This window comes from Lycium ferocissimum, chromosome 2, assembly GCF_029784015.1.
Source record: "Lycium ferocissimum isolate CSIRO_LF1 chromosome 2, AGI_CSIRO_Lferr_CH_V1, whole genome shotgun sequence".
Lineage (NCBI taxonomy): Eukaryota > Viridiplantae > Streptophyta > Magnoliopsida > Solanales > Solanaceae > Lycium > Lycium ferocissimum.
Window position 1 is genome coordinate 59,103,672 of NC_081343.1, and position 60,948 is coordinate 59,164,619.

Here is a 60,948-nt window from a genome sequence, read left to right on the forward strand (position 1 = left end):
GAAGCTATTGCAGTCATTCCACAACCTAGCTTTTTGGCAGTATGGTAGTCAAAAAAATTATGTGTACTTTTGTCAATCGGGACCTTCGATAGCCTTGCCTCTTAGGTAGTATTCCTTACGGTCCTAAAATCATTACTCATCGTACGCATTGACAATGTAAAAACTTCAAAGATTAGTTTCCAAATTTCGAGCCATTACAACTAACATTTCACTTGGATTCAATATTTCCTCCTCAACAACTACTAAGGGTTCTTCGTACTCCTCTACTTCCACAAAATAATTACATTTCTTCCTCTTATAAACATGACCAAAGGAATACTTCTCATCACATTTATAACATGATCCCTTACTCATCCTCTCTTCCATCTCAGCAAGAGTTAGCAACTTTGGATTCTTATCGGTTTAGAGTTGCAACACTATAGGCCGACGTTGTTCAATGGTTTGAAGGTGTTTGTTGGTCTGGTGGTGTTATGTGTTTTATAGTAGGGTTGGTTATTTGGGTGGAAAAAGGTGATATATCATGTTAAAATTTTGGAAAAAAAACTTGTTGTTAGATTTTTAAGTTCTGTTCCTGAATCCTAGCCAAGCTAATGGCCTTGGCTAAACTTATAGGGCCCAACATTTTAATCAATGGTCATGCCAATTTCTGGTTTTAGTCCCCTCACAAAGCAACTAACCACATAATCTTCAGATAGATCTACTCTAGTAAGTAGTTTATCAAAAATGTCAATATATTCCTGAACTGTATTGACCTGCCTAAGATCCTTAAAGTCACCCATAAGATCATCAAAGAGCTCAGATCTAAATCTAGAATATAAGCACCTAACATACTCACCCTATCTTGGCCAATCTCTGGTTAGCCTTTGCTTCATGTAAGCTTGATGCCATTGCAGTGCCCTTCCTTCCAATCTGCATGAGGCTAGCTTTACCTTGGAATCCTCATGAGTCTCATCCACTTCAAAGAATTGCTCACTTTTGTATAACCAATCCTTTTACCCAGATTCACCAAACTCAGGGAACTCTAGTTGATAGTGATGATTAATGAATTGCTGATTCATGATTCCCTTTTTCGTGGTTATTTCGCACCATTGCACTTTCTATTTCCTCTGGTTCCATTTTCACCTTGGGTTTCTCCTTCTTCTAGATTAACCTGTGGGATAGTGGCCTCAGGATTCATGGTTCCCATCACTAATCTCTTTATCTCATATATATATATTTCGGCAATAAGTAACAACTCCTCCACGGACCCTTCAAAGTATCAACTTCCTTTTTTTCGTACGAGTGTTATGATCTCCCATTATAGGTCAGACGATTAGGGCTCCGATACCAATGATACGTATTAGAATTAGAGAGGACAAATTTAGAAAGAATTGAATGATCCTAAAGGGGAGAACTAAACGATACACTCGAGACTCAAATCGATATTTGTGATTAACAATGCTAAGCAAGGTAAACGATTATTTCATTCATCAAAAACATATATGGATATCGATGCTCTTATAGTCACAGATTAGGCGCCAAAATAAGTTACAACTAACTTTTGAACAGGCGTACGTGGGCTGGCCACGCGCCTGCTACTCTTTCCTAACTTCCTTAACTAATGAACGGACTCAACTAACTGAATTTTAAATCGAGAGAACACCTTATTCCAATACTAGTTGTAATGCTCAACCATCCTACTACAAAATAGGAAAGACACATTAAGATCATATCAATGTATTGACAAGTTAAACAAGAAGTAGGCAACTACTCTTGGTATATTTATGATTAGTATTAGATAAAACATACTCCTATTCTTGTTAAACTTTTAGATAACAATAATCTTTAATCAATTGAGAAAAAGGTTCAGAAGCATTGTTCTTGTCTTGCTTTCTTTTAGCTTAAGTCTTCAATAAACAGAGAAAAAAACAAAAGAATCATTAAAGTTACGTGCATCTAAGGATTTTGAAATTCTATTGTGACATTTGTTATCGTTAGTATTTGTTACCTTTCAAAACAAAACAAAGAAAACAATTAGGGGTCGTCTAGTAGCTAGTTAGAAGCTAGATTATTCATGTATTAAATCCTACATAAGTAATATCGTATTTGATAGCATTCTTTTGTTATGTATAAAATTCAACACATCTAACACGGTGTTTGATTTGCAATTTGAAACCCGCATAACTAATACATGTATAAGAAATGAGATAATCTATGTAATTTTATGCATGATAGAAGATGGAATTACTAATACATGAATAATTAAACTCTACATAACTAACTACATAAAATAACATATAAATTCTCTCATATCTAATATACTAGTATTCGGTCACATGCGTTGCACGTATTCCATGCTAATCGGTATAAACATATTAAAATTGTATAAATAATATTAGAATAATGTCAATTATACTGAATTTGAAGGAGGAAAAAGCAAGATCAAAATGGTGAATGATGAGTCTATTTTAATATTTATTATTATCGGAGAACATAATAGTATTGAAAATATGACATCTTTGAAAGATAATATTTACTAAGTTATCAAAATTATTAATTTTACTAAGTTTTTTAAGTCCATGGACAGAGATTACAATATATAAGCAATTTATAGGGTTTTTAAACTAAAAGTATCTATTTAAACGCTTATTTGTATTTCATTTTTACTTTGTAAAGAAAAACATTATATAGGGGTATACAAAGATTATAGATACATTTAGATAATTACCGAAACATGGTATGATATAAGCTTTTGACTATTTTGCCCAAATGAATTATATACCATCAGTTTGTTTTAGTCTTCTTTTGTCTCAATGAATAAAATGCTTGTATTGATTGAGAAAAGTAAAGTGAAAATATAAAAAAAAAAAAAAAAAAAAATGCATGAAGTCTTCCCCCCCCCCCCCCCCACACACACACACCCCAAAAAAAAAAAAAAAAAAAGAGCTAAGCACCAACAAAAGAAAATTTTAAAACATCAAGTAAATACACAAATAGGGAGGGGAAAAGTAAACTCTTTTACACTATAAACAGATAAAACTTACGGACTTTTTATTCTCCCAAAACTTTAATCTCAGAGAGCTTACAACTTGTTGTTGTACGTCATACCGTCAATTTTTTTCGCGAACTTAGAATGACGTAAGAGATGAGTTAAAGTGGAGCTTTCGAGTCATTAAATCTTTGAAAATCCCTAGACTTGAACAACATTCTCTGCATCAGATGATAGAACAACCGATGACGGTAGTATCACGAATCATGAAAAATTTGTGCGTAAAATTTTTAGATAATGTACACAAAAGCATGTTGATAATGGATTTTCAACTTACCATTTTGAGGAAACAACCTTTTGTTCTCTCTATATGGCGACTCTGTATCTAATCCTTCATTATCTTGTGAGTGTCGATCCTGACTTTCATTATTAGTGGTCTTGGGATTAATTTTATGTTACATAGTATCTTTCTCAACAACAAAAGGCTAATAAACAATATTGCTTAACTCTTCACTTTGTAGTGATCAATAAGAATAATATTTTGCATTAGTTATTAAGGAATATAAATGGTTGATATGCGATATTTGAGACTTTTTAGATGAGCCATAAACATACACAGATGCTTGATAAAATTATGAATTGGAGTTAATTGAAAAAATCAATTAAAGTTAAGTTTCTAAAGAAAAACTACCAAACAATCTTACAACACATGAGCAAAGGGAAATTGTTGAGCATATGGAACACTTGCTTTCTCACGGTGGTATCCTAAATTAAAACTATAAAGCTTGCTTAATTCTTTTTGTCATAAATGAGAGTATTTAGGGATCTTTAGTGGGGTATATGAACAGCATCATTAATAGGTGCCTTAGTTAATACATGTAACGGTGGAATAATAATAAGAATAGGGACAGGTCATATTCAGTGACTGTTAATTAAAGGTTTGTTGCTTGTAAATATTGAATCAATGCTGCTATCATATGAAACGTTTGGAGTAATGACTATTGGACTTTAATACCGACAAGATATACACAGATTAAATAGAAGATACGTGTTTTACTTAAGGGTAAAAATGTAGTAACTCAACTTTTAAAGGACTTTTTCGTAATTCAACTTTTGGCTTAAATTCTCCCCATTTTAGTATAATATGATTACTTCATTAATACCTGCATAATTCTAACTAGCATCTTTAAAAAAAAAAAAAAAAAAAAAAAAAGCAATTACTACTTGTTTTTCCCATTAAAATAAAGCAAGAACTAAGGGTGTTCTTCTTTGCAATTTACCCTTTTCTCCTCTGTTTTTATTTGTGTTTTTTTTTTTTGTTTTCATAAGGAGAAGAAATAAAATAAAAGAGAAATTGAAAAACCCATAGGAAATGGGCTCCTTATCTTTCAAGAACAAGAGTTAGCCGTTCTCCTCTTGCTGTCCGAGGTACTAGATAACAGGGACACTTTACATATGTTTCTCTTCTTCTTCTTCTTCTTTATTGCTGAATAGCTCTATCAGGTTATACTCTTTATCTTCTCTCTTTCTATTTGCTACTTCCTCTTCATTTCATAACCTTAGCTTCTCCTTTATCAGCTGGAAGACTCAAGTTTTGGGACCGAATAAAGTAGCTGCTTTCCTTTTAAGTCTTGTACCTCAATTTTTCTGTGTTAACACTACTGAATGCTTATGCTATCTTTCCCTTCATTCTTTATCATTCCTTTTTTCTGGGGTTCCTCCATTTTTTTGTGGACTGGCCTAGGAGTTCAAGAAAAGATTGCTTTGGCAGTTCTTTCTTGAAATGCAATTGTGATCAGACACTTTATTTGAAGCTATTGAATTGGTTTCTTTAGAAGGATCACATCCACTGCTGTCATTTAAAAATTAGTTCTTGACAACAAAAATGATGAAAGCATAGCAATAAGTCCATTTTATGGGTCCCGTATGTCTTTTGCAAAGTGCAAGATAAAGCATTTTTCTGATGTTGGGGTTAATTTAGCTGTGCTAAGTTAGCATCATCTGTTCTTATTGAGTTCTTTTTTTTTTTTTTTTTTTTTTTTTGCAGAATTGTTTCAGACGCTTGGTAGTTTAGTTTTATTATGGCTGCTTGATGCAGCACATTATGATTTCTCAAGTACTTTGTTTGTTGAATTGGAAGTATCTTTTGAGGTGCATTGAGTCGGAGAAGTTGATTCAGTGGATGGTCCATCTCTGGAGATGGTTATTCTCTTATCTTGTACTGAACTCTCTAGCCTATGGGAGACGTCAAAGGTAACCATCTCAATATGTCATATACCCATTATAATGGTCATAGGGAAAGAAAACTTCAAAATTTTCCGTCTAGCTATGTCTCTTCTTGTTTAAAAGGAAAAAGGGATAAGAATAGACTAATATCTACCTAATCTAAGCTATTTTATAGAGACTGATATCAAATCTACAATTCTTGGTTTAGCCGATGTTGAACTCCCATGTTAGTGCCCCAGGGGGGGGGGGGTTTGGCGGTGGTTGTTAGATTTCCCGCATCGGTTTTGGATGAGGTATTTGGTCCTATATGGTTTTGGACAATCCTCACCTCAGGAGCTAGCGTTTGAGGTTAAGTTAAGCTCGAGGTCCATTTCTTCACATAAATGATTTGAGAATGTACGAGATACTGAAGTTTGTTCATTATCTAGCGTGAATAAGCTCTTGTTGTCTTTGCAGATACTGCATTCAGGAAATTTGAGCTGCAACTCTTCTATGAAGGGAGATATGTTGACTTCGTCCACACCATTATGCAAAGCTAGGCATGATGTCTCTGTGTTGGTACCTTCTAAACAAAGAGGAAAAGTTTTCTCAAGGAACTTATGGATTAAATCTCGTACAAGGATGCCTTTGGGCAGCATATTTGGATCCTGGATAGTAGAGAGGTCTATACCTATCCGTCTGTTCATTCCAGCTTGCACTAGAGGTATTACTTATATGATAATCTTTTGTGGAAAGTTATACTCATATGTAGTTTCTCTAATTTATGCATTATTTTGGATATTAAATGCTTTCAGTGAAATGCAGATGGGAATGTTACTGTGAAATGCTTGAACAACAATTCTTCCATCCTAAAGCAGGTCTTTAGTGATTTTATAGATGAGGATAGTTATTTCTCAGATGAAATTGATACAGCTTCAGAATATGCCAACAGTATTTCAACAGAACGTTTGACCATTGAGGAGCCATGGCTATGCGAGTCTTCTCTGCTTCTTCATCATTTGGCAGAGTCAGATGCTTCTAGTGATGCCATTTGTGAAGACAAGATTGCCGAGGATCTTGACTCTGAAAATGTAGAATCAGGATTCTTAAATCAGTCCACACTTGGTGAGGATTTATGGTCAAATTATGCGGTCAATGCTAAGGATCCTTCGTCAGGAACCTTGTGTGCAAGATATGCCTATGTGGAGGAGCCCTGGCTATTGCAAGCATGTACCTCTTCTTCTAGTTTTGATGCTCAGATGGCTCCTGACGGCTGTGAAGTTGAACAGCCAGATAATAAGGATGAAGCTCAACCTTCATTTAGCGATCAACTTGAACAATTAGCTCAACCTTTATCTAGCGATCAACATGAAGAAATACCTGAGAAGCTGTTGGCTGTTGATCAATGTGAGGCAATTTCCAAGGAAGATTCCTTCACAACAATTATTCTGATTAACTCTTCGGTTTGTACTGTGCAAAGAATTGCTGTTTTAGAAAATGAGAAACTAGTTGAACTGTTGCTGGAACCAGTGAAAAATAACGTGCAGTGCGATAGCATATATCTAGGAGTAGTTACAAAATTAGCTCCACACATGGGTGGTGCATTTATAAATATTGGCACTTCAAGACCTTCCTTTATGGATATAAAGCCCAACAGAGAACCGTTTATTTTCCCCCCATTTTGTCGGGAAAAAATAATTAATGGTGCTGCTGTTGACATGCTTGAAGAGAACCTAGGTCTTCCTAGAAATAAATCCACTTTAGAAGAAGTGGACACAGATGAGATTGATGATGCTGATATAGAGGATGAATCCATAGAATACATGGACAATGAGTTTGGGGAGCATGAAAGTGGTGATATTTCAGAAGTCCTTGCAGAGAATTATAATGGTAGTGTAACTGAGCATGGGCTTGAAACTCATGCAGATAAATATCCGGAAGAATCCAGTGGAATTGGGCACCAAGGGCAGAATCCAACTATTGAGCATGCTGTGAATGGTAATAAAGTTTCACAAAGAGATGAAAGCAAGTGGGTCCAGGTCCGAAAAGGCACTAAAATAATTGTGCAAGTTGTTAAAGAAGGATTGGGCACGAAGGGCCCAACACTGACTGCTTATCCGAAATTAAGGAGCAGATTCTGGGTACTGCATGTTTCATGATCATGTATTCAGCTGAAAGTCTATTATTAGAAAGCCCAATCTAATTGGTTCTCCTCTTCCCAGGTTTTAGCTCCTCGCTGCAACATGATAGGTATTTCAAAGAAGATTGCTGGTGTTGAGCGCACACGTTTAAGGGTCATTGCAAAAACTTTACAGCCTCAAGGATATGGTCTTACAGTAAGGACAGTTGCAGCTGGTCATTCATTAAATGAATTGCAGAAGGACTTGGAAGGCTTGCTTTCAACTTGGAAAAGTATAACTGAGCATGCAAAGTCTGCAGCTCTTGCCGCAGATGAAGGTGTTGATGGAGCAGTTCCCGTTATGCTTCACCAGGCAATGGGCCAAACTCTCTCTGTTGTTCAGGATTATTTTAGCGACAAGGTCTGCTCATTCTCGGTTCATTCCTTCATGGATTGTTCAGTTCTTTATTTTTTGAGGGAACTTCTGGTTAGGGGCTTTCTTAAATTAGCATGATTACATAATTATACTTTCTTACACTTGCATTGATTTTCAGGTGAAGAGTTTGGTGGTTGATTCTCCAAGGACATATCATGAGGTATGGTCTTAGCCAGTTATCAGTCAGTGAAATGAAAGGATTTTTAACCTCAAGCACGATTGCATGTCTTGCTCAGTCTTTTATGTTCCTCTAAGTTAGTTTTTCATATGTGAGCATGGAAGCTGTTTTTGATAACCACTTGCAATAGTGAGTAGTTTTTGGCATAGAGGATTTTGGCGATGCATGAGAATATCTTGGATAAAATAAAACCTCAGTTAATGAAACATTTAAGAAGTAAAACTAGCTAGTTGCAGTATTTTTTTCTCTTTTTTTTTTGGTTGAAAATGTGATTAATTTTTTGTTAAAGAATAGCACCCAGAGTGTGCAATGGATGAGTAGTACATCAATCTGCAATATGCATCTCAGTACATTAGCTACTTGTGAAAAGAGGAAATTGATTTTTGTCTTTACACTAAAAGGCCATCTGCGCTTTAAAGTTACAAATATTTTCCTTTTTGGCTCAAAGCATCTCTGATAACTTTTCCTTCCACACATCCACCATATAGTCGCAGTATAGTGTTACCCAACTTTTTGTCGCCTTATAGTGTTACATGATAGAGATCAATTGGTTTTTCTTCCTCCTCTTTTTCATCATTGTGGGAGTGTTAAGACAACTTTAATCATTTTCTCAAGGTTAAGAAATTCGGATCAATGCCTTTCTTGTATTGTTAGGATTTGTAATAAAGAAGCCTGTGGGCTAGAACTTGTTAAGGATCTTTTGAGTTATGATGTACTCTAATATAGATATTATTGGACTCTGTTCAGGTTACAAACTATCTTCAAGAAATGGCACCTAATCTTTGTGAAAGAGTTGAGTTGTACAGTAAAAGAACTCCCTTGTTTGATGAATACAAGATTGAGGAAGAAATAAACAACATCCTCAGCAAAAGGTGGAGATTACTTAGTTTCTTTTCTATTACTTTCTTTTAGCTTTATGTATTTTACATGTATTATAACTTCTCGTGAATCAACATATTTAATGTTTCATTGAAGTTCCTCTTTAATCCTGCAATTTATTAACATTTGCAGGGTTCCCCTTGATAACGGAGGTTATCTAGTGATCGAACAGACAGAGGCTTTAGTCTCCATCGATGTAAATGGTGGACACTGTGTGCTTGGTCAAGGGACTTCACAAGAGATAGCTATTCTCAATGTTAACCTTTCAGCTGCCAGACAAGTATGTAGACCTCCATCTTTTTATGATTACATATTGTATTCCTTGGAGCGTAGCTTTTCTACACCTTAAAAAGTTGGCAGATGCATCTGAATAGTTGGAAAACAGACTAGGATACGGTTAGAAGATCCTTTTCAATGAATTAGAAGATGCTTAGTGTTTGATGGAAAGACACTTCAATCTTTCTGTTAGCGCTATAAACTATGGCAAAATCGAAATATTAACTTTCCAGAGTTTCATGAGCTTAATTTGCACCCTTTGCATATATTTTTCTATACATTGTGGATATGTTTGTGGATAATAATCAGGAGGCAGTAGTGAATAACTGAATATTTTGATACAAGTAGGGTAGGGAAGAATAGCAACACTAAAATATGTCTGTTGACATGCGCTTCTCTTTTTTCCTGTGGTAGACACGATGTCATTTGTAGCTTAGTAGCAGTTTAGTAATCCGGGAAAGTTTTCATCTATTTTATATTTGTAGCATTTTGGCGACACGGCCGAGTGGTAAGACAGAGGAAAGACGGATGTTATAGATTCTCCACACGTGTTTAAGCCACACAAACCTTCTTTTCTTATACACTTCACAATCATATTCTACTTTTCAGGCTCCAGAACAGAAGAAAAATCTGTAAATGATCTACTATGGAGAATTAATTCTTGTTTAATAACAGAAACTACACAGGGCATCATGTGCATATTGACGTTTTAACCTTCTATTGGTTTGGGAATATTGAAGAACATACCATGTCTCAGACTCTCATTTACTGCTAAACCTCAGCTTGCTTTTTTTTTTTTTCCTTGGAGGGGATAACCAAGACATCCCCGAGGGTCAATGGCACACGGCTTGCGACTCTGTGGATAATGGGCCCGCCCTCTACTTTTCTTCACTTAAATACCACACTTTTGTCTAAGGAAGGTTCGAGCTCTTCACGTGGGTCTAACCACACATCACACATTGCGCTCCTACCACTAGACCAGAGCACTGGGGACAATTTCTGGTTGCTTTTATACGCCTCTATTTAAGTTGCGTTCATTTGATTCAATTAGCAGTCAGCCTGGGCTGCAGAATTACAAACATGGGAAAAGAAAGGGAAAGGAAAAGGAAAAGCCAGAAACAAATGAGATGTTATGTGCTCATTTTTGCTTTGACCATGCGCAACTAAGCAAGTATTCGCCATTCTAATTCAAAGAAATACCGCATTTGTAGCTTCATTAGGTGTCTCTGGTTAGATTTGAACCTTTTATCTGAGGCCCTGAGGTAGTTACTGAAATGTACAAACATAGGATTACATTGGTTTTCTTTCTATATGGTATGTTTATTGTTTACGGAAGATTCCAATTTTTATTTTATCGTATGATAATTGTGGTTATTAAGGATATGCTAAAACTATTCTCAGATTGCAAGGGAAATAAGGCTGAGAGATATTGGTGGCATTATTGTGGTGGATTTCATAGATATGTTGGATGATTGTAAGTAAAAAGCCCTCTCTTTACCCCCTCTGTCTCTTTCGCTCTCCCCCCCGTGTGTGTGTCACAGGCAGATCCGAAATTTTAAATTTGAGGAGTTCAACCTTTAAAAATTGTTAGCACAGAAGTAGTATACTTCTAAAATTAGGGTTCAGAATCTAATATTTGTTGAAATTTCATTGTGTGTGTTCTTTATGTGGTACTGATGCACAATATTTTTGTGGTTTTATCGGGCTATAGTTATTTTTTCCCTGTAATACTACTGCAAATAAGAAAGAAAAGAGGGAGACTTGAAATTTATACTAGGGTCTTCTATATAAATCTAAAATTCTTCTATATAAATCTAAAATTGAAGTTATCTTTGTTGAATGCTTGGTAATTAAACTACTTTACTTGTAGTACATAACACCTTTCGCCATCTAAAGCTGGCACGTAATCAGACTGAAAGTTGCATGATCAGGCCCAGCCTACTATGCCTCTCTCCAAACTATATTTGATTCTCAGCTCATGCCATATGATTTGTCATGATATCTTGAAGTCAACAACACATTATGAAGACCTAGTCCTCTTTTTATTCGGTACAGATGTACTTACAAAGTATATACCTGCATGACCATATGTTATGCAATTGTTTGAAAGTCTTTTCTGTTATTTCGTTTACCAGCAAATAAGAGATTGGTCTATGAGGAGGTCAAGAAGGCTGTTGAGAGAGATCGATCAACAGTTAAGGTGTCTGAATTGTCCAGACATGGGCTTATGGAGATTACCAGGAAAAGAGTATGTTATTTGGTGCTGAATTTCTTTGTCATAACTACACTAGTGGAGATGTCTAATTAATCATGATTGGGTCACTACTATCTTATACCTGACAGGTTCGACCTAGCGTAACATTCATGATCAGTGAACCATGTACGTGTTGTCATGGGACAGGGAGGGTGGAAGCTTTAGCGACTGCATACTCTAAGATTGAACGTGAAATTTGCCGGCTGCTAGTAAGTAAACTAACTACTTTTTAGATACCTTTTCAAGGCTATCTTCTCCTTATTACTCCCTCCGGATCAAAAAGAAAGTCCACTTAGCCTTTTTTTCTTGGGTCAAAAAGAGTGTCCACTTATCAAATCAAGAAAGAATTAACCTTATTTTTTCAGATTTGCCCCTATTAAGTGCTATATGATCAAATCCCAATATCTATTTAATTAGGGGCAGTTTAGTCAAATTACCATTTTTTTTAGAAGTTAGTATTTTCTTAAGGGGTGTGCAAATGGCTAAGTGGACACTTTTTTTGATCCAGAGGGAGTATCTGTTAAGCCACAAAAAGGTCATCCAAAATCATTTGGTTCTTTAGCAAACTAATCCATTCTTACCACTTGGTCTCCATTTTTCCTCATCTTTTAGATCTTTCTGAATATAGTTTAACATGATTCGACATAATAATCGCTTTCCCATTAACTAATTCTTTGTTTCTTATGTTTCTTGCGTTGATCAGTCCACAACGGATCAGAAGGCAGACCCCGTAAACCCCAAGTCTTGGCCTAGATTTATTCTCAGGGTTGATCAGTTCATGTCTAACTATTTAACTTCAGGAAAGAGGACAAGGCTAGCAATCTTGAGTAGTTCTCTTAAAGTCTGGCTTCTTCTGAAGGTATGCTTAATCATTTTGTTCATTTTCATAACAAAATAGCACTTTTTATTCTGTTTTTACTGATTTCTGTAAGCTGTGATTGACCAGGTTGCTAGAGGTTTTACAAAAGGGACCTTTGAGCTAAAACCTTTAACAGTCGACAAGGAGTACAAGGATGAACGTGAAGCTTCTATTTCAGTGTTGCGATCCACAGAGGGTGGATTTCACCCCCCTAGGAAAAAAGTCACCATCTTTCCCATCAAAAAGTGGAAGAGTAGTGGAAAGTGATCTTGCTTCCTTCAAGAATAATCTGTACAGGTCTTAATTCACAAAGCACATCCAGATATGGTAGCATAATTTAATTAAAGCGATTCTTTCCTCAGGTCAGCTGTATCCCTTTGAGTTTTTCTCCTCGGCTTGAAGTAGGTTGGTGTAAGACATAGCTAGTTTTATGAGAAAAACAATTTTGCATAGCATGTACAAATTGGTAATACATCTATTCCATTTCTTATTTGGCCTCGCCTTTTGCAAGCCACAACATAGGGTCATTTATCTCAGAATCATGAGCTTTTGCCACACAACAACAACAATAGCAACATACCCAGTGTGATCTCACAAGTGGGGTCTGGGAAGAGTAGGGTGTACGTAGACCTTACCCTATGATGGCAATTTGGCATGATGCTGAAAATCATATCGTCCCTTTTAAGTTTTGCCTTCAAATCAAACTTTATTTTACGGTTGTGTATAGATATTCTTCTCAGATATTTCAGTCAGTCATGTCCGACTAGTGATTCAAGGGGGAAAATTCTTTTTCTGTTTCATTGACAATGCGATTGTAAAAAAAATTAAAAAATCAACTGATCGCTCCTTTGCCCATGCGGATTGTCTGGGAATGACTGAATTAATATCTATCAGCTCTCCTCATTACCTTCAAATGAACACAGATGGCTAGGTTTATACTTATTCATCTCAATAGTTGGATTGAAATTGTCGAGAAATACTCACATTTGGCAGATTTAAAGGAACAAAACTTCTCAAGGATCTATTAAAAGACTATTTTAAATGTACGACAGTCATAACCGCTTATCAGTATTAGCGTTCGTCTTTCATTTTCTTTCTTCCTTTCTAAACACAAGGTTTATAGAATAATCAAATTGTGAGGGAACACGGAAAGAAAAAATTCAAAGACAATCCCCTCTACCTTCAAGCCTTAACCTATAACTGTTTCCACATTCCGATACTGGCATAGAAAAATTATTTTATGGCTGGTTTGGAACCAAAAAGTAAAAGAAAAGATGTGGCCCCTACTATTTTGAACTGAATCCCTTCTCTTTCTAGGGGAAGCTACCTTGCACTCCACACTTGACCAAACATGAAGCTGCAAGGCCAGGACCCATCATTTGAATTTTGGAACTATCCATGAAATTAAGCAAAACCAGTGTCACCCAAAAATAGACAAATATGACTGAGATCACGTACAAATGCCTGAATTGGATATCTCTGTGGTATACAAAAGTTGACAGTACAAACAAATGGCTATCCTAGATCTTTTCACAAGTGTACAATCTAGGAAAAACTCAAATATTAGGATACAACACAAGTGGTCAACAGCAACACCGACAGGATAAAACATCTGAGCATGTATAGGGTCTCAACTTCTCTTCAAGTTCTTGTCCTGTTGGCAGCGGTTCCATCCTATATTTGCTACTCCGAGCACAGCAAAAATCATACAAATTTCTGCATGCTCCTTTACTAAATGGATAGACTCTTTCAGGAATGTTCCTGCAAATCAAAGCAAGTTTAAACTTGGACTTAAAGTCGAGACAATATCCTGATGAGAATACATGCTACATTTGCTTTCGATATATCTATTAAATCACTCAAAGATGTTGACCATATCTGCAACTAACATTGCCTAATGTTTTTAATCATATCATCCAGAGTAGTGGCTCAAAGAGACAACAGAGACATACCTTCCACTACCCAGTAAATAAAATTACGCAAGAATTGAGAGAATATAACTAACCTTAGATATTGGATGCGCCGTCGTCTCACAAGCTCATAAGTGGTCTGATTTGTCAAAATTAGGTAGCTGATTCAAGAAACATGAGTTCAAACACTTCCGCTAAAGGAGCAAACCAAATATCAAGGGGAATAATATAGGCACTAATATGTTGGTGGCTGACCAAACTTAACATGTCAATTTAGTGGACTCGAAAAAACCGCGGTAGATTTCATTTTTACTTTACCAAATGGCTGCTGAATTTTATGTCCTATTGCACATGACGAGATAAGAGTAGAAATGATCTTCCTACCTTTCCATCTTGTTATGCTAGCCGGACAGGGTTTCATTCGCAAATAATAAAGTTTGAGGAACTTAGCTGTAAAAAGTTTCTACCTCCCTCACAAGACTGAAAAGAGGTAACCGGGCATCCTACTTTATCTTTTATTTACACGAGATACTTATTATCTTAAAGAAATGATTACATCCTTTCCCAGAATTATCAACCCTGCCGACCAAACAGAGGGTTCCAGAATCCTTTTTAAAAAGGACTAACGCACATAATTTTAAGAACATAAATCTAACAAAATTCCACAAATACGCAATTGATATGCCAGGCAATGCTAAATAAAGAGTCCATCTTCAGTAAAGAGAAATCGTACCTATGAAAAAGTAGGAGGAGGAGAAGGAAGATGAGGCAGAAAAACAGAGTAACTAGCAGCAAGATCATAATTGCATATAACCACCTGCAACAAAGCCATTATAGCATTTCAGTGCAGATTCATCTAAAGATTCAAATTGGATGAGTTTCACGACTTGTTCTTTTATGGTGGGATGCGTGAGCATTCAACAAACACATGAAAACAGAAGCAAAAATAACAATCATGTCGGTACCATCTTGTCATGTCAGCTTAAGGTTAGTCATGAGAAGCCCCTTTTTTAACTACTGTTTCCCACTGTTATTTTTATCTCTTGAAAATTGGTTTTTGCAACCTTATACAACCAAAGTAGTGCTCATAGTCGGACAACTTAAGGGAGCCCAATCAGAAGTCAGAACCAAATGCAGCTCTCTTGCTGCTTTCACAGTAACTGCTGTACTTTTCAGCAATTTTAAACAATCAAGGCAGTGAATATTCCACCGATATGAGCTTCGTATGGACGGTCCTATCTAGATAATAGAATAGGGGTTATGCTATGCTGACGGCCAATATAAGATGGTCAAATATCACGAGTTCTAATAGAATATATAGAGGACTTTTATGACCAGCCCCAACTAGTTTGGGATTGAGACCTAGTTGACTGATGGATTGAAAATTGTGCATATTCGGAATAACAAGGAACCTAGAAAAAAGGGTAAGAATCCTTCATAGTAATACAGGCTTGTTAACCTAGAAATGTTATCATCACTTGCTTATTTCCCAACTAGAGGCACATAAACGGACATCCAAATAAGTCTATAAGTCAAACAACATTTAGCTCCCCCCTAGTACATGTCAAAACTCCTTCGTACCCATCCAAGTATAGCTCAGTTCATGGAATGATGGAACCTTTTCTTCTGACCCAAATGCAAGATATCTAGGATTGAGATAACAATTGCTTAGTTGTCTCTTCAACTGCCATCTAATTTTTTCACAGATAAGTCTTCAACTGCCATCTTAGGACAATCATAATAACTTACATGCAATGGTTGTATAAGATCCAAAAGGGTAGTGGTATTGGCTATTCTTCAAGCTTCTTGCTTCTCAGAAGAGGATGTGATGTTTCAAACAAGAAGTAAAATATTCCAATATGTGCAAGTTCACGTTTCACCAGTTGAAGCTTTTGATTTAAGAAGAATATACACCAATTGACAGTTTTTAGCTTCAGTTAAAGCAAATGAATTTTATGAATTAACATCCTCTAATTATATCTTTGGGTATGGGCAAGAACCAAAGGCTAAGCAGAAAAGCTCTTAAATGATAAAGCATCATCAAAATTACATACCAAGGCTTTGCTATGTCAGACTTCAGGAATTGAATATATAACGTGCCAGTCCAAAGGGATAGGGCTGTTTCTCCGCAAATGTACCACCTGTTTTACTTAGGCAAATAAATAAACTAACCAAAACCAATTACTTGAAACTTATAAAGTTTAGAAAAAAACGTGCAGGCATGCATGTAATATAAGTAGCTATTACCAGTTAAAAGTTCAGGAAAATCAAGCGCCCTGACATATGGAACCATCATATTATACACAAATTATATGCATTTAGTTTTTCTGAAGGTACAAACAAATGATTTCAGTTAAATCGCAAGATTATTTTCACTGAACTGCGAGCAAGATAATAATATTGTTGGTGCGTCAACTTAATAGCATGGGTGCTCACCAAAAACGGCAATGATTACCCTGTCCTATGCACGTCCCAAGCCAAACACAATGATGATCAAATTGAAGAACACATTTGTCACAATCATGACAATGTTTAGCTCGTGGAGGCTGCAAATCAAGCAGAGTAAAATTCAAACATTGTTGACATAACTGTACAAATGTAGACCAGTGAAGGTATAAGCTCTAGGCACTTAAAAAGACAAAGTCACTGGATAAGGTCACTGGATAAGGCCCATTGTAGAAATTGGTACTTCTGACATCAGTAATTTTCCACAAATTACTTTGGCGACCATAAACTATACTGGATAAATAGGAGTGTTAATACTAGGATAAGCACAATAGTTGACTTATAAATCAGAAATCAAAAGGTCATAAACCGTTTAACAATTGAATAGATATCTATGATCAACCTCATTTCAAGGAGAAGGGTTAACTGAGGGCAATTAGCTATTGTAAAAGCTAAGGCAAAAACTAGATACGAACATGTCTAGAAGCTAAGGAAAATTTTGAGCTTAAGAAGGTTGTGAATCCCTTTTTTATGTTTTGATTAGTAATAAGGTAGATACTACACCTTGACAAGGGGTTGGCGACCAAAGGCAAAAAAGGAGCAAGAAGCTCTAAACATGATTTGCAGAAAAGACATGATCATCAAGGAAATGAAAGTTTAGATTTACCAGAGGAAGAAGAAAGAAAAGAGAGAGATAGAGAGACCAACTAATAATTTGAGCATAACATATCAAGGATGTAAATACCATAACCTGGGAAATACAAGGAGCTTCAAAGAGAGTAAATAGTGTATTAGAATATCTTGGAAACATAAGACGAATATTTACAACAGAAAAAATATTAGCACCAAATTAATGTCACAAGTTTGCCTCATTTCCTTCCAAACCTAAGTAGTCAGTATTTAGCTCTCAAATCATGTCACTAATTTGGCTATCCAAAAATACTCCTATATCATTAAGTCATATCAGAAGTACCAAAATGCTTATTTTGCATACAAATGAAAGACAGAAAGGAGTTTCTACCTGCACAACATCACAGTAACTGCAAGTCACACTCCTGGAAAAGAGAACAAAAATTAGTAAGGGAAACTGATGCTTTTGCTAATTGAATCTTGCAATCTATAACTACAGAATCAACATAGAGTCCTTTTTCTTTATAAGGAAATATAATTTCCGGCAAAAAAATGTAATTTCCATTGCCGGGACTTACATTTCCTTATAAAAAAATGACTCTATGTTGATTCTGTGGTTATAGAATCAACATAGAGTCATACTTCTATCCAAAAGTGGTGCAAAGGGAAAGAACATAGGAAAGAAAAAAGTAGTTCTAACTTCACATGGTAGTTTTCTTTTTCTTTTTTTGACAGAGAAATCCCCAGGGACCAATGGCACAAGGTTCCTCGGTGCATAATGTGTCCACCCCTACAATTCTCCATTTAAATACCAGGCTTTTATCTTAGGCATGATTTGAACCTGTAACGTGGGCCTAACTCACATCATGCATTGTACTCTTACCATAAGACTAAAGCTCAGGGGCCTAGATTCACATGGCAAATAATCCCGAGCAACTGAATTAATCACCATTAGAATTCAAGTTTATCATAAATCCCGAAAAGAATCTAACTCGTTATCAAGGACAACCAAGATGAATTTACAGTGGAGAAGCCTATCCCACCATTTTCCACAAGCTAAGCACTAAGTATTTACGATGCATCTCTAACTACTTCCAAAAGTGATAACCAAGCAAGGATGAGTTATTTGGCATAAATTCATGTGAGAACTGATGACCGGCTACCAAATAATGTCATCTAGTTTCAGATCATAATCCAGTTTATAAAGGTATTTGAGAGGAAGATGACCAAACAAGATGCTGGAGGCACTAGTATTACAAGACTATTAGCTAGGCCTCTGAATGATTCAATAATAACACATCTCAGCAGAAATTTTCATTATATTTCAATACATTTTCCTTTGTTATCGAATGAAAGATTACGAATTTCTGAACATTCTCAGGGAATCATACTGGGTTGTTACAGCTTCTCCCCTCCATATAAAAGCTACTGCATGCTGCAGTTCGCCAAATCATTGCAATATACCAGTTAGCCAATTGGGGGTACCTTATTATGCTGAGATGCTTTCTATATCTAAAACTACTAACAATTTTCATCTAAATCTCATAGTAATAAAAGCTTTACATGTGAAATGGATAATGAGTGGCAACGACTTTTCCATCACCATAAGTTGCTCCCTGTATCCTAATCTTTTAGGGGATAAAATATTGCCCCCTATATCCTCCCAGTCCAACAAGAATCATGAATTATAATCCAAAACAGCAGATTTCGGATGATTGAATCAAACCTTCCCTTGTTCCATAAACAATTTCAGTTAAACTGAACCAAAATGTAAGATGAAACTAGATGAACCAAATAACACACGGTAGAGGCTGCAAAATAGGCAGAAAACAGTGCAGCTGCTTTAGAGATGACAAGAAAAGCATAAACAAGGTATTATTCAAGTCATCCTACCTAAGAGATGTTCCACTAGGATACATATCCATCACTAGCTTTGTCCACGCCATTGCACCACGGCCTAGAAGATTCCTTCCCAACTGGTTCCTGTCGATTGTAATAACTACATCGCCGTTTTTGCTTGACGCAGGCTGTCTTTGCTTGACATTTTACATCACAATAGGCAGAAAACAGTAGCAATTAGATAACCCTGTAGAACTCTCCACATACTTACACTTTAATATTTCCCAGATATGCCAGAATCCAGTAATTTACTTTCCATGTAAAGAACCAGAAAGGAAATTCTCTTACTTTGAGGCCATTGATGCCCTATTACATGATGCATCTGCCTCATTGACAGCCCTCATTGCGTCAAGCACGTAGCTACATGTTCAATAGAAATTTTAACTGAGCAAACACTGCAACTAGACTGGTCCTTCAGAGAAGTAGCTCTGAAGTGCATAAATACTAACAATGGCCTGTAAATTAAAAAGTACCAGTGTGCGTGAAATTACCCAGGAGAAGAACCTGAAGTGATGAAGTATTGAGCCAGCGTAACAGCAAACAGGATCAAATAGACGGTTGTGTACCTTTAAGGCAAGGAAGAGGGTATCAGCAGTTTCACCAAAAACACCAAAATAAAAGTGGAATATCTACAACAGCATTAAAAACGATCAATACAGGACCATCTTATTCAACTCCATCATTTGCCTTTTGAAACGGAGACTTATTTGGATAGAATTACATAAATTTCTTGTTTTCTTTTTTGATCAGATTATCCAAATATAGAAAGGCGTTCATCATTTTTAGATAGACTGAACAATCACATAAAACACAAGAGGAATATATTTTACCAAGAACCATAATACAGTGCATTGAACAAATTTCTCTACCAAACTGAACGACGTTGCTGCATAACTTAAGATTCTATCTTTTGTATGCAAGGTATTATAGTTCTTGATAAATATGGTTCTTGTATCGGCTAATGAATTAGGCAAACCAAACCATGAAGTAAAGTGAGAGCAAATTATTATAACATGACAAGTATTTTCACTCACATCAATCAACTCCTTCATAAGTTAGCACCTAATTCCGAAACAAAGACTCATTATTTCATTGTATTATTGGTATTTTTCCTCACATCAATCAATTCCTTCATAAATTAAACAACAAAGTCATTATTTCAGTGAGAGCAAATTATTAGCTCCTAATTCCGAAACAAAGACTCATTATTGCACTGTATTATTGGTATTTTTTTCTCACATCAATCAACCCCTTCATAAGTTAGCTGCTAATTCCGAAACAAAGACTCAAAACTTCCACTGTATTATTGGTTTTGCTCTCACATCATAAATTAGCTGCTAATTCTTGAAAGAAAAAAAAAAATCAAATCTTTATTCCCCAATAAGTAAAGTGAGTGCAAGTACAATACCATGGGTCTTGTTTAGTTTTGTGAATCATATCTCTGTCAAAGACAAATAGAACTCCCACATAGATCAAGTGCAGCATCACCAACGCTATTCTCAAGCAAAAAGTCGATCTCCGAGCTAACAAAAAAAAAAAATCAAAATTTAAATTCAAATTAAACTATAACGTCACTCTAAATACATAAAAATAAACGAATTGAAATAGTAAAAACCGTAAAGAAATAGTTACCAGGATCGGATAGACATGGTAAAAAGTGGAGACAACGGTCGGAAAAACGATCCAACGTGTCACGTGAAAGGCCGCCACATAATGCTCCCATTTTTCTCCTTATTTAAGAAAATCATTCACTTTGATTAAACTTGTGTTTCAATAAACATTTGTCTCTGGTTATACAATTATGTGGAGGCCTAGTGTTATCAGTTTAGTTCTGGACTTACCGGAGAGTTGAAAATTGAGAACAACAAATCTTAGAGAGATACTATTGTAGAGAGAGAAAGATTTTGGGTTCTGTCCAGAATTCGCCCGACGTTTGTAGCAAAACTACTGACGTAACGAATCGACCCCCTTCATTTCCTAATGCAACACTTGGCTCCCTCACTTTATTTAGGGGAAGTTTTAAAAAATAGAAGTTTTGGCCTGGTGACAAACTTCCAAATTTAGCTGAATTTGAAATGATTTTTTTTAAAATGGAGTTGCAGAAATTACATTTTAAAAGAGTAGCATAAATTGTATTTGGTTAAATTAATTGAAAGAAGCCTTTTGTTTGGTATTATCAGACGTAATAATTTACTTTACAATTTTGCATTATGTAAATAGAGAAATTATCTTAAATATTTAGTAAGAGACTTTATTTAAGAAAATACAATTTTATTTGTTTCAAATGTCAAAAATACAAATTAAGGAGATGGGCCAAGAAAGGATGTAAAATACAAATAAGCCGATCTGGGGATCGTTATTTAAAGCGTCTAGTAGCTGAAGTTCATAAATTTTTATAAGTTTAACAGCTTTAAGATCAATTTTAGATTCACAGGTCTGAAATTTAAAAAAAAATAAAAAATTAAACAATGCTGGTGTGAAGGTGGGCTTACCAAAGTTTAACTTCAAACATGCAAGTTTGTAAGTGTTTCAAGGGTTTTGGCAAGTGAATTCTTACATGCTAATTATAATCAATTTAGTGTTAATCATTTCATCTATATTTTGCATGAACGGCACTTGCTTTCAAGTTTTTTTAAATCTTTTTTCGTTCTCGTTTTTCCTTTTCTTTCTGTGGTGTGTGTTAACGTTGGTGTTAACTATTGTTAAGCATGTTCACTTGCTCTCTAGCAATGGGCCATTGGACAATGATCTTTGGACTTCAGTAAAAATAATGATGAAAACACGAATCTTAACTTCACATTAGCTTGGCACATGCTTTTAGAAGTTGCAATATACGTCAAGGATATTCATATTAGATATTCTGGATATACTTTCTTAGTAAAACAAATGATGTGCATTGTTTTTAACTAGAAGCGATACTCGTTCAGACAACTAAGTAACTCCGTTTTGTCCATGTCGCCGCGACGACAATCAACTCTAGAAGATCTTCTTTGTTTGTATATTAATTGTCAATACGTCACGTAGTGTCTTTATTCATCAAACTAATATCCCTATGCTGGTTTTTTGTCTGTTTCAACTGTAATGAATGAATAAATTGCAGGGTATCTTGATTATTTTCCTTTTCAGTTTAAATAATACTGCATAGGTGAGCCCAAAATGAATGAGAGTTAATGTTCTAGCCCGTTGGTCTTCATTCTCTGGCCTAAGATTGAGACTATTACTCTACGTACGCTTTATCAAAGCTATAGATGATCGCAATTTGCAAGATTTTTTTCATTGCATGTGTTTGGTACGATTGAAGTTATGTGGAAAATGCTGAGTTATTCATGATCATTGAACTTTTCTCATTATAATAGTGAAATCACAAATATATTTTTTGTTACATTAAATTAAAATTGACAATATAAAAAAAATATAATATCCGGTAAAATAAAACAATATTAGTTGAGTGACATTTTTCTTTAAATTTCCGGAAAACAATATAAACATTAAAAAAAAAAAAAACAATATAACATATGTTAAAGATTAATGATCATAATATTAGTTGAGTGACATTTTTCTGTAAATTTCCGGTAAAATTAAAACCGGGTCAATTTAAAGGTTAATTAAAGAAATAGCTTTTTATTTTATTTTTTAAAAAATGGCTTAAAAAAGTACATCAGCAACATCTACCGGTAATTAATATCGCTTGAATTGATTAGGTGATTTTGTAAGTGAAATAACAATAGTTTGACTTTGTAGGTGAAATGAAAATAGTTGAGTAACTTTTATGTTACAATTGAGCGACTTTGTTAGTTGAATGACCTTCTGAGAAATTAACTCCAGATAAATGGAGTTAAAAGTGAAGATAATTGTAAGTGAGAGAAGTAGTTACTTTCTCGAAGTAATTTCACTAATTAAACTGTTTTTTTTTAATTTATTTTTTTACAAAAAACTCACTCAATTTTTTGGCTTACATATGATCTGGTACTTTGTAACCCTTAATATAAAGTGAAATCATAACATCCTAAGTATATGCATTATTGTTAACAGGAGTACACAAGTAAATTTTAGCGAGGTAAACCACCTGGCCTAGGGTTGATGATGTCCTAAGATTCTTCTCATGTTGTATACGGCAATTTTCAACCTTTTGCTCATGTCTTTTTTTTTCCGGACTTTCTTATAAATAAGGTCTGGGATTATATTTATAGGTAGTGCAGCAAGAAATCGAAACTGAAACAAAAAGAAGAATATATATACTAAAAATTTAAGCTCTCAAACATGGCTAAGCTAGGGGATATCGTTATGATTTTCCTGTTACATGCTGTTGCTATTTGGTCATCAAATAAGTTGGTCTTGGCAGATGTACCAGCTATCTTTATTTTTGGCGATTCCACTGTAGATGTTGGAACTAACAATTATTTAAATGGAAGTCTCGCTACAGCAAATAATCCTTACTATGGAATTGATTATCCAAACCACGCTGCTACAGGAAGGTTTAGCAATGGCTATAACCCTGCCGACTTCATTGGTATATTCACTATTTTCTTTTCTAACTATGTAAATTTTATACCAAAAAACTTAAAGAATTTATGCCCAAGATTGAGTAGTTTGATGATTGTACTCAGAACTTTGCTACATAAAATAGAGCGAGTCTATTACTCAAAGGGTCACCCAACCATCCGAAATTATCTAATGAAGTCTTTGTACAAACAAAAGAAACATGAGTTTACTAGATAATTTTAAATAGTTGAGTGATCTTCTGAATAATTAGATATTTAATAGTTTCGAAATATATAAATTTTATTTTTTACATGCTTGTTGATGGACGATACTAGACCTGCCTCACTAAGATTAGTACGGTAAGGTCTAGCTCTTTTTACTTGTAATTTTTCTTTTGAAATATTATCAACAAAGTCCACGCAAACAACACGGTATCATTTTCTTTTTAAAAAAGATTTCGATACATATAGTTATACATCTATATACGGTCAATCTAACAAGGAAATTAAATGACACTAATTGTTTAGCGACGCACTTGGGTAATTATACGGAAAGCCCGCCAGCCTTTTACGCCTTGATTCAAAAGAGGTCAACATTTAAGAGTAGCATACCCCGTGGTGTCAACTTTGCATCTGGAGGATCTGGCATTCTTGCTGATACTGGAAATCAAAGATTTGTGAGATCCCAAAATTACTCTTATTTCTTTTTCTCTGCATTTATCTATTATGATGACGCTTAATTTAATAATCGATGATTTTGACTCTTGCAGCATAATGTAGTATCACTTACTCGACAAATAGAGCAATTTCAAACAGTATGTGAGAACATCACAGCAATATATGGAGATGTCAAAGGTTCAAAGCTGCTTGCAAATGCGTTCTACCTTATAAGTGTGGGAAGCAATGATTTCTTCGACCAAATTCTTTACAGTTACAATATATCTGCACATGAACTCATCACTGATCTCACCGAAGCCTTTGCCGATCACTTGCAGGTTATAATATCATTTTCTATCTCGAGTATCCGCGTCTTAACTTCATATTATTTATTTCAGCTAACACTCACACTTTATTAGTATTAATCTTTGCTACTCAAATATTTTATCAAGACACTCTCTGATTTGCTAATATTATTATTAATATTTTTTTTTTCAATAAGATAATTTTCACACCAATCAAACACCCAAAAACATTTTCAAGAAAATTTTCCATAAAAAAGTATTTTTAGTAAAAGCATTTTCGGTAAAATGACTACGTACTAAACACACTCAAGTTGTTTTCTTTGGCTCCGGAGCCTAAATGGCATAAATTTGCCACAAAAAAACCAAAATGGTATGCCTTTTTTTTTTCAAACCAAAATGGGTATTTCGTTGGATAACCAACGAAATACCGCATCTTACTGTTCATGCCCGAATTATTTCGGTCAAATTTTTTTTTTTTTTTAATTTTGGTGCATTTCGTGAAATCTTTAAAACTTAAATGGCATTAAATTTTATTTTTTTTTTAATTTCGTTTATACAAAAAACGAAAGTAAAAATAAAAATATTTTGGCCTATTTCGTTGGACTACCAACGAAATAGGACAAATTTTTTTTTTTTTTTAATTTCGTTTTTGTTAGCCAAATTGTTAGCCAAATAAAAAAAAAATATATATATACTTCAAGGGAAAGTCGCCTCCCACGGACTTTTAGTGTGTTTAAGTAAAAGTACGCCGGAGGGGGCGGACTTTTAGTTGTGTTTAAGTAAAAGTATGCCGGTTTAAGTAAAAGTATGCGGAAATGCGGATTTTTAGTTATTCATACGATAACCATACATATTGCGGACAAACTATAAGATTTTATTATAGCCAACCAAACCAAACACGTAATGTTGATAACCAAATTCATATCAACTTTTCAACATTATTATTATTAAAATTGTACTCGGTTCTACACGTAATGGGCATAAAAGTTTGCCCATTAAATTTTGCCTTATAAGGCAAACTTTTGTTATACCTTAAGGAAAACTTACGCCTTATGGGGCATACTTTTAGTTATGTTTTATGGGACACACTTTTAGCTAAGGCATTACTAAAAGTTTCCTTGAAAAGTTAAAAAAAAAATATATATATGCTTCAAGGAAAGTCCCCCTCCGGAGACTTTTAGTTGTGTTCAACTAAAAGTACGCCGGAGAGGGGTGATTTTTAGTTGTGTTTAAGTAAAAGTACGCGGGGGGGGGGGCGGACTTTTAGTTGTGTTTAAGTAAAAGTACGCCGAGAAGCGGACTTTTAGTTATTCATACAGTAACCATACATATTGCAGACAAACTATATATATATATTTCATTCATGTACCAATGAAATAGGATGAATATATATATATTTTTGTTTCTTTTGATGAGTATCCAATCTCCACATATATAAAGATTGAAATATTGTAAAAACATGAAGTAACTTTGAACTATATGTAAAGCAATTTTCTTAGAAGGACAAAAGAAGAAAAACGAAACGAGAGAGAGTGGAAGTAACGTCATCGCAATTGTTGCCAATATGGGCATTGTGTCTTCCATAAGAGAGGGCTTCCATTATTGCCATGGCACCAACTAATATTTTTGTACTTTATGATCGATACGTCATTTCTAGTATTCCACTTCCTCGACGGTAGGCAAATACTTATCCGCATTGAGTGGGAAAATGTTATTCATTGAGATTGGATACTCGTAAAAGAAACAAAAATATATATATATTAATCCTATTTCATTGGTACATGAATGAAATATATATATATAGTTTGTCTGCAATATGTATGGTTACTGTATGAATAACTAAAAGTCCGCTCTCCTCGGCGTACTTTTGCTAAACACAACTAAAAATCGCCCTCCGGCGCACTTTTTTACTTAAACACAACTAAAAGTCGCCCCTAAACGGACTTTTAGTTGAACACGACTAAAAGTACGCCGGAGTGCGTACTTTCTCTCCTTGAAGCATATATATATTTTTTTTAACTTTTCAAGGAAACTTTTAGTAATGCCTTAGCTAAAAGTGTGTCCCATAAAACATAACTAAAAGTATGCCCTACGTAAGGCGTAAGTTTTCCTTAAGGTATAACAAAAGTTTGCCTTATAAGGCAAAATTTAATGGGCAAACTTTTATGCCCATTACGTGTAGAAAGCGAGTACAATTTTAATAATAATAATGTTGAAAAGTTGATATGAATTTGGTTATCAACATTACGTGTTTGGTTTGGTTGGCTATAATAAAATCTTATAGTTTGTCCGCAATATGTATGGTTCTTGTATGAATAACTAAAAGTCTGCCTCCCTCAGACTTTTTTACTTAAACACAACTAAAAGTACGCCGTTTCTCCGGCGGACCTTTACTTAAACACAACTAAAAATCTCCTGTACTTTTAGTTGAACACAACTAAAAGTCTGCCGGAGGGGGCAGACTTTCCCTTGAAGCATATATATATATATTTTTTTATTTGGCTAACAATTTGGCTAACAAAAACGAAATTAAAAAAAAAAAAAAATTGTCCTATTTCGTTAGACGTCAAATCTAAATAGGCCAAAAATATTTTATTTTTACTTTCGTTTTTTGTATAAACGAAATTAAAAAAAAAAAAAAATTAATGCCATTTCGTTCAAAGATTTTACGAAATGCACCAAAATAAAAAAAAAAAAAAAAATTTGACTAGAAATAATTCGGGCATGAACGGTAAGATGCGGGTATTTCGTTGGTTATCAACGAAAAATACCATTTTGGTTTGAAAAAAAAAAAGGCATACCATTTTGGTTTTTTTGTGGCAAATTTATGCCATTTAGGCTCCGGACTCTGTTTTCTTTTGTACAGTTATTTGTTTTGGAGTTTCACTTTAATGTACTACTATAATATTATAAGTTCTGTTTCCTTGTACAATGAAAAGTTGAAATAACTTTTTGTTTATTTTAAATGCAGAATTTATATAATCTAGGTGCAAGGAAATTTGGAATTGTTGGCATTCCAACTATTGGATGCTGTCCGGCCATACGTGCTAGAACACCTGGTGGTGCCTGTAATGAGACACTTAACGGTTATGCTCAAATTTTTCATAATACAACACTCAACTTGCTGCAAGATCTCAGCTCAGCAAATCTAGGAATGAACTTTTCACTTGGAAATTCTTTCTTGATGACCAAGGGCGTTATTGATAATGCAGTTGCATCAGGTAATTATTGATTTTGATCAGTTTTCGGATCATATCAAAGAAGGTGCAAACTTGTGAATTAATATACCCTAATCCCCTGGGAAACTTAGTTGGGTCATTCAGGTTTAGACATGAACGTGGTGATATTTGAACATAGAGATATTTTAAAAAATAAGTTCTAAAATTTTCCAAGTTTACATTCATAAAAATTGAAGCATATTTTATTAATTTCACCATTTTAAATTTTAAAATGTGGATACTCAAGATAAGAATATTCTAATCACGGAAAAGTCGATCAAGATAATTATCCACATTTTAAATGTCGTTTTAGCAACATGAATTCAATATAAGTATCACTTTAAAAAATTAAGAAGATATTAATTTATTGTTTTGAATCTACCGTTGCTTCTATAAAAGATCTATACTCTAATTAAAAAGTCTCTAAGTAGTTATTAATCATTTTAAGAAGATAGTATACAAAGTAATTTATTTAATCTAACAATCCTTTTTAATTGAAATTATAAGTTTTCTTAATTCATGTGTCATTAAATTCAAAATTGATTTGCAAATATATAACTAGTTGAGATGCACGCAAATTAGTTCGGACATTATGATTAATTGTTTACTCCTTGTGTGGCGTAGGTTTCGAAGAAGTTGAAGCAGCCTGCTGTGGTACGGGACCTTTCAAAGGAAGTGCTAAATGTACTCCAAAATCTGATCTTTGCAAGAAGCGCGATGAATACTTGTTCTGGGATTATTTTCACCCAACCCAGAAAGCAGCTAAAATGGCAGCTTTATCTCTTCTTTATGCAACTGGCCAGGAATTTGTCACACCAGTCAACTTCAGTACATTGGCAACTATTCAGCACTGAAATTACTACACTAGTATAATATATGTAACCAAAAGCAAATAAATAAAATCATGAGGTAACAGCTACTAAGTTAGCACGGAGGGAAGGGATACGTGAACGTTCATCAATTATCAATAAGGTTGATTTTGGTCTACAATAAACAAAAGAAATACAGTAGATTATTTTGTTCGATCGTTTTGTAAATAATACATGGCCTTTTGTCTATAATGTAAAAACCATTGTTACTGACGCAATATACTCGACAAAAACAGCATATATATTAGGTCTATTCCATCGCTTTCCTGCTTAGTTTTCTTGTTAACTCCTTGAATTCTCGTTCTATGTTTCTAGTGCTAATAAACCAATATTTCAATTACAATTTTTTAAGTAACTAAAATATGAGGAAATTGAATAAGTACTTATAAAGTTTGAAATAATAAGGAGTTATGCCACTTTTATAGGTGCCAAAATTTAATTGTAGATCGCTACGTCTCTAGAAGGTTTAGAGTAAGATCATAATGTATGGATTCGGCTCCTATTCATTTCTCTTCTTTTCATTTTCCCCAAGTTCTACTTGAATTTGAGATACATGGCATAGAATATAATTAATGACTAAGATTTAATTGTTTAAAGAAAAGCCCTAATCATTATTTAGATAATTAATATTCAATATATTTGCTTCCTTATCAGTTTAAAAATCCCACAATTATAGCAACATATTATCTTGTCCTATTTATGAACTTTTTATTAATTCCTTATGTACCCACTTTACACGGTTTTAAAAAGAAAAACAACGTTTCACACAATTCCCTCGGTGAAAGTTCAACGATGTCTATATAGAAAATCCCTATATAGCCTAACGTTGAGTTCTGAATAGGGGTGGCAATTTTGACTCATGCCCAATTGACCCACCCAGATTTTCATGGGTTTGGGCATGACACACAATTATGATGGGCTAAGTTTGGGCTAGCCCAACTTAACCCATTTATCCAAGGTAGCCCAAAGCAGTCCATTGCTTTAGCCCAAATTGACCCATTCATTATTGAAAAAATGGCATAAACTACCTACTTAAGAGTTTTTATTACAAAACATAACTAGACTTTTTCTTGTTTACAAAACATAACACTATAAAATATAAGAATCTTCATTTTTCATTTTTTTAAATTTTTTTTTTTTTATATTTTTTTAAAAATATTTTTTTATGTTTTGTTTTTTTTAAAATAATTTTTTATTTTATTTTTAAATTTTTTTGCTCAATGCTTAAAAAATCAGTCAAAATTTTGTATATGAAAAATTGAGGATGCATTGTGTCAAAATTTGAGTATAGCTTGAAAAAATAAATTTATAATTTGTTTTTAAAAAAATATTGATTTTTAATTTGTTTAAAAGTTATGAATATTGTAAAGAATTGAGTCGGCTTGGGCGGGTTGGGTTACTACTTCATTATTTAAATTTTATCTTAACTCAAATTTACGCCCAAATCTTTCTTTAAGCGCGGGGTTGGACGTTAACCCAATCTATCTATTCAACTCATCTTGATTAAATTTGGATAAATCTTATTTCAATTCTGAATGACTTAGGACTCCTAGTTCTGTTCCTAGTTCCTACTATAGAGGTAGGGGTAGCCCTAGGGATTAATTTCAGTAGCCTTATAAGAGCAGGTGAGTATGGGCAGTAGAACTCTGATCCCGTGGTCCGATCTTCCGAAAGATCTTGTCGAGAGGATAGGCAGTTTCCTCGCGGTACACATATTGACGTCCTTCGCCTTCGTGCAGTCTGCACAGCATGGCGTTCACCAATTCCTCCTTTCAAAAACTCTCCTCCTTTACCTCTCAAATTGCAAGTCCCCATCATGCCCCTCGACACGGGCCGTCATGGACACAACTCTGACTTTTATCTAATCGAAAGCACTGTTTATCTTTTCCAACCCCTTCATGATGGCACTTCCATTAATAATAATAATCCTTCGTCTTCCAGAGGCTGGTTGGTGAAGTTTATTCAAACAGTTGATGGCAAATTGACGCTTGTGAATCCACTAAACAACAAAACAATCCAGGTTTTGCAAGAGGATGTGCCTAATAATGTATTGAATTTACTAGACTTACACGTTTCTCAAGTTTGCAAATCTTATCATGTCCAATACTTCAATAAGGATCATGATCTAGGGCGTCATCCTGTTAGTAAAATTTTGCTAAATTCTACCAATAACCGTGCCTGGAGTAGTCCTGGGACTAATAATTATTTTTCTCTAGTGGCTATTCACATTAGGGGTCATTTATGTTACATTAAGTCGGGGGACGAGAAGTGGCTCGGGGGACGAGAAGTGGACTAAGTTAAAAGATCGCAGTTGTAAGATTGTCGATATCATTGTGTATAAGGGAAATTTTTATGCTGTTGATCGTTATGGGGAGACCATAAAGTTTGATTCCTTGCTTAATGAGACCAAGGTAGCTTTCATGTTACACAATATTGGGGGTAGGAAGAAACGACTTGTGGAATCAAGTGGCCAATTGTTTCTGATTGATATGTTTTTAGATGTTGATCATGATAGATATCACGAGTTCCGCCGTGTTATTGGCCATTCTGGGGGCAAAGCACTTAAAATTAAAATGTACCGGCTAGATGAACAACAACATGAGTGGACTGAAGTACATACATTGGGTGATCGGATTTTCTTCGCTGGTGATGATTGTTGTTTCTCTGTTTCTTCAAAAGACTTTGGTGACGGCCGAGGGAATTGCCTTTATTATACAAACGGAGGTATAAGAATGGACATCTTGGGGAAGTATGGTGACCGTAGCAGTGATCATTTGTTTAACGAATCTGGTGACAAGTATGGTACTCATCTTAGTCAGGAACTGGTACACAAATATAAAGGATTACATGGTCACAACACGGGTGTGTTTAGCATAGAAGATGGTAAGCTTGGATCATTGTTATCCTTCCTTGAATATGCAGATATTTTCTGGCCACCACCATCTTGGCTCAATCGTGAGGATCAGGGAATTTAAGACTAGTAAACAGGAAGTCGCTGAGTCGTGATTATATTATTTACATATAAGGAAGAGGCAGCAATATTAATTCACGAAAAGATGCAGATCCTACTCTAATTAAACTCTCTAACTTGTCTATGTCGTTTCGCCTTAATTTGCGTTCGATTTCAATTTGTTTCTTGTGTTACTACTAGCTAATGACGTACTAATGTTTTGACTATGGCTTTAATATTGTTATCATTTGGAAAGTTTTACTTGCTTTGCTAAATTGATATGCTATTCTTATGTGAGACAAAGGGAAACTAATTGGGGCTCCTCTAGGCATTAGACATCATACAAGGTCAGTTAGACACCTTTAACAATTGATGGCAGGAAAAGTCTCTCAACGCAGTGTATAAACTGGTGCTTCAAATTGCTCCTATGATTATCTGCCCCGGAATATATAGCAGCATTAAGGCTTTTATTTGGGCTAAAAATGGGGGGAAATTTACTTGGATAGAGAACATATAAGTGGTATTTACTTTTAGTAACTACACTTTACTTTAATTACATCTAGTAGCTAAATATTGTATCTCAATTACACAAGTTAACTAATATAATAACTCCTCCCCCTTCTTCTCTCTTCACTGCTCTCTTCCCTCTTTTCTCTCCTTCTCTCTCGCCCATCTCTTTTCTCCCTGAACTTTCTCTCCTTTTTCCCCTCTTCTCCCTTCTTCGCCATTGGAGAAGGGCAGTTAGTAATTCTTTGTTCTTCCACTTACTCATATAACCCCCAACTGGTTGCTAAGTGATACAAATAAGGCAAGTAGAATGATGATGGACTTAGAAGGGATTCTAGGCTTTAATAAAGCGTGAAAAGCGGAGCAACCAAAACCCATTGATCACCAAGATTGCAGCTTGGCACTCAATTCTTCGAGATATGTATTAACCATAATGGATGTTGAAATTTAAATATGGTAGCCTTAAAGAGAGCCTCCAGATCTGGCCCCCGACCACCAGTGTTGCTTCTACTGAATCCGGCTCCGTCCGCCAAGCACGGCGGCACATAAGGGTTATTGTTGTTGTTTTGAAATTTTCGGCAGATCTGGCTGGAAATCGTCTCCAGATCTGGCCGGAACTAGTGATTGTATTCATGAATACAACGATTGTATTCACATTTTTGAGTTTTTTGGTTAAAATTTTAGATTGTATTCATTTTTTTAGTGGTGTATTTGTTAATATTTGGTGTATCTTTGTTTTTATGTATTTAGTTTTACTTGTTGTATTCATTAATATAGCGAGCTCGTTTATGAATACAGAGACTCATTTCAGGAATACAGTGAAAAAAATCGTTGTGTTCATGAATACAGCGAAAACAAAAATTGAATACAGCGAAAAAAAATGAATACAGAGAACATAAAAATAGCTACGAGCTGTAAATAAGCAAAATGTAGCTATGCCAGATTTTTAACCCTCAAAATGTAGTCATTTATGAAATTTTCCCAAAAATGGGATATGGAGTATAATATAAACATTTTTTTTGCATGGATTGTCCTTCAAAGGCGTTGGTCTTTAATTTTTGCCCTTCGCTTAAAAAAGTGACCGAAAATACCTCGAAGTTATGGGTTCGAACCCCCGTTTAATGAAAAAAAAAATTGCAAGGCAAGGCTTTGCGAAAAGTCTGCCTTATAAGGCAGAATTCAAATTCTGCCTTAAGCCAGAATTTTAAGGCAAAAGTTTGCCTTAAAGTAGAGGTTTCCCATTGCCTTAAGATTTTTTTTCTTTGCTCGAAATAATGGGGTGTTCATGGGTGGGTTTTAAGTTAAAACCAAAACCAAAACCAAACCATTCTAGTCTGTTTTTAAAATTCTTAAAACCAAACCATTTAATACATATCCATCCATTTGGTTGTAGTCGGTTTGGTTCAGTTTGGGTCGATTTTTCGGTTTTAAAGAAAATTAACGTTATTTCCCTCTTACATGTCTTTTTCCTACAATTAGGAGAGAATTTTCTATCATTTTCCATCTTATAATTCGTTATTACCTTTTACTTTGATAGCTATAATATTCTTGAATTACGGAGAAAACGTCTTAGGATTTTTAAGTTTTAATTAAGTGAATAAAGTTTATAAGAAATTCGAAAAACAAATATAGGTTAATTTCATAGTTGTTTCTTTCAACAAACGAGTTTGAATTCATGGATTGTTTTTAGAATGGACTTAAGGTATAGAGTTATTTAACCTATTAGAGATAAATAAGTTTTTTATTCAAGAAGAATACAAATTATTTAAAAGTATTTATAAAAAATAATATATTATATCTGTATAATCATAAAAATTATGTATAACGTGATATTACTTATGCAGAATTTAATACCTCAATAACTCACCTCCAAACTAACAAGAAATTATTTACACATGAATTATAACAAATTAAAGAAAGCATATCCTAGTCAATTTAGTATGTCTAACCTTGGTTCTGTTCCTACTTCCTAGTTCCTATTATATTATATCCATATACTCTTCGCTCAGTTCCTACTATAGAGGAAGACCTCGGGATTAATTTCAATAGCCTAACGCCGAGAGCAGATGAGTATGGTTAGTGGAACTCTGATCCCGTGGTCCGATCTTCCCAAAGAACTTGTCAAGAGGATCAGCAAAGGCCTCGACACCTATATTGACGTCCTTCGCCTTCGTGCAGTCTGCACAACATGGCGTTCCTCAATTCCTCCTTTCAAGAACTCTCCTTCTTTACCTCTTAAACTACAAGTCCCAATCCTCCCTGAATACACGTCCCCTTATGGACGCAACCCTGATTTTTATCTAATCGAAAGCACTGTTTATCTTTTCCAACCCCTTGATGATGGCGGCACTTCCGTTAATAATAATCCTTCGTCTTCCAGAGGCTGGTTGGTGAAGATTATGCAAACAGTAGATGGAAAATTGCGCCTTGTCAATCCACTAAACCACAAAACAATCCAGGTTTTGCCGGAGGATGTGCCTAATAAGGTATTGAATTTACTAGACTTCCGCGTTTTTCAAGTTTGTAAATCTTATCATGTCCAATACGTCGATCGCTCGAGACCTTGTTTCGATGAGGATCACGATGTAGGGCATCTTGTTAGTAAAATTTTGCTAATGTCTACCAACTATGCCTGTAGTAGCACTAGGGCCAATCATTATTTTTCTCTAATGGCAATTCATAGTTGGGGTCAGTTATGTTACTTTAAATCGGGGGACGAGAAGTGGACTAAGTTAAAAGATAGGAGTTGCGAGATTGACGATATCATTGTGTATAAGGGGGATTTTTGTGCTGTTAATCGATATGGCGAGACCACAAAATTTGATTCCTTGCTTAATGAGACCAAGGTAGCTTCCAGGTTACATAACACTGGGGGTAAGAAGTACCGACTTGTGGAATCAAGTGGCCAATTGTTTCTGGTTGACATGTCTTCTTGGTTGGATACCATTAATGAAATTAAATTGTACCGGCTAGATGAACAACAACATGAGTGGACTATAGTGCATACATTGGGTGATCGGATTTTCTTCGCTGGTGATGACTGTTGTTTCTCTGTTTCTGCAAAAGACTTTGGTGACTGCAGAGGGAATTGTATTTATTACACAGCGGGAGGTATACATATGGACATCTTGAAGGAGGATGGTGATTGTGACCGTCGCGGTGGTTGGTATAGCGCATTTAGTCGTGGCCATGGTCCATCTTTTGTCCCTTCTGGGATTACTTTTGGGCATCCTGTGATTAGCAGCAATGCTGATGACAAGAACGAGGGTGGTAGCAAATCAGGTGGTCTTAGTGAGGAACTGGTACATAAATATAAAGGATTACATGGTCATAGCGCGGGTGTGTTTAACATAGAAGATGGTAAGCTTGGATCATTGTTATCCTTCCTTGAATATGCAGATATTTTCTGGCCACCACCATCTTGGCTTAATCGTCAGGATCAGGAAATCAAGACTAATAAACAGGAAGTTGCTGAGTCGTGATCATTTTATTTACATGAAAATATGCGTATCCTAGACTAATTATCTTTCTTCCTTATCTTTGTCGTTTCGCCTTTGCGTTTGATTTCAAATTGTTTCTCGTGTTACTACTGGCTAATGACGAAGAAGTAATATTTAACTTTGGCTTTAATTTGGTAGTCATTTGGAAAATTTTACTTGCTTTGCTATCCTCATGTATAAGACAAAGCATACGATGCCTTCGAGAACATGCGGCACTTGGATATGCAGACAAGAAGTGCCGATAAGCCTGAATGTTAGAATGAATAATTAATAGCCCAAACTAATCTACGTATTGCCTTCTAACTAATAACTTCGTTGGGTCAAACTTATAAAATTGCTTTATTTTGAAATAAAAACTTCCGAAATCTACGGTTAAGTGGGAGCTAAGTGTTTGTTCAAACTTTTAAAAATGCTCCAAGTGTTATTAAATAAAGTATTTTCAGGGGAGGAGGTACTTTTTTCAGCTTTTCAAAAACAGTTTCTCCTTCAAACATTTTTTATTCTCCTAAAAGCTTGGCCAAACATCTTAACTTTGAAAAAAAAAAAAACTTTTTTGAAGAAAAGAAAAACACTTAGCATTTAGTGTTATTCAAAAAATGTACTTTATGGAAAAAACTACTTTTTTCGCTTCTCAAAAACTGTTTCCTTCTACTCAAAAGCATTTCTTCTTCTCCTAAAAATTTGACCAAACACCTCAACTTTGAAAAAAAATCACCTATAGCATTGGAGAAGCTTGACCACACATGCTGTAATACCTTTTGGAGGCCCAACTCTGTTTGCTGAGAATTTGAAACAAGTCTTCACCGTATTCTTTCTTTATTATACATTAGTTTTATTCAATATGTAGCGTTTTCATGTATTATATCAAGTCGGGCCTCTAGTAATTTTTAATAGGAGAAGTAGTATAGATGAAATTCACTTATAAAATATGGCATTCATCAAGTGAAGTGTGTTCAGACCAAAAGTAGGCAACATTGCACTAGGTAGACTCCTAAAAGTTAAAAGAAAGCTTAAACACGAGAAAATTTGTTAGAATTGCTTCTATAATTGTTCTACACTTCAAATCAAATATGGTAATAAAGCCAAGTCTGACAAATAGCCGGTTTGGGCTGAATTTAAACCGATTAAAATGGTTTGAAGAGAAAAAAACTAAAGCGGGCTGACGCAATAAGTGGGTAATTACCAACCGTGTTTAGAACTTAGAAGTTAGTTGGACTGAGATGATCAGTTCAGTCTCTCACCATATTTTAATATTTTTTTCCTCTTATAATTTACTTATCAAACAAAACTAATAAAACTTTTCTTTTGTCACGCTCTAGTCTCGACTGGGACAGACTACATTCTACATACATACTATAGGTATCTATTGTGAAAGCGTAATCGTTCATACGTACGTAGTAAACACCAAATCTGTTACTACATTCTACATACATACTATAGGTATCTATTGTGAATAATCGTCTACATGACGTAGTAAACCTGTAAATCTGTTACTACATTCTACATACATACTATAGGTATCTATTGTGAAACTGTAATTGTCTACATAACGTAGTAAACCTGTAAATCTGTTAACATGAACTATATGATGCTTTGTCTGTATAACTGAAAGTAAAACCTGTACACGATTGAACCAGACCGTAGATGTCTATGAAGCCTCTAGGATAACTGAAACGGTATAACTGACATCTTTGTCGAGACAAGGCCCCGATCTACCTAAAATTTCTATACATAAAAATATAGGACCTGACTCAGCTCTAGGAAGAAATGGAGCTTATACCATCCCGCTGAACATTTATACCATGTAGAACGCATGCCTGCCACTCAGTATACATGAACCTGCAATGTGAAACATAAACAAATGTAGCGCCCCCAGCCCAGGGACGTCAGTACAGAAAGATTGTATCGAGTACATAAGGCGACTGAAACTAATACTGAAATGAAACATAAGATAACTAAACATAAACTGAAGAGTCAATAAAAAAATCCGGCTGCACTTACTCACCTCTAACATCTACTAACTAATAGTACGACATCAAACTACTTAGCCTCGTATAAGGCTTCTAGACATGCATGATTAGCCCCGTAGGCACTCAATGTAGCCCTTAAGGCAGTCTGTATGTATAATCATAGCCCCGAAGGCATCTGTTTGGCCAATAGCCCCGTAGGCAAGCATCATAGCCCCGAAGGCAAGTATATGTTTAGCCCCGAAGGAACCTGTATATGTATAGCCCCAAAGGCAACTATATATATATATATATACACACACATTAAGCATTCTGGGAAACTTACTCTCGAGCTTTTGGGAGCACGTAACTTATTCCTTATAAATTGGTCATCTCACTTAAGGGAAACTCTAATCCCACCGTAACAACTTAGAACTCAACTCTATGAGTAAACGTTTGAGCACAACTGTCACGACCTGACCAGAGGGCCATGACGGGCACCCGGAGCTAACCTACTGAGCACCACATAAATGCATCTCTTAGTCATACCTGAGTGGGCCATAATGCTAAGTCGTAGATACCATAAGCTGTATGGGACACAAGCCCAAAAAATAATATACATATATCATCGAACTGCTCCCAAGTATACATGCTGACAAGGTTATCAAAACAATGATACAATAAAACATATATCGAGGTGGTCATAGAACCTCTAACTGTACATATCTGTCTACGAGCCTCTACTGGAATGCATGGCATACCATGGCTGGGAGAGGGCCCCGCCATACCCATCCAAATGCATATGCAAGCATGCTGACTCGCAGAGAAAATCCGGAGCAAGTGGATTGCCATGACACTGCCTGCTGAGCTGGTATCCTACTGAAAGATCCGTCAACCTGTATCTCAAGACTTGCGGGCATGAAACGCAGCGCTCCCAGCAAAGGGACGTCAGTACGAATAATGTACCGAGTACGTAAGGCGAAAATATGACATCATAAACATATACTGTAAAGAAGAAGGATAAGAATCAACCTGGCACTTTTGAGCTACCGATGTAAATCTAGCATACACATATATATATATACCTCTTCAAATTCTTGCAATCTCCATTATGTCTATAAACCTTACCATGGCCCTGGTTAACTTATTATCATAACATTATCCGAACATATGTTGCGGAACGTGCAACCGAATCCAAATAGGAATGCATGTGTTGCGGAACGTGCAACCCGATCCAATATGAATGCATGTCTTTGCGGAACGTACAGCCCGATCTAAATATGAATGCATGTGCGGCGGAACGTGCAGCCCGATCCAAATATGAATGCATGTCTTTGCGGAACGTGCAGCCCGATCCAAATATGAATGCATGTCTTTGCAGAACGTGCAGCCCGATTCAAATATGAATGCATGTGCTGCGGAACGTGCAACCTGATCCAAATATGAATGCATGTGCTGCGAAACGTGCAGCCCGATCCAAATATGAATGCATGTGCTGCGGAACGTGCAGCCCAATCCAAATATGCCCTATAGGTACCCTTTTATATACTTCTAGTGTTCATTCTTTATCTATTAGCTTCTATGCACTTCTCATGATCATTACTTATCCGTTAATGCCTACACGATTTCGTAAGACTTATAAACACATTTCGTGGCCATTAAGACTTCTTCCTGATTAACTAATCCTTAGTCAATTCCTGGCTCCATCATAAGCCTATCTTCTAGCATTAAACACCTCGTTCGGGATCTCACAACTAGCATACTATTCATGTCTTACAAAACATTCCTTAAGAACACATTTCCAAATTCATCGGAGTGACGTAAGGTCGGTAAACCTCCGATTTCCATTATGGAGCTAACATCATTGGCATATCTCACCTTGAAGGAACAATAATCATAAGGTGAGACCAACATCAATAATATCGTAAGAACATCAAGAATGTAAGCTTCTAGCATTTCTATGAGAGGAATCATTATGGACATCATTTGTGAAAGTTCATAGCAATAGGATCATGCCTTAAGAAAGAAAGGGATAACCTTACATACCTTGCTGCTTACATAGCCACTCAAAGTCTACCTTCCGAGCTTGCAAATCTACATCTAAGATGATTCATACAACAATCAGGCCATAGAAACACTTACACACTCAAACTTAGCTCGTTAATAAGTTAACGGAATTCGGACAGCATTTCCCTATATCATCTACTTCCTCCAAATTCCAAAACAACTCCCAAACATCATTAACAACATCAACAATAACATAATCAAGATACTACATGACAAACATATACAAATACGTCCGAAACTCCCTTCGAAAATCAGTTCATAAGCCAACAACATCAACATATCAAACTATGACCTTTATACTATGTTTTCCTTCACTTTAAACCATTAAAATCTTCCAAAAACAACTTAATATCAAAGTCAAGATGAAGAACATACCTTTTACGGTCCAGAAACTCTAAATCCAAACCATTTTTTCAAGCTTAACATCCATAACTTCAATAGCAACAATAGCTATGACGTTGCCACAAGCTTCCCGAGCTAATTAGCGTATAAATTGGAGTGACTAATGATATAGTGAGTAAAATATCTTGGAGGGAGTATATGGAGGTATGCAGAGGTAATGGAAGGTTGTAGAATTGTGGAGAAGTAGTGGAGTGGGGTTTTTATAACCCCCAAAGGTCGGTTCTGTTACACCTCGAATTTTCGCACGCTAAAGTCGCATCATGAGTTATTCGACGTAAGTTCAAAAAGAAATTATGTTGAGGATAAAAAGGATTGATTTTATTAATAAAAATGGTTACAAGAGTCTATAAATAATATTAGTAAGTGGCGGAAGATTTGGAGGGTGAATGAATCAAAGAAGCATGAGTTTCGTGAAAAGTCGGCAAGTTGGGAATACGATAACTTGTACTATTGGGTGAGATTAGGAGTGCTCCACATGCTAAGCAAGTAATGATATGAAGTATTTGAATTGTATAATGGTCTCTTGTTAAGTTTGGAAGTCAAACGACTTGTAAAACGAAAGTCGAAAAAGGGCGTCGCAAGTTAAGTTTGTAAATTTCACTGAAATTTGGGTCAGATATCTCGGAGCTTTTCTCTCAATCTACTTGGAGTTACGGGGTGATTCACCTACCAAATCGAAGGTCTATGAGTATAGTTTCCATAACATTTTACCATTCATCGATACAACATCGGAGTAGAGAGATATTCGCATTTCCATCCAGGGACATAAACTGTCGCGGGAACAGTGCTCTAGGTCGGTAGCAGCTTATTCCTTTTTATATAAAAGACCCACAAATCATATTGGAACCTCATTTCTCTTTAAATAACAAACCCTAAACACTCCCTAAACTCTCTCAAACATTTCTCCATCAATCATAAGCAATTACAAAGGCTAATCAAGTAACTTTAACGTAAGGAATCACGTGGTAATGGTAGAATCGTCGTTTCTTCGTTGTTTCGCTTTTTGGAAGAAATCTTCAACTTGAAGTAATCTTTGTTTGGAGTGATTCTTGAAGTTTAAGGTATGTTCTACCCTTCTCATGGTCCTCTTAAGCTTCTACAAATATTTAACCTAGAAATTTGGAGGAGAAATCCCATAGGACAAGTCTTTATTAACTGTAAGGAACTCTTATGGAGGAACTTGTGGGGCTATTTTTTGTGGTTTGAATGTATTATTTGGAGCTATGAAGTTATGGATGGATTGATAAAGAAGAGTAGGAGTAAAAGAGAATAAAAATGGTAGTCTTGAATGAAGAAATCAACTACAAATGATCCTACGAACTTACGCCCGCAAGTTGTTCGATGAAATGCCTCAATGAGTATTTCCATAAGCTGTCAACTTGGAATTGATCCCATATTGGTCGTATGATGTAGGTGATCGTTCGTAAGGCAATCAAGGACTCGAGAAACATATATAACTCCATCGACGAGGTATGTAGGGCTTTTTATCTCTTTGTGGCATGACTAGATTTCAAATGACCTTTCATTGAAAAATTTGTTCCGTTAACTTGGATCGATCGTGTTCCATGATAATTGAGCTGATACATACTTCATCTATAACTTGTACCAAATTATGGTCCACATCTCCTTTTGGCCATTGATTAAAAGACTTTTCGTTCAACTTGTGTCGATTATGTCCCAAAATGGTTAAGCTTACCCTTTTCTCATGAATAGCTTGTATTGAAGTACCTTTCATATTTCGTATCCCTCTTGTTTATCGAATGAAGAATGATATTAGTTATGGTACTCTTCACATCAAAGTTGAGTTGATTGTACTTCCTTTAATTGAGTTAATCCTTATCTTCTTGTCTATTGCTCCAAGGTGACGAACCTCTCGTTGGCACACCCTTTCTGATAAAAGTTGTGTCGATCGTATTTCATAAGAGTTTGGCTAACTTTGGCTTCGGGAATAATTCATAACAAGATGTTTCCTTGTACTTTTACTTCTTTGGCCTAATAATCAAATAATGATAAATGTAGCGACAATAATGATAGTCGGAGGATAACGACGATAGGTCACTCCTACTTTTTCCATGATATTTCTTCTGTGGTCAGTCTTTCATTGCACTTATATATATGTATTTATTTTCATTACCGAGCCGCGCTATAGTCGGCCGGGTAGGCACTTATATGTGCACCTAGACATGTTTCTTTCTTTATCGAGCCGTATTGTAGGCGGCCGGGTAGGCACGTAGCTGTGCACCTAGATGTATTTCTTTCTTTACCGAGCCGTGTTGTAGGCGGTCGGGTAGGCACGTAGTCGTGCATTTACCGTGCTGATCGTTAGCGAGAGATGATGTTATGATAATGAGCTCACCGGAGTAGGGATTTATTATTGTTATATGATATGATATATGCCTCACAAACAGGAATGATTTTACGGGCATGCATTTACATTTATGTCATGATTATGGTCGCCTCGGTGGCCTTGTTCGGAGTTTCGTCAGTTGTCTCACATCTTTCCCAATTTATCCGTATCTCTTATGCTTATGTTATGTTTATGCATCGCCTTACATACTCGGTACATCTTTCGTACCGACGCATTTTATCTTATTTGTGATCATGCGCCACAGTACGGTGACGGATTGTTGTACCTTTCGGTAGGATACCGAGTTGATGCATATTAGTGCTCTTGAGGCTTACAAACTATCATCGGCGTACGGGTATTGTGTTTGGCCTATGCCGGCCTTCCGACTAGTTGTCTTTCTTGGTTGTGGCCTTGTTGCCTCTTGTAATGCATATATGTGTTATTGGGCTTTTCTTCGCTGTAGTTGTTATGATATACTTCTTCTATTGTTATTCGGCGGCCCTCGCCTATGATTCACGTTACAGAGTTTAGCTATCACAGTTGGTTCGCTCGGCCCTTCGGGTGCCGGGTGCCGGCCACACCCCAAGGTTAGGGTGTGACAGGTTCCACCGCCTCGCACATCGACGGTACCATCGATGTACAACGACAGACCGTCTTTATTCTGTTATACCCCATTTTAACCAGGGTCAAAATGGTTTACAACATTCCGGTAATTTCCGGGGTTAATTAAAGTTAAGGAGTCGCCACCTAATTATTTATGGTGAATTAGGACACCTAAAGTTCATTAATGTTATTTTCTAAAGTTAACTCCGTTTTAAGGTCTACTAACTTAAGATTCTAAATAAGGGCTCAATTAATCTAAAGGGAAGGTATTAAGCATCCTTTAAGATCTGTTAAAAGACGGCTAACCGACCGGACTTAATATTAATTTAAGGGCCTTGTAAAGTATTAACTTCTAAAGTACTAGCTGATTTTAACGTTTGAAGTAGAAAAAAAAATGACCTTGTATTTGAACATATATATTTTTTTTTTAAATTAAGCCCGTTTGGGCATTTTATTAATCATGAATTAAAATGGCTGGGCCCAAAAGTGACCCAGCCCAAAATCAACAATAAACGTCCAAATAAAAAACAAAGACACAATTAGGAAAGTATTGTCCAAAGTGCATCGATTTGCCCTATCTGCTTTTTGTTGTCCAATTATTCCACTGCTGCCATAGCTGCTCCTTGAGCTGCTCCTCTTCACCGACGTGGATGATGAAGGTTTCATGGGGTTTGGACCCCCCATTAGCCTCTGAATCGTATTTGAACATATTTGAAAATAGTGTGGAGTTTAATATATTTCCCACCAAGACTCAAACTCAGAAAAAGACTCCAAAGTGACCGGTGCATTTGAAAATTTGATTTGTATTCGGATACGGGGAGATAGATTCTTTTCCAATTGGATTAAAAAAAAAGATGGATTACCTAAAAGACGAAATCAGCTAAACCATATGACTTAAACCAAACTTAAAAATTGTTGATCTCTAATGGGTGACTTGAAAAAGAAAATAAGTTTAAAACATCTTAAGGAATTTAGTCCATGTGCTAAAGTAACGAAAACAGGGGGTATACTACTGTCAAATAAAACAAAGTACTCTCTTAGCTGCTAACTGTAGGTGAAACTTAGTATGACCAAATAAACCTAAATGTTAGTCATGTTATTCACACAAATGACAGTCAAATATCATACAAGGTTAGGATACTTCAAGTCTCTAATGAGTAACCAAAAGCCAATGCAATATCCAAGATAAATAGCTAAAGGGGTATTTGCGACAAGATTTCCGCCATTTCTAGCCCCTCTTAAATTCTGTTCGGATCTATTCGGGTGAGCGAGAGGCCCCGGAGGAGATGTAGATGTATATTTCAGGCCTTGAGGTGACGTCGAGTCCCAAAGTGGAACTCTTCGGCTCCGGTGTTCATGTAAAATAAAAGAAAAGTAGGAGAGGAGTTAGTATAGGAAATTAACCATCCTTAACAATGTTAAAGGGAAGTAATAAGTAACCATGAAAAATCATAATAATCCACGAGAAACTGTTACATTTGGTTTAAAACCAAGATATTATAAGCATGGTTTATATACTAAACATCATGTACGTTGTTTTTAAAATAGTCTAGATTCTCATTATCGGTACCTTCTACACAAACTAGAATATTTCATGTACTTGGAAACAACAAGCGGGATTTGCAGAGATTAAAATTACGCCAAACACACTCCATAGATATGACTTTCAAGGAAAATGGAAAAAAAGAGTGAGCAGGGATCAATATTCCACTGTTACTATATCAAAACAAGTTCCATATTCCTTAATTGACCATGTGCTAATTACTACAATTTCTCTAAATAGCATATCTAATTCTAAATCATAGTAGTCAATTTGTCATGGTAAGAAATCAGTTCAAACAGATTGTGTCTAGACAAATTTATAAGGGTTATACAAATCAAGTTTTAAATCTAGCAGAATTTTAACAAGGGGCTAAGCTATTCCACCACATGACAGAGAGTGTGATAAACAACCAGAATGTGAAATGATCTCCTAAAGCTTGGAGTCTAGAACACACAAGGCAAATATTTTGGAACAAATAGAACACTCCCGAGCATTTTGTCGAATGTCTATCCCTCATATTTTGGATGATATGCAGCCATGAAATGTGACCTTAAACTTAAACCAAAGAACATGATTTTTAACACATCCAGAAATACAAAACACATAAGTCAGAGCTTCTTCATAAAACTTCGACAAACATGGTTCAAACATAGCGAGAAATAGGATTTTAACTTAACAAAAATAAAATGGTAGTCATGTTTCACTAGCATTTATTTCATATATTCCATTTATGACTACAGTCTCAAACAAGAGAAAGACATGAATAAAGGGATTGGATTTACCTCTTGTTGGTGCAGTGAACAGGACGTCGGGGCCTCGAACCTACTCTCTCGTTATGAACAGATTCGAAACTAGAGTGGGATGAGTTTGAATACCTTTTCCCGTGGCTAAAGTTCAGCAAAAAAAAGAAAAGAAAGCTTTTGGAAGATGATGAGATTATCTTCAAGGCGTTAAGTGTTGGCTAAAATTTCTTAAAGCAATAATTTTGATAGTGAAACTATGGTAAATCTTGAGTGTCCCAAGATGATTTCGGCTGAGAGTTAGAGATTTATTTATAGAAGAAAGATAGGGTTTATGCAATGGTTTTATTTTTTAGGCGGGGTTTCAAAGTTGGATTTGAATTAGACCCGTGAACGGATCTCTTGTGCTCAGACCTCTGCAAAAGCATTCTTGGATTCTTGTGATATACTAAGATAGGTGATGGGAAATTTGCACCAAAATGATATTGATAAAGTCTGTCAATGGCTGAGACAAGGTTGTAATTTTGTGTAGAATAGGAAAAAGAGAGAAATGGGGTGTGCAGCTGTTAGAGATAAAAATTAGGTTTAGGAAAGAGGGTAAAAGATATTATGGGCTTCAGCATTGGTGATTAATTAGCTAAGTGGGCTGCTGATTTGGGCGAAAATGGGCCAATTGGGCTGGTCTGAAAAAAGAGTTTTGTGGGCTGATTGGGTTGAATTAAATGGTCCTTTTCCTCTTATCCTAATTCATTCTTTGAGCTTCTTTATATCAATAACTTGGGAAATATATGGAATAGTCATGCAATTAGTGATTAATAGAATAAACTATAATTTAATGTTATAAATTTACTAATAATAGAGAAACTATAAATATATAGGTAATGTAATAATAAAGTAGAAATATTATATAAGTTAGTTTTACGATTAATATGTAATAAGTAAATAGCAATCTACGAGGTATTAATAAATAATAATACTTTAATAATAATAATAATAATAATAATAATAATAATAATAATAATGTAGTGATAGTAAAAATAAGATATTTAGTTTATTAATAAATATTAGAAACTCAATGAAAATGAATTGGAATAAATTAAAGGAGGGACAAAATTGGGTGTCAACATATTCGACGGCTCGTAACGTACTCCGTACTTCTCCAAATTTCAATCTGCCAGTTGCATTGGAAAGAAGACTCTCTGAACTTGAATTTACATAGGTTATGCATTCCATAACTCCTCGTATTCTAGGAGATATACCTCTCTTGAGTCGATCCAAAATTCTACCAAGTTTTTACAAAATTTCAACAAACTTAATTTCTTCGATTCGCTTGATCCCGGAACCTTTAGACACTTGCTTAGCACTTGTTAAAAGTATTCCTTAACCTTATTAGGGTTCCATGACCTCTCCGAGCTTACGTTAATCTGCCTACTACGCAAACGGCGCGAAAATTTTCGAGGTGTAACAACAACTGAGCATGGACATATAGCATTTCTTAAAAGACTCATAAGGCTCATGGAGTTAGCATACTTATAAACTCTAGGCTTCATGATTCATGTAGGAAACAATAAATACACGTCGTGCCATAGCGGCGATTCAAGGAATAGCCTTACGTACCTCAATTCAATCTTCACTCAACTTGTTTAAACGGGCTAATATCAATACAACAACAGCTTCACCAAATACTACTTCTATACTAACACTATCGTCAAGCAATCAAAGAGTGACGAGCTCCCGAGGCTATATATAATGGTGCACTCCACACCCAACCTCCTTTTAACAACAAACAAGCTCTACATGAGCTACCAAACTCAACCAACCTCCAAACCACATAAAAACATTTCTTAATCAGTTGCATAACTATCACAACCCGAACTCACGGCTGCCTATCACCATCCCGTGAGTTCTTAACAAATATTTACCTTAATCGCTCATACTTAGTGGAAGGTTGTATCAAATGGAGAAAGAGGTTTTAGCCTTGCATAGCTTGGTTGTTTACTAGCTAACGATAGTCCCGCGGGCTCCAAACGACCCCAAAAATACTAATCGCTTTCCACTGCTTAATGTTTTAACCGAAGAATATCAATAAAGTATTGCTATACTTAGACAATTTTTGGAATCAATCAAATATTCTCCTCCCCTCCAGATCCGTAACCTCCATGTATATATATACACCCTTTTAAAATGGCCTGAACTTCTTTTTACCTTTTTATAGAAGACCTTTAGTTCTAGGTAATAACTACCAAAAATAGTAAGTCGGCTAGGCTACCGGATGACTAATTTTTTCTTCCAACCTTATATCAAGAGTAGAAATTTTTGTACCATTAACTCTCAAAATAGTAAAAAGATAACTTTCTTTTCTTATGAGAAAATAATTTCTACCTTTATAATAAAGAAAATCCCATTTATGAACTTCCTCGTATCATGTGTATAATTTAAAGCATATCCGGTAGTAGTAATAATAGTAACTACCCGAAATCATATATACTTATCAAATCTTTACTAAAAGGTTTTAGTTAAAAGAAAATATATATATATATATATATATATATATATATATATATATATATATATATATATATCAAAATAATATAACTGTATCAAGATTGTCAAACTTACGATGTCTTACAGTAGCACTGTCATAAATCCTTTATAACCTCATAAATGACTTTAATCCCTTCAAGCTTACGTCAACTAACTTACGACGCACTTAACGTAGAAATACAGGGTGTTACATCTTCTTCCTATTCTTCTTTATTATAAATATATATAACATACTAAATAAAAAAATTATTTAAATATTTTGACAAATTTTCTTATTGGTCAATTTGAACGACATACTTAGCCCAAGTTAATCCAACTTTTAGAGTCTGAATTTTGGTTGGGTCAAGATGTACTACAACAACATACCTAGTGAAATCCCACAAAGTGCATGGGGTCTTGAGAAGGGTAGAGTCTACGCAGAGTTTACCCCTACTTTGGGAGGTTGAGAGGTTGTTTCCGTTAGACCCTCGACACAAGGACAGACAATTCAAAACAATACAAAAAAAAAAAAAAAAAGCGAATAAGTCATAGCAAAATATTGTAAAAAGCATGATAGCGCGGTCCGAAAAAAGGAGTTGTGACTACCACAAATTAATACGATCATCAAAGTACAAGAAACAAGAGATGATATCAGAAATCGCAGGACAATAATACTACGACTACTAGCATGCAAGAATACGCGTGACAATGCACAACTACCCACTAACCTTCTACCTTCATTCGTGTCCTCCATAACCTTCTATCTAAGGTCATGTCATTGGGTCAAGATGTACCGATTTAATAAATAAGAGGGTTATTAACCCGTAAATACCTAAATTAACCCCACCAAGTAATCACACCAGATCATATAAATTTACTATAGTTATTAACCATAATTAAGTGTTAAATGCATTTATTAACTAAGTATGTATATTAAACTATCATATTTTCATGAACTTATCTTACCACCTCTAAATAAAACACAAACATACCCTTTGGAGTGCACTGAAAAAGAAATCTAGAGAGAGAGAGTCAGAGATAGCATATAAAAGAGGAATGAAAAGATGTATAGTCCAAAACTATGAGGTGTAAACTTAAAATATTTACTTATGCTAAAATAGAAACGGACAAAACGGTTTGCGCAAGATCCGCAAAGTTGATAACCGTTAGTGTGATACCCGAGCGGTTCACGTTTTCTCTACCGTCTTCACAGTATATATAGCTTTATCAAATCCAAGCCCATCATACAGCAAACTATGGGCATTGGAATTCCCTGGTCTGATCTTCCCAAAGAACTCACTGAGAGGATCGGAAAACTCCTCGAAACACACATTGACGTCCTTTGCTTTCGTGCAGTCTGCACAACATGGCGTTCATCACTTCCTCCTTTGGTAAACTCTCCTCTTTTACCTCTCCAAATTCCCTTCGACGATCTTCAGGCTTATAAAGGAAGGACCGGTTATCATCTCATCGAAAGCACCGTTTATATTTTTCAACCCCTTGATCACGCTTGTAAAGGGTGGTTGATCAAGGTTGTAAAAACAGCTGATGGGAAATTGAGGGTTTTGAATCCACTAACAGGCAGACTTATCAGGGTTTTGCCTGATCATATGCCTAAGGTATTGAATTTACTTGACTTTCGTGTTTCTCAAGTTTGCAAATCTTATCATGTCCAATACTTCAATCCCTCCAGACCTTCCTTCAAACATGATTTTGATGTAGGCCATGTAAGGAAAATTTTGCTTCTCAGTGATCAGACCAATAGTAGTAGCTTTTCTTTAATGGCGATTGATCGTGGTGGTTCGTTACGTTATTTGAAGTCGGAGGACGAGAAGTGGACTAAGTTAAAAAATGACAGTTCCTATATTGGTGATATTATTGTGTATAAGGGTAATTTTTACGCTGTTGATAAATTTGGAGAGACTGTGCAATTTGATTCCTCGTTTAATGAGACAACGGTAACTTCCAGATTATCCGATGTTAATAAGAAGAAACGGCTTGTGGAATCACGTGGGCAGTTGTTTTTGGTTGATAGTAGTTTAGAATTTGTCAGTAATGTGGAAATTAAAATGTACCGACTGGATGAAGAACAAAATAAGTGGATTGAAGTGCAAACTTTGGGTGATCAAATTTTCTTCGCTGCTAATGACTGTTGCTTCTCTGTTTCTTCGCGTGATTTTGGTGAGTGTAGAGGAAACTGCATTTACTATGTAACTGGAGGTGTGTATTATGATGATGAAGACAGTGACGATGATTTTGGCTGTTGTTGTTATTGCGATTTTAGTGATGATGATCGCCGTCCGGTTGCTGGTAATGATGAGTTTAGCTACCCTATTAGCAATGATGATCACAAGATTAATGACTCTGGTAACGGATCAGGTGGTGATGATGAGATTAGCTACCCTATTAGTGATGATGATCATGAGATTAATGACGCTGGTGGCAAATCAGGTGGTGATAATGATGTGATTAACACCAGTATTAGCAATGATGATCAGAAGAATAATGATTCTAGTAGCAAATCAGGTCCTCTTAGAGAGAAACAACCGGTAGATATATATGAAGGAGTATTTGATCATAACACGGGTGTGTTTGCCATAGAAGATGGTAAACTTGGATCGCTGTTATCATTCCTTGATTATGCAGAAATTTTATGGCCACCACCATCTTGGCTTAATAGGGAGGATCAGGCTCCTTCACATGATCATGTAAGTTTTCAAATCTCACTCTCTGTTTCATTATTCAGAAATTTATATATGGTCAGTCTATTTAGAAATGTTTGACCTAATTGTAGCTTATAAATATATACATGCAACTCCGATCAATTCCTGCCGATGGCCTGTTTCTTAATTTTATTTCTGGAGTTTGTAAGCAGGAAACTACTTAGTAAAAATAATTGTGTTCCTTTACAGGAAATTGCAGAGTCGTTATTATCTATAAGTAAACAAGGATGAGGCAGCAAGATCGTGTCACGGGGAAGAGATGCAGAAATATATTGGCTCTCCGTTCTTTCTAATTTATCGTTTCGCCTTTGCTTTTGCTATTGTTTTTTTCTTTTGTGTTAATGAAATGAAGATTTTAGGAACTTCGTTTCTAAGACTCAATGCTGCCTTTCTATTATTCGCATTTTCTTTTGTTCTTTTCCACTAATCTATAGTATGTCCTATTTATAAATTTCCTTGGCGTTAAGTTGATTATCATTTGGGAAAATTTGCCTGCATTGTTAAACTCTGTGTTAAAGAAGTGGAGCGAGCGTAATGCTGCCCATACCCGTGTAACACAAATGGTACTGCCTTCGAAAAGTTACCGCACTTTGTTCTGTGACAAGTGCCAATAAGCTGTTAGCATGAATAAATAGCCGCGACCAACCTATGCATATATGCTCATGTCTCTCAGAGTTATTAAACTAATTGAAATATTTGCAGATCCGCCAAGTACCCATTAACTGGTAGAATGTATATTAGTGACCACTTCTCAATAAGAAAAAGGAAGGAATGAGAATGTATTTCATTAATTCTTTTATTTGCCAGTGTAAACTCAAAAATATTTATTAGTGTAATCTGACAAAGAAATGGAGAAATTTCTCGTGTATTGTTGCTAGAAGTACAAGATGTATGTACATTGAGTATAAGGAAAGAATCAAAAGAAGAATCCTACAAATCTTCCATGTATGACGTAGTACCATTGCTAACAACTTGTGCGTATGGTCGTTACCTATTGTATTGTATCATAGTATTATAATTTTGAATACGGAGTAGCCCGAAGATACGACTGGTGGAATCCCTATGGCTATTTATAACATATAAAATAAAAATATCTTTTTAAAAATACTTTGACAAGGTCAATATTGGATGAAATTAAAATGGGTTGAAATTTAATAAATGCGACTAGCCAAAGTTTGAGTGGGGTCATGTTTTCATGGGCTAATCTCGCCACCCATCCCCCAAAGATTAGGATTATTTGGCTGCACTAGAGTCCTTTATAAAGTAGAAAAACTGGAAAACATGCAATATGCAATATGCAATAGGCTAATACCGGGAAAGATGGATCATCTCCGTTTTCGCTCAATTTGCTCTTTGTGGCGATCCTCTACTCTTCCTCTCCTCAAACCTCCACTTCCTTCTTTGCCTACTCTTCCTGATCCTTTTTACCCGAAAACAAGAAAGAAGCCTTACTTCGTCGAAAAAACTGTCTACCTTCTCCAGATTCAGGAGGATTTATGGAACTTGCCGCTAATGAAGGGATTTAAACGAAGCTTCCTCATCGAGGTTAGTAAACCATTATCCGGGGACAAACTTCGCCTTGAGAGTCTTCTTTCCCATGCTCCATTGGAAAACAGAGCAAAATCATCTCAGTCCAGAGGCAGTGTACTGAATTTGTGGAATCTTCGAGTTATTGAATTGTGTAAGGTGTTTTATACGCCTAAAAGAGAGAGCGGGATATCTGCGTTGCAGATCAGTAGGGCTGGCAGAGAATTGGCGGCAATGGCTATTGATGATGATATGCAACTCTATCATTATAAATCAGGAGAAAAAAAGTGGACCAAAAACGACTTATGCTGTGATTGGCATGATATTATCAACTACCAGGGACAGTTTTGTGCCGTTGACATTGAAGGAAGGACACTACTTTTTGACTCATCATCGTTTGCAGAGACAGAAATTTCACCTCCGATGGTTGATAATCCGAGCAAGTTCGTTAGCTGGAAAGTGCTAGTAGAATCATGTGGGGAGCTGTTTCTGGTTGAGCTCTACGAGAAGAAGACTAAAGTTTACAGGTTAAACATGGAAGAAAGTGCTTGGATTCAAGTGGAAAATTTGGGCGATCGGATATTTTTCATTGGTAAAAATTGCTCCTTCTCTCTTTCTGCTCAAGAATTTCCAGGATGTAAAGGTAATTGTGTTTACTTCAATAGAGGTGAAGGAAAAGAATATGATGAGCGCTTGAGATTTTGGGGACCCAAGACTGAAGTTTATGACCTCGAGACCAGAAGATTTGGGGGAATAACGTCCTTTCCCGAGCATCTTGAGATATTCTGGCCTCCACCTAAATGGCTTGAGCACCCTAGTCTCCTCAGTTTAGGACAATAATTTGAAGCCACAAGCCTTGGTCTATTGGTAAGAGTTCAACACGTGAGGGGTGGATCAAACGCATGTCACATGTTCAAAACTTGTGCTCTACACAAAGCCTGGTATTTAAGTAGAGGACAGAAGGGCATACCCTCTGTCTTCCTAGCTATGTTAGTGTTTTTCAGTTAGATCTATGCTTCTATATGTTCAATGCCTTGATATTTTCCTGAAAGTTAATATTCTCTCAGAGTTTAAACTAATTTGTTTGTACCTTTTCATTGATTATGTCTAAACCCATTATTAAATTTAAGTAAATTATGAGACTCCACATATATTGCCTTAAAATCCTGGATTTTGCCTTTCACTGGCAACAACTATGGTCTTGCTATTCACTTTATGTTGCTTTGTCATAGATGAGATGCACAAAAGAGCAAACATGTTAACCCAAAAGAGAAGTTAAAAAAAAAAAACGTTAAGAACCAAACTTGAGGTTACAAGAACTCACTAAAGGACCCTTGGGAACAACGCCTATTACTTACACAACGTCTAAAAGGAACATGGTAAATCACAAAGCTCTGCTTGGCTTTGTAGGTCTAGTAACATATATAATGGGTGGAAGCTGCGATATTCAGCACTTTACACTAAGCAAGAACTTAATCACATCATACTGCTTGTTCCTCCATAGCTCAGACACACAAGTGCGAGCCCCCGTGGAATATTTGAATCAGTTTTGGCGCAGCGCTCTCTACTCTCAGTCCTGCCCTGGTCTCTCCCTCTAGGCTCAGCTATCAATCACCATATTTACATTTATCCAACCCCACTTTTATCTAGAATTATTACACCTAAACAGTTCGTGAAAGTAAGATTTCTTAACATAAATTAGCTACAATGACTTCTCTGAATTTGTCTCAAAAGATCACCGTCCAATTGTATGGCATATGAACGATGGAGCAAACAGCGGCATTTCTTGAGCTTAACTTTCAAAAATATACAAGTGCCCCCTAAAATTTATTGTAAAGATTTCCTATACTATTTTCCATGTTACACCCACTCACCCCCCAAAAGAAAACATACTCGACCACTGTAGTAATATGCTCTTCTTCCTAAAAGCTCCATGGGATCTTCGAAGTATAAAACCTAAGCTAGCTGAAGAAAAGCTCAAATAAGGTGCATGATGGGCACTATCCTAGAAACTTATATAAACATTTTAACATGGTAGCAGCAAGATCATGCTTCTTCCAGTAGAATCCGGATTGTGAGATAATGGAGAAAGCAAAATGAGAATATGTGAAATGTAATTCTCCTTAGAGTCCCCACAAGGTGGGATTATACTGGGCTTGTTGTTGTTGTTGTAATTCTCCTTAGAGTCAAAAAGAAAAAAAAGCTCAGCATGTATATGACCATTTCGTTCTTTTTCTTTTGGTTGTTTGTGGGGGTGGGGGTCACCCTACGGAAAATGGGATCGACTGCCATTAACTGTCCAATGATTGATGAAACTGAATTTAACATTTTCTGTGGATCCGCCAAAACAACAATAACTAACAGCTATGCAAGGAAGACAAAAACAGTAGATAAATACACATGCTATGGGATGAGATTTTCCTGAAATGGTACTCACTAAAGGGTCACACGGATTTTCTTCTATGCACTCACTTAAATTGGTGAAACTGATTATTGAGCTAATAGACTAGAATTGCATTATAGGCAACTAGGTCATGCATGTCATGCAAAAAAACATGAAATCAAGACCCAATATAATTATAGAAGGGGATCTTTTACAACTAAAGGTTTCTTGTCTACAATGGGAAACTGGCAGCTACAGTCCCACATATTTTAAGCTGATAGATGTTTCCTCACTGCACTACCTGAGTGATGAGCAAAGTATTTTTGCCTGAGAAGTACATAAGGGTATCCAAAATATGATAGCAAATGTGCAGGCTTCGAGAAGGAAAGTATCTCATACCAAACTTGATTGTTCTCGTCCAATGCTATTGAAAAACGTTCTTCACCAGCCTGCTCAAACAATAGGTATCACTAACTGGTATATTGAAAAGTTATACATGCCGCAATATAAAGGAGAGTGATAGGTCTAAGATGTGAAGATAAACTTAAAACATCAAACAAGGAAAATAGGATACAAAATTATCATTTCTAATAAACATTGCAGTACATTAGACGCAACCCATCCACCCCCCTCAATGTTAAAATTTTGCAATGGCTGGCTTAGCAGAATGTAATTGAAACAGAAACTTAAATCCTTAATGTTTATTTTGCAACTATATCTAGAGTGACATGAAGCTAGTGGTATCATAACCAGAAAACCAAAACAGTTGAAAGGAATATCGCAACAGCAAACAATTGCAACAAGGAGAGTAAACTGACCAGCAAATGTCCTTGGAGAGTTCCGCTGCCAAAACTAAATGAAGCCACCCCTTTTTTCAAGTTCTTGTTCTCACTGACATAAACCACTTGCAGAGGCATCATTAGCCACGGGAAGACCTCCTTCACACAAACACAGAATTTACTCCCACTTTGAATTGGAGTTTTCGGATCAACAAACGACCAATTCAATCCAAAATGCCTGCAAAGTTGGTTCGGTACATAATCAAAATTTTAACTTTTGAGGACCACTGATCACACTTAGTGATCATACACATAAAGACAAGAGAATGATATTTCTTCAAGAATAATTGATATCACCAAACCTCCAATTTTGAAGAGCATCCTTTCCCTTCTCAAAAGTCTCGAGGCCTGAACCGACTAAAACACGAGCATAATTAACATAGAACCCATCCTTTCCAAGCTCCTTGTCTTGCTTAAGCAGAGGAGCAGGTTTTTCTGTAGCTCCTCTGAATTTATTATCATAGTTAAAGGAACCAGACCTGTTACACAGGAAATGCTCAACAATGATTCCCACAATTAAACCAATTAAAAGGGAAATGCAATTTATGAGGTACCTTTCAGATTTTGAGACTCAAACAAATTTTTCTTTGACTGCAATTTTTTCATATGCCTTACAAATATTTTGAATTGTGATTTATAGTACTTTTTAAATAGTTTCTAAATATGTAGATTTTATTTCAAAACAAATTAAAGATTCATGTCCGAATTCATTATCAAAATTGAAAATTGACTCTCTAAATTCGAACTGTGCCACATGAATTGGTATAGAGGGAGTAGTCGATAACAAATACTGGAATATCCTTTACTTGTTAATACATGCTTTCTGCTCTTCGGGAGATGGACGCGTCCAGCTAAGAAATACCATTACTACTTAATGTGTAAATTTTCTGCTAAAGAAAAAATACGAGCATCAAAAACATTAAAATAGGAATATAGAAATTATTTATCAATGAAATAAATAGGATAAGAGTATGATTGGCGAAAAAATTACCGGATAAGTCGAGACTCCACCACAGTGAGCAGATGAAGATGAGAGATTTGGAATTGGGTTTGTATTCTAATTAGGGACACTTTTCTTTTCTGATTTTTGCCATTTTAGAGTTTAAAAGAAACGAAAATAGTAAAAATCAGATTTGGGTGGGACTGTGTCCGTGCGAGCAAAATTAGCTAAATAGCATTGGAAATTTATTTGGGTGTGTATTCGGTTTTTTTCAGTTTGATCTTGCGTGATTTAGCTTCAGTTTTCAATGTTTAAAAAATGTTATTTAATTCGAGCCAAAATTAATTTATTTTGTTTGATTTTTTTTTTTTTTGGTTCATATTTTTTGATATTCGGTTGTATCATGTAACATAATATAGATTTGATATAATTAAATAGTTATATTTAAATGACGAAAAAGAATATTTCTTATAGAAAAAAATAGTAATGTCAAATCTCTTAAATATTTTTCCTAAATTTAATTAACATGATTGGAATAATGCACACTATTGATAAGATGATATCTATATAATAATATAAAGCTAGACATAGACAAGGTGATGTGGCACCTCTCTATGGCCAGCATTGGTATTTATTTTTTTTCTTAGAATTTTGCATTTTATCCTCTTATCTTAGTTCTCTAAATATACAAAAATTAGAAAAGTTACTATTATTGAATTCTCTTTCAGTTTTGCTTAAGCTTTCGGTTACAGCTCTCATATTTAGCCCTTCCCCTATTTAATATATATTCTCACTTGAAGTTTCGGTTACAAGATGAATTTGTAGTCTAATAATATGAAATAATTGACATGAATAGTTATAACCCACACCACAAAAGAAATCATTGTGATAAGTTTAGTCTTTTGAGCTTCTCCTTATCAGGTAAATGCTCTTACCTGCTGCTATGTCGGACATTGATTAATGGAGTTGTCTTTTCTTCCCCGTTATGCAGGTGTTAATTCATGCTTTGACAAAAAAAATCCTTTGGATCTATCTGTTCATTATCCGAAATACTACTAAAGTAAATTTTCTTTTCTTTGTCAAAAAAGTATTTTTGAATATTTTTTAATTTGGAGCTTAAAACCTTATCAATATTTTGTTGCTTTAAATTTTGTTTTGTAGATGTCACCACATTTAATTAAGAAAGGTAGGAGGTCATCATCCTATTTGGTATTTAAACCTTTTTCTTCTTTGATATATTATCAGTAATTTTTGTTGGTAATTTGGATCCAAGAGGTTTCCTGTTTGGTTAAACATGGAAAACGTTCTTTAGCATCTTTATAATAATTAATAATAGCTCCAATTTGCACTAGCAATATCAGAAAAAAGGGGAATAAGACTTTATGGTGCATCAAAGTATACTAAACAATTGAGTATGTCTTTAACATTTGATTGTTATTTCAACAATTTTTATTCATGTAGTTTTAGTTGATTTTTCTTTTATTATAGGTGCTCAAACTGAAAAGGGAGGGATTCCTTAATTAACTAGATGTTTCGAGTTCGAGCTTTGGGTATTTAAATAATTATTTAATGGGCGTTATGCTGCGCGAATCCAAATTAGTTGAACCCTAATACAGATACTGAAAAGGTTCTTGAGAAATTTTTTTCTTCTTTAAATATAATCTAATAGCGAAATATCATCCATCTAAGCTCTAATTTTACTAAGATATCTATATATAAAATTGATTTTTTAAATTTATATAAATGCAATTATGCCTTCTCTATTCACTAAATCATATAAAAAGTTCATTTTAACATTCCATTTGAATTTTCTATAACCGCGCTTTGCTAATTAATACATACTTGATGAGATAGTTAATACCCCTCCTAGGCCCTAGTCTCCTAAAAAGCATAAAGCAACATGCTCACAAGAATAAAGTTGCACGCATAATACCACAAAAATGATAGTCAATTCTATATACCAAGATTAATTATTAAATAAGTTGATTTTTTTTTACTGTGTTTTTAAAAAAAAAAAATTGAAACCAAAAATCAAAAACTTAATCCAAATCAAACCAAAGCCAAAAAAGAAACTGAAATATCAAATCAAATAAAAATTTCAGTTCAATTAAATATTTCGATTTAATCTGAATAAATGCATCCTTTTTTTGTGCTAAGGATAAAAACAAGCATCACATACCTTTCCAAGAAAAACAATAAAGTAAAAACAAGACCACACATGAGAGGCTCCAATTTCCTTTAATTTAAAACACTAAGTTCAATTTGAGAAAGTTGAAATGACTGCTATCTTTAGCGCAATAAGGAAAAATGGCATGTAAATAATTTATTACAAAATTATATGTTGCAAAATCACAACATGAGAATTAATTGATGAAGAAATAAAGGGAAAATAAATCTTGAAAGTAAAAAATGGAATCGTGCTATGTTTGGCTTTTTATAATGTTTATGCTCTCTATAGAAATGATCAAATCCAACATTTGCTTGGTGCTGTAGGAATAAAGGAATATAATGTGTACAGACACAAAACAAGCCTCATGTGCACTGATGCAGCCTAATTACGCATATGCTTAGAACTTTAGCCTGTTAGCCCTCTTCATTTTGCAAATGTGGGACCATTGCTCAAAAAAGGGATTAAAAGAGGTGTTCTTCCTTGATAGTTAAGTTCCCTTTATAAGGAAATTAGGTAGCTTTACGTGTGAAGGGACTTTCAAAGAAAAAGTATAGTTGAGCTGTGTGCTCCAAAGGTTTTATGTCTCTATTCCACTTTTATCTCAATTCTCAACTAATAGTACTTACTTTAGTAATTACTTACTTTAGTAATTAAAAGCATTTATGCCATCACCTAGTTTTCTGATATTCCAGTCCATAATTAAACCACTCATTTAACTTGCAATTTTGCAAATCACGTATACTTTTCCTGAAGATGAATGAGAAAGGGACCAAGAAGCTGTATTCTTGGGCTGATCTTCCTGAAGAACTACTTGTTAAGATCAGCAAGTACCTCAAATACTCATATCGAGTTGGTCACTTCCGTGCTGTTTGTACCTCTTGGAGAGCCGCAGTTCCACGTCCCCCTGATAAAAGACTCTTCATTGTCCCTAAATATAATCCCAGTAAGAAGTCTCATATGAGAAGATTCGTTTTCCGGCTTGATCTTCAAGAACTTCCACCTTCATCATCATCTTCATCACCCACCAGCTATTTGATAGCCGTGGGGGAACAACTCCGCGAAGACGGCCAAAGCCAACTCCGCCTCTTGAACCCGGTCACTGCAAGTCCTATTCCTATATCCTCAAACTTGTTTCCTAGAGAGAGTAATTTGAACAAATTTCGCGTCTCTATACTGCATAAATCATCCTTGATTTTGGGTGCAGATACAACACATCATCGTACTTGTAAAGTTGTTTATCTTAACCCTGGCCACCGATTCTCTGAGGGACGTATACGGAAAGCAACTGCTACTCTTCGGGGTGGAAAATTGTATTTACTTGCAGGTAATACAAGAGAGATAGTTATCTTAAATGATTTGATGGGTCTTCGTCTGAGAGACCAAAACCTGAACAAGTCTGCTTATCATGATGTGGTGAAGTACAAGAATAAATTTTTCGCTATTGATCAACACGGGCGAGGGGTTATGCTGGATTCTTCTTTGAAAGTGAGTCTAGTTACAAATCCTCTGTTTCTCCCAAACAGGAATGGTTACTTTAGGAACCACAAGTCATACTTGGTGAAATCATCAGGGGATGCAGATCTATTTCTAGTGGACAGGTACTTAGATAAATCATCGGAGCAAACAAATTACGCCGAACAACATGCTGCAACCTCTGATGATGATACAAACAAACCAGCGACAGTCAGATTCAGAGTGTATAAGCTTGAGGAAGAGGAGCAATGTTGGAAGGAGGTTACAACCTTGAATGACCAAGTCATATTTGTGGGAGATGACGCATCTTTTTGGTCCTATTGTGTGTCTGCTAAAGATTTTCCAGGGTGTAGAGGAAATTTGATTTTCTTCAGGAAAGATGAGGATGGAGTTCGTCGTTACTTTTGGGACGCGCTAAAACATAAAAAGGATTACTCACTTAGTGGATTTCACATGACTGATTTTTTCTGGCCACCCCCTAGCTGACTCAGCTAAGATCTTCTTCTCTCCAATGCCATGGTTAAATGCTAATCCTTGATCCATTATGTATATGTTGGATTGAATCTTGAAGAGTTAAAAAGACTTTGTATGTGCAAAGCATTGTTTCTTCAATAAATTCTAGACAAAAGTCATTCTAGTTGAACTGAATATTTACTACATTTTCAATAGTTTCATAATTACTATGAGGTCTAATGGGGAAAAGTATATGAACGGTTGAGTTTGTGATTAGTTTTGAACCAATTTAAGTTAGCCTGGAGCATCGAGTTGCTACATTATAGAAGTGTGATTTTCTCAACATATCTCCTCTTCCCGTTTGCCATTTTCACCACTGGCCTTCCGAAGGGGCGTAGGTAAAAGCCTAAATACTGGTTTGGTCGAACCCAGTACATTTGTGTTAATAAGTTCATTAAATATGTACATACATTAGATTTATAACCTAGTTAGTAGCACTTGAAGTCGTCATTCTAAAATATAAAACTAAGTTAAACAAGAACAAGCTTAGGGCCTAGCTAACATATAAAAATAGGTTTGTTTTTAGCTCCTCTGCATCTGCTCTCATATTTAAAGGAACCAGACCTGTCACAAACAAAAATGAAAACAGCGAATTCCACAATGGGGCATGTACAAACTGCAAAGTATGTAATTAACTTGCATTTCAAAGGCATTTGTGGTTTAA

The 60,948-nt window shown here is 35.4% G+C and overlaps 8 protein-coding genes and 1 pseudogene across 10 annotated transcripts; 7 read left to right on the plus strand and 2 right to left on the minus strand.

The window, feature by feature from the left end:
- The first annotated feature begins 4,311 nt into the window (after positions 1-4,311).
- LOC132046372 (ribonuclease E/G-like protein, chloroplastic) lies at positions 4,312-12,691 on the plus strand. Of its 2 annotated transcripts, none has more exons than XM_059436988.1 (13): positions 4,312-4,471; positions 5,016-5,221; positions 5,651-5,897; positions 5,999-7,314; positions 7,396-7,713; positions 7,847-7,888; positions 8,654-8,778; positions 8,918-9,065; positions 10,463-10,535; positions 11,197-11,309; positions 11,405-11,524; positions 12,019-12,174; positions 12,262-12,691. In XM_059436988.1, exons 2-13 carry the CDS (start codon positions 5,168-5,170, stop codon positions 12,439-12,441), a joined length of 2,892 nt encoding a protein of 963 aa, XP_059292971.1. In that variant the 5' UTR covers positions 4,312-4,471; positions 5,016-5,167; the 3' UTR covers positions 12,442-12,691. The 2 variants fall into 2 exon arrangements, with proteins under 2 accessions (XP_059292971.1, XP_059292972.1); XM_059436989.1 differs by lacking the exon at positions 4,312-4,471 and adding an exon at positions 4,555-4,577.
- Positions 12,692-13,578: 887 nt separating this feature from the next.
- On the minus strand, positions 13,579-21,051 carry LOC132046373 (protein S-acyltransferase 10). Of its 2 annotated transcripts, XM_059436991.1 has the most exons (12): positions 20,900-21,050; positions 20,691-20,788; positions 20,467-20,581; positions 19,550-19,624; positions 19,347-19,418; positions 19,053-19,190; positions 17,551-17,584; positions 16,521-16,630; positions 16,139-16,225; positions 14,818-14,901; positions 14,180-14,245; positions 13,579-13,935 (listed from the first exon to the last, which is right to left on the minus strand). In XM_059436991.1, the coding sequence occupies exons 2-12, from the start codon at positions 20,779-20,781 to the stop codon at positions 13,758-13,760; spliced, it is 1,050 nt and encodes a 349-aa protein (XP_059292974.1). In that variant the 5' UTR covers positions 20,782-20,788; positions 20,900-21,050; the 3' UTR covers positions 13,579-13,757. The 2 variants fall into 2 exon arrangements, with proteins under 2 accessions (XP_059292974.1, XP_059292975.1); XM_059436992.1 differs by lacking the exon at positions 14,818-14,901 and having other exon boundaries at positions 20,900-21,051.
- Positions 21,052-23,318: 2,267 nt separating this feature from the next.
- On the plus strand, positions 23,319-28,573 carry LOC132047816 (GDSL esterase/lipase At5g33370-like). Its single transcript, XM_059438800.1, has 5 exons — positions 23,319-23,568; positions 24,068-24,216; positions 24,310-24,534; positions 27,473-27,722; positions 28,344-28,573. Exons 1-5 carry the CDS (start codon positions 23,319-23,321, stop codon positions 28,571-28,573), a joined length of 1,104 nt encoding a protein of 367 aa, XP_059294783.1.
- Positions 28,574-30,213: 1,640 nt separating this feature from the next.
- Positions 30,214-31,791, plus strand: LOC132048265 (F-box protein SKIP23-like; annotated as a pseudogene).
- Positions 31,792-34,094: 2,303 nt separating this feature from the next.
- LOC132046374 (putative F-box protein At5g60060) lies at positions 34,095-35,616 on the plus strand. Its single transcript, XM_059436993.1, has one exon. It carries the CDS (start codon positions 34,112-34,114, stop codon positions 35,525-35,527), a length of 1,416 nt encoding a protein of 471 aa, XP_059292976.1. The 5' UTR covers positions 34,095-34,111; the 3' UTR covers positions 35,528-35,616.
- Positions 35,617-48,860: 13,244 nt separating this feature from the next.
- LOC132046375 (putative F-box protein At5g60060) lies at positions 48,861-50,860 on the plus strand. Its single transcript, XM_059436994.1, has 2 exons — positions 48,861-50,424; positions 50,629-50,860. The coding sequence occupies exons 1-2, from the start codon at positions 48,973-48,975 to the stop codon at positions 50,668-50,670; spliced, it is 1,494 nt and encodes a 497-aa protein (XP_059292977.1). The 5' UTR covers positions 48,861-48,972; the 3' UTR covers positions 50,671-50,860.
- A 785-nt stretch (positions 50,861-51,645) lies between these two features.
- LOC132048266 (F-box protein SKIP23-like) lies at positions 51,646-53,434 on the plus strand. The gene has a single exon (XM_059439170.1). The coding sequence runs from the start codon at positions 51,721-51,723 to the stop codon at positions 52,804-52,806; it is 1,086 nt and encodes a 361-aa protein (XP_059295153.1). The 5' UTR covers positions 51,646-51,720; the 3' UTR covers positions 52,807-53,434.
- Positions 53,435-54,522: 1,088 nt separating this feature from the next.
- LOC132046376 (UPF0548 protein At2g17695) lies at positions 54,523-56,344 on the minus strand. The gene is made up of 5 exons (XM_059436995.1): positions 56,180-56,344; positions 55,995-56,075; positions 55,491-55,667; positions 55,168-55,366; positions 54,523-54,798 (listed from the first exon to the last, which is right to left on the minus strand). Exons 2-5 carry the CDS (start codon positions 56,051-56,053, stop codon positions 54,619-54,621), a joined length of 615 nt encoding a protein of 204 aa, XP_059292978.1. The 5' UTR covers positions 56,054-56,075; positions 56,180-56,344; the 3' UTR covers positions 54,523-54,618.
- Positions 56,345-58,924: 2,580 nt separating this feature from the next.
- Positions 58,925-60,531, plus strand: LOC132046378 (F-box protein SKIP23-like). Its single transcript, XM_059436997.1, has 2 exons — positions 58,925-60,361; positions 60,410-60,531. Exon 1 carries the CDS (start codon positions 59,052-59,054, stop codon positions 60,255-60,257), a length of 1,206 nt encoding a protein of 401 aa, XP_059292980.1. The 5' UTR covers positions 58,925-59,051; the 3' UTR covers positions 60,258-60,361; positions 60,410-60,531.
- The last annotated feature ends 417 nt before the right edge of the window (positions 60,532-60,948 follow it).

Coding starts and splice junctions, on each gene's coding strand:
- LOC132046378 (XM_059436997.1), top strand. CDS start 59,052: ATGAATGAGAAAGGGACCAAGAAGCTGTATTCTTGGGCTGATCTTCCT.
- LOC132046375 (XM_059436994.1), top strand. CDS start 48,973: ATGGGCATTGGAATTCCCTGGTCTGATCTTCCCAAAGAACTCACTGAG. Junction 50,425..50,628: donor AGGCTCCTTCACATGATCAT/GTAAGTTTTCAA, acceptor GTTCCTTTACAG/GAAATTGCAGAGTCGTTATT.
- LOC132046372 (XM_059436988.1), top strand. CDS start 5,168: ATGGTTATTCTCTTATCTTGTACTGAACTCTCTAGCCTATGGGAGACG. Junction 9,066..10,462: donor ACCTTTCAGCTGCCAGACAA/GTATGTAGACCT, acceptor AACTATTCTCAG/ATTGCAAGGGAAATAAGGCT. Junction 12,175..12,261: donor AAGTCTGGCTTCTTCTGAAG/GTATGCTTAATC, acceptor GTGATTGACCAG/GTTGCTAGAGGTTTTACAAA.
- LOC132048266 (XM_059439170.1), top strand. CDS start 51,721: ATGCAATATGCAATATGCAATAGGCTAATACCGGGAAAGATGGATCAT.
- LOC132046376 (XM_059436995.1), bottom strand. CDS start 56,053: ATGGTATTTCTTAGCTGGACGCGTCCATCTCCCGAAGAGCAGAAAGCA. Junction 55,668..55,994: donor CAGAAAGCATGTATTAACAA/GTAAAGGATATT, acceptor CCTGTGTAACAG/GTCTGGTTCCTTTAACTATG. Junction 54,799..55,167: donor CTCTCCAAGGACATTTGCTG/GTCAGTTTACTC, acceptor TTGTTTGAGCAG/GCTGGTGAAGAACGTTTTTC.
- LOC132046373 (XM_059436991.1), bottom strand. CDS start 20,781: ATGGGAGCATTATGTGGCGGCCTTTCACGTGACACGTTGGATCGTTTT. Junction 16,631..17,550: donor GTTACTGTGATGTTGTGCAG/GTAGAAACTCCT, acceptor CTTGATTTGCAG/CCTCCACGAGCTAAACATTG. Junction 14,246..14,817: donor CTCCTCCTACTTTTTCATAG/GTACGATTTCTC, acceptor TTCTTGAATCAG/CTACCTAATTTTGACAAATC.
- LOC132047816 (XM_059438800.1), top strand. CDS start 23,319: ATGGCTAAGCTAGGGGATATCGTTATGATTTTCCTGTTACATGCTGTT. Junction 23,569..24,067: donor TAACCCTGCCGACTTCATTG/GTATATTCACTA, acceptor CTAATTGTTTAG/CGACGCACTTGGGTAATTAT. Junction 27,723..28,343: donor TGATAATGCAGTTGCATCAG/GTAATTATTGAT, acceptor TGTGTGGCGTAG/GTTTCGAAGAAGTTGAAGCA.
- LOC132046374 (XM_059436993.1), top strand. CDS start 34,112: ATGAGTATGGTTAGTGGAACTCTGATCCCGTGGTCCGATCTTCCCAAA.